At 35.0% G+C, this 72,089-nt stretch overlaps 3 protein-coding genes across 3 annotated transcripts in view; 1 reads left to right on the forward strand and 2 right to left on the reverse strand.

The window, feature by feature from the left end:
* The window catches only part of LOC108598264 (protein drumstick), a 7,651-nt gene extending 3,152 nt beyond the window's left edge, over window positions 1-4,499 (forward strand). The window contains exons 2-3 of the mRNA XM_017984883.2: window positions 2,540-3,314; window positions 4,395-4,499. Of these exons, the coding sequence (XP_017840372.1) occupies window positions 3,094-3,314; window positions 4,395-4,419 (246 nt within the window). The 5' untranslated portion in view covers window positions 2,540-3,093 and the 3' untranslated portion in view covers window positions 4,420-4,499. The remainder of the gene's footprint in view (window positions 1-2,539; window positions 3,315-4,394) is intronic.
* A 35,232-nt stretch (window positions 4,500-39,731) lies between these two features.
* LOC108601175 (protein sister of odd and bowel) lies at window positions 39,732-41,991 on the reverse strand (the record flags this gene model as incomplete). The annotated part of the gene is made up of 2 exons (XM_017989114.1): window positions 39,732-40,401; window positions 41,063-41,991. Coding segments are annotated over 2 exons (1,359 nt in total), but the record flags the coding sequence as incomplete, so codon positions are not given.
* A 5,486-nt stretch (window positions 41,992-47,477) lies between these two features.
* On the reverse strand, window positions 47,478-48,127 carry LOC108605443. Its single transcript, XM_017995129.1, has 2 exons — window positions 48,072-48,127; window positions 47,478-47,996 (listed from the first exon to the last, which is right to left on the reverse strand). The coding sequence occupies exon 2, from the start codon at window positions 47,960-47,962 to the stop codon at window positions 47,519-47,521; it is 444 nt and encodes a 147-aa protein (XP_017850618.1). The 5' UTR covers window positions 47,963-47,996; window positions 48,072-48,127; the 3' UTR covers window positions 47,478-47,518.
* Window positions 48,128-72,089: the final 23,962 nt, after the last annotated feature.

Here is a 72,089-nt window from a genome sequence, read left to right on the forward strand (position 1 = left end):
CTGCAGCGCTCATTTGTCTGTGGCCAAGTTGCAGTTGCTCCATTTAGGCCAAGTGGAGAGTGAGATAGAGAGAGAGAGAGCGCTGCAGACACAAAAGCATGACCAAAGCTGTTTGTTTGTTTGTTTGCTTGGCATTGAATGGAAGAGCCACAGCTCGCATAACGAATGTGCCGAAGACGAGGTCCAGGGTCCAGGCTTAGGCCCAAATGGCCAAATGGGGCTGGGGCTGGGGCTGGGGCTGGGGCCTTATGCAGGCGCCCTGTGTCGCATGATAAACGGCGTTAAAATGCCAATGTGACGCCACATTGTGTACACAAATTAACAACGGAACGAAGAGTGGAGTGGAGGAGCGAGCTCCATTCCACAGTTAGAGCTTGGAGCTTGGCTCGACTCGACCTGTGTTATAATTTGAATATGTTTAGTGGGCATTAATGTTATAATGACAATAACTACGATGCGCTGCGCTACGAAACTTCAGATTTTTTTTTTTTTGGGTTGCCCGCCAGGCTCTGACGCTGACGCTGACTCTGAGACTCTGACTCTTGTGGCTCTTGGTGGCACCCGCTGTGAGATTTGCCTTTTGTTGTCAACGTAGCTGCAGCGACTCCCAGCTGTGCAGCCATATATACGTTATATATATATAAATAAATATCGAAATCGGGGCTTGCCGAGCGACGCTTGTCGCTACCAGTCAGCGCAGGCTTTTGTTTGCACTCAAAAGCAAAATCCTCAAGAAATATTTCCCATTACCCCCATATATAAAATTCTCATATGCATAACGAAACGGAGAAAAACTGAAACTGGCAACCAGCGGCGCCGAAATGACAAAAATAAAATTACATAAAAAATAACAGTTGTTAACTACCGAACCCAAAAACAAAAATTCCCACTCTGCTGCCTTTTTTTTCTCTCATCTTTTTTTTTTTGGTTCATAAATATTGACTGCGCTGCCGCGAGAGGCGCCAATTAAAAATAAACTTGTTACAGCGCCACTTTAATGAAGCGACTAAAATATGGCAACATATACTTAAGACACAGCAGCCGTTAAGGCATAAACACTCCAGCGAACACCGAAGTGCATTTCGTAACGCTTTTACGATCCTACTACTACTACCTACTATCCTATGTGAACTGGGTAGCCGCTTAACTGAGCTGCCTCAAATTTGTTATAAACACTGCTCGAGAGTGTTTGCTTCAGTGTGTATAAAGTTTCATTTGAAACTAGTAGTTGCTATAGCTTTAAAGTAATTATATAGGGGTTTTTCTTTTGGGTGCGAGTCTTCACTTTTATTTTCAAGTGAACTCAATTAATGTAAGTTTTTTTTTTATAGAAATAAATTTATAGTGTTGTATTTAGGGTTTTATGATGTGTTATATCGCATGTTCTATATATAGGGTTTTCCCTATAAATGGCATAGAGTGTTGTATTTGTAGCTTAAGATAGGAGTCCCGAATTATTTAAGCGTTTAATAATTATTTTAAATAAATATTCAACTTATTTTGCTATTGAAATGAATTTCATTAGGTGAACTCCACTTTACTTTTATTTTCAAGTGAACTCCATTAGTGTAAAATATTTATTTTTATATAATTAAATTTTAGAGTGTTGTATTTAGAGCTTAGAGGCAGGATTTCCGAATTTTAAAACTATTAAACATTATTTTAAAATAATGTTCTACTATATATATTCAAAAAATGAATTTCATTAGTCGAACTTCAAAATAAGTAGTACAATTTTTTAAATTAAAAAATATATATAGCGCATATATTCAAAGCTTATGACAGACAAACCGAAAAATATTATAATTTTAAAATGTAGCAGTATTAAAAAATAATATATTCTATTAATTTTTTTTGTCTTTATGAATCGCATGCTTTGAAAACACAAATTAATAGCATAAATATGGTTATTAATTTTTAAAACTACAAATATTTTAATTTTAAAATATTATAAGTTTCAAACTATGTGCACATTATTTAAAACAATTAGCTTGGCACTTAGCTGTGCTTAACACTTTAATAATAGAGTACTAGTAACTTTACTCTTTTGCTAATTGAACACTTGTGTCACTTTACGGAAGTACAGTTGACAACAAAAGCCCAACAGCTGACAATACGCTGAAGTGGCAGCAGCTGCTGCTGCAAAACAAAGTTAAGAAAAAATTATTGTCATTTAAGAAAAATTATAAGCGAAGGTTAGCAACTGAAACAGTATGCGCGGTGATTTGTAAATGTCAACACCAAGCTAAAGCTTAAGCCAGCGAGAGAGTGAGAAAGAGAGAGCGAGTGAGTGTGTGAGCGAGAGCGGCAGTGCGGGTGTTGTATAGGGTGCTGTAGCGGCTTTAATGAGTCATTTTCAATTTCATGTTGCGTGATTTAAGTTGACAACTTGTTGGCTGTGGTATTTTTGCTTCACAATTTATTGGCACATAAAAGATGTCGCAGGCGTTGCTAACTTTATTTAACATTGTTTTTCTTGCTTAAGTTTTGGTGTCTGTTATGTTTTTTGTTCACATGCGTGTGTTTTTTGTCTTTTTAGGTATTTGGCTTAAAGTGCGCCATAAACTAAAAGGCAACAACGGCAGCAGCAACAGCAGCTGCTACAACGGGCCCACCCAAAACGCCTACAACTTAGACAGCGAAGCTAAAGAGAAATCACAACTGAGCGTGTGACAAAAAGCACAGCAAGCAACCAAAAGCAGACGTTGCCAAACTTCACTACTACACAGTGCATGTGTGTGAGCGTATGCGTGTGTTTGTGCGTTTGCTTGTTATCTGCAGTCAAAGTCATAGAGATAGCGCCCTGACGCTTTGAGTAGTACCGTTACGCTACATACAAGCAAACGAAGCTTGCACTCAAGAGCAAGAGCGCGAGAAAGAGAGCAAAGCGTGAGAGTGGCGCATTGAGTGGCGCACTCACCTTACACTAACACACACACACACACAGACACACATTTATTTGTGTGTGCGCGCAATTGAGCGCACGCGCGTCTCTGTCGCAGCAGAAGAAAATATATATACATACATACATATATATTTATACTCAAGTTGTTTTTTTGTTCGAAAGAGGGAAAATATATAACGCCTGTCAAAATGTTTGCTGTAATGCGAATCGACAACGATGACTGCCGGTCGGATTTCCGTCGCAAGATGCGTCCAAAGTGTGAATTCATTTGCAAGTATTGCCAACGGCGTTTCACCAAGCCATACAATCTGATGATACACGAGCGCACGCACAAATCGCCAGAGATAACATATTCCTGTGAGGTCTGTGGCAAATATTTCAAGCAACGTGATAATCTGCGACAGCACAGGTGAGTTTTTTGTTTCTTTTTACATACGCAACTGTTACCCAAAATGTAAACATAACCCACACACACTCCCGCCCACTTCCCAACTACAACATATTTATTTTTTTGTATATACGAATTGGTTTTCAACTGCATGTAACTTATTTTTTTTTTTTGGTTCTGGTTTTGTTTACGAAATTTAAAATTCTCTTTTTAAAGTTAAAGCTCTTACAGTTAGTTGTCAAATTTTTTATTTACATGGAGTTTTGTGCGTGATTTTCCACTAGTTAGTGGAAAAAAACCCCCATAGTTAGCTAGAAATTCTATGTCTATTTAGAGTCAGCAAAAAAAAGTGTTAGGCAAATTTTTTAAATGTATATTTAATAATAACTATTTCAAGCTGCATGTATTTAGCAAAAGTCTACCTAATTTCAATATATACAGCAAAATTGATTTTTTTCAAACTTTCATATAGCTTAACTTAGGAACTTGTTAATTGTATAATACATAAAATAAATTTCTTTAGCTTTTTTTAGCTAAGAAATCAGTAAAGGGTCAGCAAAAAGAGTTGAGCTAATTTTGTAAATAAATTATATATCTGCTATAATCTTATAGAAATTTATAGATTCTTATTTATTTTAAAATAAATATAAAAAAAATTCCTTATATAGTAAAGTAAATAAAAATTTTCCTAATATATTGAAATAAATAAAAAAATTTCTAATATAGTCCTTATATCTTAAATTTGTATATCTTAAAGTCTATATTAGTAATCTTTTTATTTATTTTACCATAAATAAGAAACTGTCAACTTAAACTTTTTACAAACCAATCTAAATATATTGAGATATATTATTTTATATTTAAAGCTAAATACCTCATTTGTTGAATTTTTTATATTTTTTGCTTTGCTTTTTAAAATGCTATTATCATATATCAAACTTAAACTCTATAAAATTGCACATCACCACACAAACACCCCTTTATATCAAATGGATTGAATGTTTTTTTATATATATATACATTTAATTTATAATCTTATATCACAACAACACGGTTCTACTACATCCACTTTTTGTTCTCTATTTTCTCTTCTATTTGTAGATGTAGTCAGTGTGTTTGGCGATAAGCTAAAATATCATAAATACATACAATATATAAAAACCAGCACACACAGCAATAAAGAAAAATGAAAATAAAAAAAATCAAGCACCAACAAAAGCACCGCAGCACCAACAACAACAACAAAAGCACGCAATATTATAAAATATAGCTTACAAAATAAAAATAAATAAAAAATAGAAACCTGGCAGCGGCAACAGCAACAACAACAACAACAGCAACGGCACCAGCAACTATGTTATCGATAACGGCATGGCACAATGGGGTGTGGGTAATCGATAAATTGCTTTGCTTTTGGGGTTTTATTGTTTATTTTGTTTTTTAACACTTGCCACGCCCACCAAACAAATGTTGCGCAGGCGCAGCAGCAACAGCAACAACAACAACAACAAAAGCAATTTATACTTGCTTCTTACAGAAACTCGCATATGAATACCTGTGGGCGTGGTTACGCCTACAACAACTAAAGCATGGAAGTTCTTCACTTTGTTTTCATGGAAAGCTCAATTAAGCCAAAGCTTCTTGCGCTTTCCCCCGCAGACACAACAAAGCAACAACAACAACAACAACAACTCTATCCATACATCCATCCAACAATCAATCAATCAGTTTAATCAGCAGCTGCAACTCTCTTGCCTTATTCAACAACAACAACTTAATAATTAATAAATAATTACAATTTAAACATAATATAAACAATATATATGTATATGCTAAGTATTTTTATTTTAAAAACCAACAAAAAATTTAAAAAACAGTTGAAAATGTATTACATAAAATTAATAAATTTTAAATAATATTAATTAATAAACAAACACTATTAAACTATATACAAAAAAAAAAAAAAGAAAAAACTGATATATGCCTTGTTTTGTTTAAGTTTAAAAAATAAAATCAACACAAAAAAAATTAAATACACTGCAATAAGATTGTAAATGTTTTGCTATTTATAAAGAATAAAATTATTTTAATATTTTATAGAGAGACACAGTTGAGAGTAAACGCAATATGTATTACATGCAGAGACTGCCACGCCCCCAATACTTGTGGGTTGTGGGCGGGCGATGGTGTTGGCAACTCTGCGTGCATATATAAATATATATGTAATAATTGTACTTAAAAAATAAAAACACAAGAAAACAACCTATCTTAATTTTTATGTTTTTTTTATGTAATAATGTTTAATGCATAATTTGTTTTTTCTTGATTTTTTCCTTTTTTGTGTGGTAAAATGGAAAATGAGACGCAAAAGTCGTTGCAAATTTCCATTTAAGTTAAAAACGAAAAGCAATTAAGTAATTAAATAAACACATATTTATACAATTAAAAAAAACGAAAATGTTGTTTTTATGGAAGGGGAAAGTATATGAGCAATCATAAACTTAAAATAAATTGTTATGAAATTTATTAAAGGGGCTTAAATGATTATCATATATAAAATAAAGAAGAATAAAAAAAAAATATTTAAGCCAAACCACAATTTATTGTGTTTTAGTTAATTAACATTAAAAAAAAAACTGAAATTAAAACAAATATTTTTTCAGAAGTTAAATAAAAAACAAAGAATAATTCTATATAAAATTAATATCCGAATATCTTTCAGAAATAAAAAATATGAATAAAAATAAAATAACGAAAAATTCTACATCAAATTGATATCTTTTCAGAAATTTTTCTGTAGGTTGTTATTTAGTCAAAGAAATAAAAAATAAATAGAAATAAGATAAATAAAAAACAAAAACAAATTTTTCATTAAATTAATATATTTTCAGAAATTTGTTTGTATGTTGTTATTTAATTAAAGCAATAAAAAATATATAGACATAAAATAAATAAAAAACAATTCAAAATTCTACAAAAAATTAATATTTTTCAGCAATCATCTAATGTTATTTAATCAAAATACTTAACTTATATGTACTTGAAGAAATTATTATTGTTTATTAAACAATTTTAAGCTAGAAAAACTTATTCATCGTAAAATTTAAATCATAAATATTATCATAAAAAATATTCATAAAAAAGGATGCAATTGAAAATCAAAGTATAATCTTTGCATTGAAAGATACATTGATCTGAAATTACAAATTTTAAGCTTTGATATTCCATTAATGGGAATGGATTTTGGATAATTATTATTGCATTTATGTCTATAAATTATAATTAATTACAACAAATAGCTATGGCAAGCAATTAAACTTGTTAGCACTCAATGCACTTTATATAGGCAATACACACACACACATATAGATATATATCTATGTGTGATCTATCACATCATAATGATAATGATAGCAAACACTATCATAGACTATTTACATGCATTAAAGCCCCCTAAATAAACATCATTAAATGCAATACACACACACACACACACATAGACACTTTGTCGGCCTAAAGGGCTGTGTGTTGCATTTAACAAATTAGTGCAAGTTGAGAGCGCATTGCATGTTGCATCATAAATCATTGCGCGAGTTGCACGTTGCACGAAGCGAGCGACGCACGCACGCACGCTGAGTTTTGTGTTAATTAAATATTGACTATGTTTTGATAAGCCGTAACATTGCCAGAACCAATTTCTAAAAACGTAAGTAAGAAATATTTAAATTCCTTGCACACAGTTTTGTATTTTGGGCGCGGCAGGATGCGCCACTTGGGACTTGCCAAATGCGCAACGAATGCGTAGACAGCTACTGTGTGTATGTGTGTGTGTTTGTGTTTTTGCAGCAACCACAGGTGGTGGCACGTGTGGTTTTCCAGTTAAGGCATTAAAACTAAACTGTTTCCACCCCGCAAAACAGCAAAACAGCAAAAAAAAAAACTAAAACTAAAACTCAACGCGCAGTTGGATTTCCGACTCGCTGTAGTTGCAACTTGGTGGCAGCATCTACGGCATTTGGCCAAGTTGCGTGCTGCGTTTTTGGCCGCCACCCGCTGCTTCTTGTTTGGCTTAGAGAGCAGCGAGCGCAGCCCAAAAAAAAATTCCGCTGCTTATCAATTGCGACCATCGCTGACTGCGACGTCGACGTCAACTGCTGATTCAAGCAGCCACAGTAGCCGCAATCTTTTATTTCCGCTCGTTTGGCTTTTCCTCTGATTCATTTGACTCCAGGCCACACTTTGTAAGCGTTTTGACTCATCTGCATCAGCGACTTTCTAAGCGGCCTTCGCGCTCGCTTAGCATAAATCGTTGGCTTAACATTGATTTGGCAACAGCTCAACAGGTTTCAATTGCTGCCAGCAGCTTCAAGGTGCGACACTAACTACAAAAGCTTAGACACACACACATACACAGACGAGACGAGACGAGACTCATTAGATGTCATTTGCTGATAAACTACATAGTAACCAAAATACTCTACAAAACTTAAGAGTCTGAGCGAATGGACAGCAAGGCTGCTTTTAATTATTAACAGAATAATTGCGTAATTAATAAGTAATATAAATTGTAATTATTATTAAAATACTAAGCACTATTTTGCAAAATAATTTAACGCTATTTTAAGCTATAACTTCAAACTTGCTATAACATGAGAAACTCAAGCTGCATAAAATTAAAATTAAATATAAATAAATTATTGTAAATAATATAAAACAAATAGTACTAACAAATTTAGACTCATTTTCGCAGCTGTTCAAATAATTTATAAATAAAATATTATTTGCCATAATAAAACTTAGAACGTTTATTTTTGTAACTTATAGTAGCAAAAATATTTATTGAACCAACAATTAAAATAAAAAAACTAATTAAAATAAAATTTAAAAAAATAGTTTGTGACAAGTTAATGTTAGCAAATATCTAATTGCAAATTTAAAAAAAAAAAATACTTAGCAAAAGAATATACTGAAATAAAAATGTAAAGAAAAGCAAAAATATAGTTTGAAATAGATAAAAGAAATATTTTAGCAGTAGTTAATGAGTGTAAATTTTTAAATTTAAATTTGTAAGCATAAAAAATGAACATTAAGGAATTATACATTCAAAATATTTTGACAGAATTAGTTGAATAAGCAGAAATTTAGCAAATGCAAACAAATCAATCAAATGCTAAATATACAGCAGAATTTAAATATATATAATATGTATATAAAATATAACAAATCTATCAAATTTAATAAATTCAAAAGAATATAAATATATAAATTTGAAAATATTTTAGCAGCAATGCATAAGCAAAAATAATTTTTAATTAAAATGTGCGCTTGTTGAACAAAGAATTAGTTAAGAGCGCAGCAGCTCAATGATAACTCATTAATGCTGCTAAATTTATACGTAATAAATGCCAGAAGGCAAAGAGAAGAGAGAAGGTGTAAGGGAGGGAGCAGTGAGTGGAAGATCGTAACGACGACGACGACTGAGACTGAGACTCATCGTAGTCGCCTCGGTGTAGCTCTGGGGGCCAACGTGAGTGCGATTAGTATCTGGTTGGGTGACGAGGCGACGTATTGGAATGCTCCAGCTTGTTGTCAACACGTAGCATCGCATAATTTTTACTTTTACTGTTAAGAGACGAGGCGTCGTCGTCGCCGTCGTCGTCGTTGGGAGCCGCTCCTGTGTCGCCGCCGCCTTGGCTGCAATTAAAAAAAAGCGCAACTACCACAGACAGTGAAAAAAATAAAAAAAAAACAAATTGTTGTTGCTATGTACAGCAACAAATATGCAAACAGTTGCCACAGACTGCGGCACGTACAGCTTGCAGCATACAGCGGCGATTTGTCTGCCTGGCCAAAAAGATTTGTGGGCCAAAAAGAAAAGAAAACAACAAAAAAAAGCTAAAACGGCCAGACAATCCAATCGAGCTTGAAGCTGGAGCTGGAGTCTGGTCTGTTGGTCTTGCCTTTTGCCAGGCTGTCGCTTTTAATCTAGCAAAGCAATCGTTGAATGCCACTAAACTTTTCACCACAACTTATATCAATTGTCGTCCAATGTACAACGTCAACGCGCCGCTGATATATTGGATCTAAAAGTGATCGTAATCGCAAAGCGGAGCAAGGCGACCCAACCAGACTCAGCTCAACTCTCAAGTCTCAACAGTCAGAGCAACTGTCGTAGTCCGGGCCAAGTTGTAGTCTCAGTCTCAGTCCACTCCACTCCATGTGCATGTCCAGTGCCACACTTGGAACGGTTAAGGGACCAATTTGTTCTCGTTGCCTCCAAAATAACAACAGACAACTGAACTAGACACTGAACGCTGCACACTGTGCAACTCTTAAAATGCAATAAAAATATTTTGGGAGCAACCGCAAAAGTGGAGCAATAAAAAATACGACAGCTCTGGGTAAGTTTATAGAACGAACTCTCTTTGATCTGACTCAAGTAAGTCAACATAATTAATTAATTAAAGAGTCAATACTGCTAATGTATTCATAAAAAATATTTTAGGCACTAAGGCAAAGCAGTTTGTTGCCTAAGTTATTTTCAATAAGCAGGCATCAATGTTGCTTTTTATTTAAAAAAAAATCCTTTAAAAATTTCAAATTGCTAGCAATACTCTATAAAAAATAGTGTTATAAAAATATGAGTGATAAATAACAAATAGGAAAATACAATAAATAGTAAGGCAAAGAATTGAGACTATTTGCAATTACAAAATAAAATTAAAAATATTTCCGATAAATATTAATAAAATATGGTAAAAAAAAAAATAAAATATGTTATGTATGGGTTATTTGCCATTAATATTAATAAGAGATAAAATAAGAAGAGAAATAAATATTATAAAAAATAACAAAAAGTAATAGAGCTTAAAATAATAATCATTGACTTGCAAAATAAATTTAAACAAAAAAAAAAAAACCCAGTTTGCAGTTATCAAAATTATTTTAAAGCAGACAAAATTTTAAAAAGAATTTTAAAGTGAGTAGAAACGGAAAATCAGCAATAAAAATCATTTTTAAATTGCATTGAAATATTTAAGCTTTCAATGCAATTTTAAAATGATTTTTATTGCTGATAAATAAAAGTTTATATATATTATACACCATCTTATCGTAGTGTAAAAAATTAATAAATATGAATTATTTTAAAATTCCCTGAAAGCTTAAATATAAATAAAAAGTTTATATAGAGCGGAAGGCTTTGTCGCCACTTCATTAGCTTTAATGTATGCCTATTATTGTTCGTTTTAAATAAATAAAAGTTTATATAGATATGCACAATTTTTCTGAGTGTAATTTGAATGCAGTAAGCTCGCCAAGCTTGCTGAGTTTTGCATTAATTTATGAAGTGATGATGACAAGTGGGATAACGGGGTCATTTCGCGCTTAATGTCGCCAACACGTAAAATGATTTGCATCGCCAGATCAGCGGCCAGAGGCAGAGGCAGCGGCAGAGACTGAGGACAGACAGACAGCCAAACAAGTCGGAGCGCGTAACTTTAGAGCTGCTGGCAAGGCCTCTAGTACTTATCGCCGCAGTGCGATCATAACAACACATTTTAAAAGGGCTTAAAGCTGAGCGGGCAGAGGGGAAGGGGGCAGGGAGCGTTGCCGACGCTGGCAGCGGTTGCAGTTTGGAGTCTGACATAAGCAGACCGCAAACGTGACAGCTCACTTCAAGCGTTGACAGTTTTCGGCAGAGGCTTTCTACTTAGCTGCCCAAGTTGCTCTCGGGGCTTCGGCTCTGGCTGCTGCTCCTGCCTTTGTCTTCAATTGCGGCAATAATATTGCTAATTTGGCACTTAAGTTGAGACTCGAGAGGCACAAGCGAGTTGGAACTACGCTTTGTGGTCAGTTCATTCTTTAAGTTTATTTTCTGTTTTTTTTTGTGTTGTGCGTTGACATAAATCAAGCGACTTCCAACTTTTATCACGATCTCCTAAATAAGCCGATGCCTGGGCCAGCAATCCGCTTCAGCAAAGTTGCAGCTCCATAAGTAAGCTATCATTGTCGCGCGCTCTCTCTCTCTCGCACAGTGGGCCAAAAGTGTCAGGTCAGGCTCTTGCTGCAGTCTCTGCCAGCTGCATTTCTTCTTCTTCTTCTACTGCTTTGTTGGCGGCAGCTGCCTCATAAAATGCGTGTGCTGCTTTTAATGACAGTTTGTGCCACAAGTTTGCTGCCTGCGTCTTTAGTCCTAGCTACAGTGATTGCTACTAGTTGCTGACAAACTAAAGAAGAGTCTTTAGGCTTAAAATTAAAAAAGAATCTTAAAGGCCGAGCAACTATAATAAAAATATTTAAGCAATATATGCAAAATTCTTTGCTTTAAAAAAATTCTTCAATCAAATTTCAAATGCAGCTAATTCAAAATGAAAATTGTAATTAAAATAGTCAATTATTTATAAAAATATATTTTTACTAAATAAATATTTAAACAGCATATGCAAAATTCTTTGCTTTAAAAAAATTCTTCAATCAAATTTCAAATGTAGCTAATTTAAAAATAAAATTGTAATTAAATAAGTAAAAATTTATAAAAAAAAATATATTTTAGCTAAATAAATATTTAAGCAAATTATGCAAAATTTGTTGCTTTAAAAAAATCCTGCATTTAAATTTCAAATGTAGCTAATTTAAAAAGAAAATTGTAATTAAGAATGTAAAATATTTATAAAAAAAATATTTAAGCAATATGTGCAAATTTCTTTAGTTAAAATAATTTGTTAGGCTAATTTGAAATGTAGCTAATTTTAAGTCGAAAAAATTCAAATTAATAGAATAAAAAAATTTATAAGCTAACAAACAAAAAGAAAAGAAAAATTTTAATATAAATATTATTTGCTTTAAATATTTAAATAGTTTAAAAACTGTCTAAGCTAAGCTAAGAATATATTTTGTATATATAAATAGCATTAAGAAAAAATAAAAATTTTAATTAATTAATTCAATGCGATACGTGAATAAATTGCTAAATTAGCTTATTTTCAATAGAACTACTTTATAGCTGTTTATTTTAAATTTATTAAAAGAGAGTGCTTAGAATTATTAATTTTAAAATGGTTGCACTAAAAATGAAAATATAAAAAAAATTGTGGCTTTAAAATAAAATATTTATAAATTATATAAAATTATTTGCTAATTTTTTCAAGTGTATTTGCTTGTTTTATTGCGCCTTAGTCAACGCCAGGCGAAATGTTCACTGATTCTTAGCAAATGCGATTAAAATGTCAAGCTAGAGTGAGACAGAGAGCGAGCGAGTGAGTGAAAGAGATAGCTTGGCACAACTTGGGTGACTTTTGGCGGCGTGTGAAGCAAATGTGGCGCAAATGTTGTTGGCCGTCTGTCAAGTGAGTCGCTCTAGGCCTAAGCCTAAGCCTAAAGTCAAAGCTGCTGCTGCTTCTGGTTGCTCCCGCTCTCTCTCTCTCTCTCTCGCTGTCTCTCCTGCCACACTGGGTGTAAATTGTAAACGTCTGGCAGCGGCATGTCTTTGCATCTCGCTGTAGGACTCAAGACTCGAGTCGCGTTGTCTCTGCCGGTCGCAGTCGCTGCTTTTGCATAATGATGACATTCCGCTGCGTATTTGATTAAGAATTTTGACAGGCGACATAGTGTCGCTTTGATGGCCACCCAGGCCAGGCCTGTCCAGGCCATATCCAATGTCAGTCCCCGATATTTTCTTCGCTGTGCGCTGTCGCTTTAATCAACAGCGCTGATCAATAACAATCAACATGTTGCTTATGCTGATAATTTGCAGCGTATCTTTTGCTCTCTCTTGTAGGTGGCGTTCATTATATATATAACTCGTATATATATATATAAATGATTTTTGGCGCTGCATTCTTTTTAATGATTTGATTGATGGCTTTCAGTTTCGCAGCGGCGCGCTGCCTTGAATTTGTCAGCAAATTTGTCAGTCGCATTATGTAGATAAGCGTAAGCGACAAAGAGAGTTGGGGGAGTTAACTGGTTTTGGTGTTTTTTTGGTGACTGAGCCTAACTGAATCATTGGGCCAAAGTATTTGCCTGGAATGTTGCTGGGGAAAGTGAGTGAGTTGCAAAGTTTGCTGCATGTGGAAAGTTTTTGCTATGAAAAAATTGCAGTGGGAAAATTTCTGACTGCTTATGACAAAGAATGCGCCGAGGCAAGTGATTCATGCTACTGTTGCATAAACTACGTGTGTGAACAAATTTAATTAGCATGAGTCATGCTAAAAGATTTGGGCAAAGTAAAGAGTTAAGACAGAGAAAGACAGTAAAATGAATAGAAAATAATGAGAATCTATAAAAAAAATAGAGCAAGTGAAATTTTATGCTGCATAATATTTAGAGCTCCTAGAGAAGTTTTCCAAGTTCTAAGCTCTTTAAATATTTTGCCAAAGAAGCTAAGCTTAACTTTTTGAGAAGCGCATAGAGCTGCTTACTATTCCAATTAAATTGTAACTGATTATTTTTGTCTATTTGTCATAATTTTTGATTATTTCTGATTTGTTTAGGTCAATGCTAAATTAATTATTTATAAAAATAATATAATATTTAGTGACTAAAATTAGTAATCATTACTTATTATTTATATAATATAATTATTTATAAAAATAATATAATTAATAATGACTAAAATTAGTAATCATTACTTAAACAGCTTGAATTAAACATGCTCAAAATTTCTGGAAATATTTGTAGCTTCAAATTTAAATTAAAAATTATTGCGTAGTTTTTCTATTTTCCCAAAATTTATTATATTTTATTTATTGTAGTTTTTCATTTATTAATTTCTAGTTTTTCAAAAATTCTATAAATATTTATATCTTAAAATTTTAATTTAGTTTTTCTATTTTCCCAAAATTTATTATATTTTATTATTTCTAGTTTTTCTATGCCTTAAACCTTTTTGTGCTATTTTTATTATTATATAGTAATCTATTGCTCCAATTATCTGCACAATTAATTTAGCTCAGCTTAGCTTTGTGAGAATCGCATAGAGAGCTACGAACTATTGCTAGTAAACTGTATGCATATCAATTTTAAAATATTTATAACGCAAAATTGATATTCAATAGTGATTAATATGTTTTTATATGTTCCCAACATGCTAAACATTTAAATATAATTTGTAGTCAGCTGTTAATGACATGTGAACAGCTTGCTTTCATTTTTTATTTTGCTTTTGGATTGGGGGGGGACCACACATTGCACTAAACTGCACTCAAGCTAATAGTTATAGCTTACGATCGCGTTTGGATCGGCGGCTTAAGCTCACGTCCAAATGTGGACAAGGCCAAAGATAATTTGCGCCACAATTTGCGTCGCACCAAAACGAAGGCACGCAAAATGTTATTTAATAATTTAATTTGCCAACAATTTAGCAGCGTTTATCGTACGTTAAAAATCGAAAAGCCAAAGAAAGTGCTCAACTCTATTGATGGGGCCAAAAGTCTTTTTCTCTAACGACGATGATGGAGCGAAAAGCGAAAACTAAACGGAGACGCTGAGCTCTGAGCTCTGAGCTGTGTGTGAGAGTTTGAAATGTTGGATTACGAGGCAGAGATAAACGTCAGCTACCTAAGTGAACGGCATGCTGCAACGTGATCAGCCCAATTTTAACGCCCATCCAAAAATAAAAGACAAAAGAACTGACGAGGCTACCAGTGAACCCAAAGAGCAGCCAAAGTAGCCGCAGCACCAAGTTGAGAGTTTAAACAACGCTGCAGTTCTACGAAATGTGGTGGGCGCAGAAAGAGAGCGAGACAGAGCGAGAGCGAGCGCCTAGGCCTATTATTAAATTGTCAAAAGGTCGGGAGATATATGTTGAGGATTTCGTGCCATATCGCTTTGAGGTATGTCCAGCCATGTTCAGCGGCCCAGGGTCAGGCGTTCGGCTCGCTACGAACTTCAACGCGCGTATCAGAAGCATATCGAGCTAATTGGGGCAACAAAGAGCGGGAGAGCGAGAGGGAGCGCGGGTCGAGGGGGCGTTCAGTGTTTAAGTTAGCTACACATTAAGACAATATATTGTATATATGGTAGTCGCTTCTACAACATTTTGTTTATTTTGTGTCTAAAGCCGTGTGAATTTTCAAAGGCTTCAGGGCTACGGCAGAGCGGGCACTGTCCAAAAAAAATTCCACAAAAGGCGCGTCGCCTACACAGAGCGAAAATAATTTAGATGAAATGAAAATTAAAAAATTAATAACAGCGCTTGAGCTCAGTTTGCTTTTTAAGAAAATTTCAACTTCAGCATTAGCTTTATATAAAATAAAATATTTAGTACTTAAAAAATTTTAGAAAAATTTGAAGTAGTTCAAACTGTCTTAAAATAAACTAAAATAAATATTTTAAAAATTTTTGCTGAACTAAAATTTGTTAAATTAAAAGCTAAAGCTAAAATAATAATAAATTTAATGTTATTAAAAAATATATAATACATTTTTGCGGCTAAACTAAAACTAGCTAAAAATAAACTATAAAAAAATATAATAAAATTTTGTGGCAAACTCAAACTATCTAAAAATAATCTATAAAAAAAAAATTAAAAAATATTCCTTTTTAATAAGTTTGTGATTTAATTTTCGAATAATTTATTTATAATTTAATTTTTGAATAATTAATAAACAATAAAAAGAATTTCTTTATATTTAACAGTTAATCTGTTGGCAGTTCTTGAAAGATTAAATTAATTTATTGTATTAACGAATAGCGAATATTCTATTATTTAATTGCAGCTATTTTTCCTATAATATTTTTGTTGCAGTGTATTAATATTTTGGGTTCTTTAGCTGCTGCTGCTGTTGCTACTCATTGTTGTTGCTGTTGGCTGAGCAAATGGTGGGCGTATCGCGGCATTTATTACAGCCAATGTTACAATTTGTGGCTTTCGGATTTATGCGTTTTATACAGGCAGCGCCTAAAAAATATATATACACACACATATATATATAAGGCCAGACAACTTATGACTGATGCTAGCTTGTTCTATAGGTAGTAGGAGTAGCATATGGGGCAAGGGGAACCGCTGAGCGCGCTACTGAAAGCGCAGACGCAAAACTCTTTGGCTTTGGTTGTGGCTTTTGGCCACCGCCTGCTGCCTGTCTGATTGATTTCTGGGAAACGCTTGCCTTTTGGACTCTACACAGTGCCACACAGGCGAAATTATTTCACACACACACACATAGACACAACAACAAAGTTATGTGTGTCTGCTCTGGTCAGCAATAACATTTAGTGGCTGTCTGGCTGGCTGGCTTTGGGTCTTGCCACAAATGCGCGGTGGCAAGTGTTATCGATTTGCTTTGCTCTATTATTAATTAGCAGCCAGGGATAGGCACAGGGAGCAGCGGTTTGATTTGTTTGCTTTTTTTTTGGTTTTTTTTTGGGTCTGGGTGGGAAACTGGAGCTGCCTAAATATACCATAACTCTTTCAATTTCATTGAGAATGTGAGCTGAGCCTTTTTGAAAAATAGTAAGCTCATCAAATATTTTAGGCGTATTCTATTTTAATAATTTATAAGCTGAGTACTTACCCCGCTATTAACAAGCTGAAATTAAAGTAAGAAAATAAGTTATTAATAATAGTAAAATAAAAATTATTTATTCTAAATACTTTTAATTAATTTCTGCAGCTTGATTTATTTTTGAAATTTAAATATTGAAATAAATTGATTCTTTTTATTAATTTTGATATTTTGGTATTTTTATAATAAAATAAAAATAAAATTATAGCACGTACTCTGATCTTATTACTGAAACTCATTTATTTTGCAAATCGAAATAAACTGTTTGATTTTATTTAACGTAATGTGGCAATATTTTTCATTATGAAATAAAAATAAAATTATAGCAAGTATTTTTAATACATTTATTTTTAATTAATTAACCCAGTCGGTTTATTTTTAAAATTGTAATAAATTGCGCGATTTTTTTTAACTTTATGTGTAATATTTTTAATAATGAAATATAAAATTATGCCAAATAAAAATGCGATATTTTTAATAATGAAAGAAAAATATAATTATAACAAGTATCAATTAGTTAATTTATTTGAGGATTATTATCGATTTTATTCAACTTGATCTTTTGATATTTTAATTTTATGATTTCATTTTTTTAACTATATTTTTTATATTATTATTTAATTGATATTTATTTAATTTTACTTGCTTTCGTTTTATATTATTAATTAATTGATATTTTGATTTTTGATTGTATTGCTTAAATTTATAAGCAATATATTAATATTGATTAGCTTCAACATTTAAATGGCGTTATTACTTAATTGATATTTATTTAATTTTACATGTTTTTTGATATTATTTAATTGATATGATGATCATTTTGATTGTATATTAATAATAAGCAATAGCAATTGCTAAGCTAATCAACATTTAATCTATAAACGCTACGTTAATTATATTTGAATCACAATTGGAACAACAAATATTAATCATGCTTTATTAATTAGCTATTGAATGTATTATCTGTCTAATCTGCAGACTAAGTCAACAACAACAACAATATATTGTTTATCAAAATAGTTATTATTACATTAGCTATCGCCAGCTGGCTATGAACTCTAGACTAACTTTAGAGCAACAGTCGCAGCAGCAGCGTTGACCCAATTAATATAAAAGGTAGTTAAGAAAGATTAGTCATGCCGGCGCGCTGTGGCTTTAAGTAAATTAGCATATTTAAATGCACAAATCAATGGTTAATTAAGCAGACAGACAGTAGCTGGCCAGGGGGGCAGAGCAGAGCAGAGCAGCGCAGACTGCAATTAAAATGCGATCAGCAGGCAATCGACTAAGACTGACTAAGCGCCGCTGATTAAAGCCACTTAGCATAAACTTTAAAAGCTAATGGCGTTTCGAGCTTTACAAGAAACTGTAGCCTATGACTAGGCGCTAAAGCACGCCTGTGTGTGTGCGCAAAATAAATTGCCAAAGTCTAAGCGCAAGAGTTAACAATAATTAATACAACAAGTTAATGATTCAGCCAAGCGCTGTCAACGTCGTATATATATTTTTACTATATATATAAGCAAAGGCAGCAACTGCTGTTGCCGTCGTTTCATAAACTCTTGTCAAGCTATCGGGGACTTGGTTGTGTCGTTGTCGTAAACTCACAAGCCAACACCTAGAGAGACCAAGAGGCATGCAACAGGCCAAGCTGCGGCTACAGCTGCTTGTGCTGCTGCTGCTGCTTGGCTGCTGGACTGTGCTTATGTGTGTATTTTCCAGAGGTGTCAGCAAACAACTTGTCGGAATGCATCTAACAAGGAATTCGATTTTGGAACGCTCGCTCTCTGTCTCTTTCTGGCGTTGCCGCTTGCCACAAGGCAGCAGGCTAATGGCACGTTGCATGTTTTACCACGCTTGATGACATGAATGGGCGCGGGCCCAGACACACACACACACGAACACACACACACACTGAAACGACATGCAGTTAAAGTTTTTGCTTCCCTGTTCGCTGCGGTTCGGTTGGTCAAGCGCTTTGTGGTTTACAGTCTGTTGGCTTTTTTTTCTGCTTTTTTTTGGTTTGCCCTTTTTTGCACTATACAAATATTATGGCCATATTATCGATGCGCCGCCAGAATGCGCTACAGTCAAATCTTATAGCTTAAGTATAGACATGTAAAATAATTTGCAAGTAAACAATTTTTTTACCTAAGAAATCTATAAAGAATTTCTAAAATTATTTTGACAACCTTTAACTGTTAAGCTAGTCATTTTTTTAGCATTTCAAATGCTCTATTTAATAAAAAAAAGTAGTTTAGCATTAATACATAAAAAAAATTACTATAATTAATTCTAACAACTCTCAAAAATATTTTTGTAGCTCCTACAATATTACCTACTATTTATTCAAATTTAAAAAATGAATATAAAATTTCTACATAATAAATTTCCATTTAATTAACAACAGCAATCTTCAAAAAAAGTTTTGCTGACTTTTAAATTCTATATTAGGCTTTATTTTTAGCATTTCATATGCTGCAGTTAAATAAAAAATTAATGCAGAATTTATAGCAAATAAATCTCTTACTGCTAAATTGTAGCATTAGTAAATTAGTTTGCTGCTCTTTAAATTTATTGCTAGACTTTATTTTAAGCAGTTCAGATGCTTCAGTTAAATAAAAAAATAATTCAGCACTTATTGTTAATAATTCTGACTTTTATAAATTATAGCAACTTAAATTATTTTCCCTTGCGTCAAACTTTTGCTACATTTTGTTTTCAGCATTTATTATTATTTTTTAATCTTATTAGCGCCTTTAACTTGTCACCCTAGCCGACACCTTTGTTTAACTTTAGAGCGAGACAACCTGCGCTTGTTAGAGCAGCACAGTCTCTACTTGCTGCATAAAATGTCTTGTTGATAGCAATCCCCAAAATGATTGACTCAATGCGGCACAAACTTATGTCCTCACACACACACATACAGTGAGTGCTATATGTATTGGTCAAGCAGGCCAAAAAAAAAAAAAGCAAAAACATTTTTGGAATTTTTGTTAATTTGTAGGACGACATTTTGCTGCCCCTGGTTGTGTTTTTAATGGCTGATGAAGGTTGACGACACACACACAATGGACCTAAGACCTGAAGCTTTGTCAAATGAGCATAAATTATTAGGCTGAAATGAGTTTGTTCTAGAGACTGTCAAGGCTTGTTAGCCATGAGCTGGTTAAGTAGCTGAAGCTGAAGTGCTAGAAATTTGAGTTGGGGCAGCTTAGAAACAACAGATGATTGCATAGATTTAAGCATAGTTTTTAAATTTGTAGTGCAAAATTAAAAGAAGGAAATATTTTAATAGTTTTTGACATGGCTAAAAAATATTTCTAAAAAATTAAATAAATTCTATAAAAATGTGAGCAATTAAAATTTAAAGTAAATCTATTTGACGTCGTAAAATGTTCTAGAAATTGTTAAATAAAAACTAACAAGCTCAAAAGTCGCATATTTTTACTTAAGTAATTTGTATTAATTTTGTTAATTTAAATTCTTTAATTAAAATTATTTTTTGATATATATGCTTACAATTTATATACAAAATTTAAATATAAGCGTTTTAAATTGTTAATAAAAACCAAAAAAGCTGCTTCGAAATTAATTATAATTTTTCTAAGCTTTGCATTTTCCCATTTTTGTATTATTTAGTATTTTAAAAAATATTTATTTATTTAAAAAAAATATTTGTAGTTTGATTTTGTTAATAATATTTTAATATTTCTGCTTACAATTTATATAAAAAATCTAGGCATAAGCTGTTTAAATTGTTAATAAAATCATTTAATATTAACTCATATTTTTTCTAAACTATTTATTGCATTTGTTTGTTAGCTCTAAGTATTTTGTTTAAGCTGCAGCTTACAATGTATATAAGAAATCTTAACTTGAAGCTTGCAATGTCAATCAACGCGATTACTTTTTGTCTTTTGTATCTTTTTTTTCTGGCACTTTTACTTTGTTTCAATTTCTTGTTAAACATTTAACAGCTGCGCGAAGCTTGTCACCACTTTTCTGGGCAATTTGTACGCAATACTCCAATCGAACTGCGAAACTTGTGTATAACAACAACAACAACAACACCAAGCAGCACGTAGGTGTTTATAATGTATACACTTTCTTGTTGTTGCTACGATCGATCTGAGGCAAAGTCGTTTCAGTCTTTAGCTTTTTTCTTTTTACTTTTTGCAGTTCGCATTTTTTCGCAGTTTACTTTTTGGACATTAAAACATCCGTTTACATACTATTCCCATTAGCAGTGCTCTTGTCTCCATACGTTCCATGTTGTTGCTGTTGCCAGTTGTCAGCTCGATACTACTCGATACTCCAAGCACCCCGCTCCACTCCCTGCCCAACTGACTTGCAACTCAAGTCAAAGTCGCAGCCTTGTCTTGGACACGCGACAATCTCAGCTAAGGGCTCTCTGAGTAGCCTTGTTATGTATTTTTTTTCTTTTGCAAACAAAAGCAAAATTAAATTGTTATAAACACAAGTTTTCGATATAAGTTATGTGGAGGCCAGCACTTAACACATATTTATGGCGCGTGCAGCAGTAGCGCAGATTTTTCAGATACTTCTCGATCTGCTGCTTCTTCTTCTTCTTATTCGCTGCTTTTGTAGCAGTTGTAAATTAGCGCATTTATAGTCGCTGACTCAGCCTCAATATTTAGACAGTTTTAGAATCTCTCATTTCGATTTGAAAGCATTCCTTGCGAACTTTTGAATCAACTTAATTTAGTTGGCATTTGATTGCTGCGCTCCAGACTTAATTAAATATCTGTTGACATTTATCGTGTCTCTGGACCAAACGCCATTTTGCACGATAAAATGTGGCCGACTGTCATATAGAGAAATACAGTGAATACCCGATAAAATGCATTTGCATAGCCCAGAGAAAATATATGCATATAAGTAAATATTTATAATACTTTGAGTAAATAAATATTTTTAGAAGCAAGCATAATAAATTTTTAAAATAGACTACTGCCAAAATATTTTTATTAAATGTATAAAAACTGTTTTAAATATATATTTTTATATAAACAAGTATTTAATTCTTTGTAGAATTATTAACTGACCTATTAGCTTTATGCTAAAATTAGAAACATCTGTTCCTAATGGAATTAATGAGTAATAAATACCCAATCAATACTTTTCTAATTATGAAAATTTTATATTCACACGTATTACATTTTTTATTTTAAAATATAATATTTTATAATTTTATAACAACAAAAAAATTGTATATAGAATTTTTTATGCATTTTTTGAAGCCCGAAACCTTTCTTAGTTTTTTTTTCTATTTTTTTCTTAAGTCCTTCAGGTAGTTTTTCATTTTGCATATTAAAATTTAGAGTTTTCCTTATCGATGCCTCACTGCAGCTCAAAAATGTTCACAAAACACAAACACCCTTCAAACAGAACCGAAACAGAATCAAATTCCGCACACACTTGCTCAAATATAAATCACCAAAAGCTTGATGTTCAAAAGATCAGCAGCTGAAGTGAGGCTGAGGCTGAGGCTACAGTGGGGTTGGGGATAACACCCATAAAAAAGCCAAAAAACCAACTTGGTCAGGCGACTGTGCAGGAATGTTTAATGATGTATAAAGCATGTTAGAGTTTATCTTTATGGTGGCGTTCCTTCATCCAAAAAAAAAAAAAAAAGCAGCAACAAAAATCAAGTAAAAGTATTTGCAAAAAATTTGTCTCCAAGCAGCGCATTTTGAATTTATGGCACTCGATGCTATCAACACTAAAAAAAATTGCAAATAAAATCAAATAAAATGCAGAAAAGACAAGTCGCTGACTCTCGGACTCTCCCCAAAAAAAAAACAACTGAACTATATATAACTTTATCAGTTATATAGCTTTGTCGCTTGTTACTAATTAAATGAACACACATTATCGTCTAACGATTACCCAAGTACATGCCTCCAAATCGGGTAAGTGTGCCAAGTGTGAGAATTTTTCCATGCAGATAATTATTTCCCAAACTTATCGCAATTGCGAGTGGGCGTTGCCATCAAAATAATTTTATTGCTTGCACTTGAAATCTAAATTTTTTGCTATTTACAATCGGGGCGCGCACTTTATCGGCAAATTTATTTAAACTACTGGTTTTATATTTCATCAGCTTACTGTTGTTGTTGCTATTCCTTTTCCGCTTTACTTTATCGCAATTTCTTTATGGTAGCAAAAACGTGTTACGATCCATCAGCTGATAAAATAATTACACCGAATTGTGTTGGGGTTGGCCAGCGGCCCCAAATACTTTGAAGTTCATATGCAAGTAGTAAAAATTTCATGGTGAACTACCTTGGCTTAATACCACCAAAAGATTGTACTTGGAATACTTTAATATACCATGGAAAAGAATAATTCTTTGGAATATAAATTAGTAGTAAAGCCAGCTAATAGCAACTAAATCTAATCACTGTTTAGTAATCAGCAATGCAGCAAAGAATTTTGATTCTTAGAAGCTCAATCAAATTTAATTCTATCAATAATCTAAAAATTGCAATTAATGGTTTATAATCTTCAATTTTATAAGAAAGAGGTTTTTTCACCAGTTATTGAGAACACCAGTTATTTCTATTTTGGATCGAAGATAAGAATTTAATTCTATCAAAAAATGAAATAGCTGCAATTCTTTTAAATTCAATTTAACTTTTGTAATCTCAAAAATTTGTAAAAGAGATTTCGTATCCCAGTTTTTGGGTATATCTTTTCGTTTCGGAAGAATATAGAAATACATCTCTTAGCGACTTATTTTTGTATTTCTCTTTCTTTTTGTTCAACTTTTAGCAAACCCTCATCTTTATCGAAAACTAAGCCAACACTTTCTCTCACTTCTTTCTCGCTTCCTCACTTACTCACTCTCTCTCTCTCTCTCTCGCTCTGCTCCAATCAGCTATCAATAGATCACCCACATGCCTTTGCGCTATACGTAATCATATCTTAATAATTTGGCATAGTTGTTGTCCGATCATTGACAGCGTTAGGACTGGACTTCATCATGTCGCATAAATAATAATCAAAAGTAACAATTTCTATAACGCCGCCGCTAAAGCTAAAAACCACCCACACGTTCAACGTTCGACGTACGACGTCCGACGTTCGACGATCGACAAGAGTGAGAGCAGATCAGAGACCCGCATGTTAGGCAACCACGCATACTACTTAACATAAGTGCGTGTGACTGTGAGTCCGCCGCGTCTGTGTCTATAACAAAGTAGCCGGCCGGCCGGCTTGAGTCTGGGCTCTGGGGTCTCTGAGGTCTGGCCTGGCCTCGCTGGTCCGAGCTGTTCACTTGAGCAAGAGCTTTGAAATTTATGGCGTAAAGTACAGTGCCCGATTGTCACCCGTGCCTTGCCTGCAACTGTGCGCAACTGAAGCTGTAAAGGGGTGGGCAGCAGGGAGTGGCGGTTAACCAGTTTGAATAATGTCAGTTGAAGCTGGAACTCAGTGCAGATTAGTCACATGTCAGTTTCAATTATCGTCGAGTCAATTTGTTGAAAGGCCTGCGCAAAAGATTTTTGCACCCAATCGCTTGGGTCGTTGTCAATCGATACCGCAGCAACTGCGTCTCTGAATCTGAATCTGAATCCGTGGCGATTTTCGCTTGAAATATTCCAACAGCGCCCGCCGCGGGGGGAGCTCAACTCAGCCAACTCCATTGGGCAGCATCCTGCACTTGGCCCAGGAGCCACCAAGCGCGTTCTGATTATCGGCAGTAGACAGCAGCAGGCTCCAGAGCTTGCTTTGCGCATAGCGCATAACTCAGATGCTCTGCTATGATAATTTCCAATAAGACAGCGAAAACCATATGGTTGTAGCCAAAGGGTAAGGTGGGAGTTTGGTCGGTGTGTGTGCCCTGCCGTTGAAATTGATGATGTTGGGTATGTTTGGAGTCAGCTTGTTTACACAATTCAGCGCACATTGAGGTCGTGCCTCAATATAGGGCTCAACTCCGATTCCAATTCCGAACATCTCAGCTTCAATTCCAAGGCACACACCGCACAGGAATTTTGTGTTTGGGGCAGTGGCCATCAAAGAGGCGCCGAACTGTATATCAAGATCAAAGATGGAAATCGGTTGCGATATGTCGCAACAGGCTCAACGAGCAGTGATATTCGGTAATGCACTGAGCGAAAAATGTGTGGAGTAGACAATTCAAGGCAATTAAAATACAAGAAAAAAGTAGAAGAACCACAAATAAATAACCTAAAGGTATTGAATTTCTTTTTTTAATACCAACATATAATATGCTAAAAACTAAACTAAATTAAAATAAGAGAAGAGGAATTTCCTCTTTTTCATAAGAATAAAAATAAATCATGTATAAATCCAATAAAAATAAACGAAAAAGTAGAAAACAAAAAAAAAAATAAATATTCTAGCAATTAAAAAAGACTGTTTTGATTTGTGGCTCTTAAACTAAATTTAAATATTATTACGTGTAAAAAAATATTTTTATTATTAGCTCATTTTTAAAATGCTGTCAAGTGCTTCAATAAATATATTTGTATATATTTATAGCCATATTTTTCTATAGCTCACACTTATTTTCTCTCAGTGTATACAACTAGTGAGACTAGCAGCTAACTGATCAATAGATAAGCGCATTCCCGAACATCATTATCAGCATTTCAGGGCTGTGAAGTAATGAGCCAACAAGTGTGAGTTAAAGACTAAGAGAGAGAGAATGATGGAGAGCGAGGGTTGGGGTGGGGTGAGGGCTGCACAGCATCAGGGAAGTCAGAGTGTCACCCAATTCACGTACGCGCCTTTGCTCGCTCACGTACGCACGCTATTTGTACAACTGACAAATTGGTATCTGTAGCTATAGCTGCTTGTTGTTGTTGTGTTGTGTATCTTTCAGATACATTGCGCCTTGTGAGCCTTCGCTCTGCTGACTGTGTGTATGCCTGGGCATACAGTCTGCGCCAAAAGCGTGTCAACACATTGTCTCTGGCAGCTCTCGGCTCATTTGTCAGCTGAAAAAAGCTGAAGCTTTGCTTTGTTTGCCATTTGCTTTTGCTACGGGCTACGGCTTTGCCTTTTGGCTTTGGCTTTGGCTTTCAATGCCAACTCACAGGCCATTTGTCTTAATGGCTCAATGCAGTTTCAGTTTGAGTTTTTAGTTTGACTTTACTTTTCCCAGCCCTGTTGCAACTGTTGCAGGTCCCACGCATCAACTTTTTGTCAACAATTCGTTGTCTTATTGTTGTTAGACGCATTATCAATTTGTCAACAATGTTGACCCAAGCTCAACGCTCATGGGCAAACTCAAACGTAGTTCCGGTAATTTTCTTGTGGTTTTGCTTTTTTTGTTGTTCAAGACGTGTGAGAATTGCGGTTTGGATTTTAGGGAAACGGATATTAGCTAATGATTGAGAGCGGCTATTCCTATTAACAGGCATGAGTAATGAGAGCATACAATTGATTGTCTGTTGAAAGGGTTAGGGGTATTCAATATGGAGGCTTAGCAATTATATTCGCTGCTCGGATAAATTTTTTTGTTGACATTAATTGAGCTAAAATCTTTTAAAAATTTCAAAACAAACAAATTCAGCATTATATAAAAAATATTTAAAACTAAATAATGCAAAAAACTTTTATTTGAGCTAAACTATGTTATGATATAAAATATTGAATAGCATTGCTTCCAAAATGTATAAGAAAAATACATAAAATATAAATTTTTAAATCAAAAATTGAGCTCATTAATTATTTGTAACTTTTTATGAATTTATATTAAAAAAAATTAAATAAAATCAGTTTAGCAGTAAAATTGTATGAATGCATATTTTTTAATTAATTATCAAAGCAAAATAATTCTAAAAAAAATATGATTGAATAAAATAAATTAAAGACAACATTTTGTTATTTTTAATATTTTTAGCACAGTTTGCATTTTTACTAAGAAGCGTTAGACATCGCTCTGAGTTATAAAACATACTAACATTTATTAAGCCTAACAAATATATAAAGTCATGTCAGACTTGAACTTGAGATTTGAGCTGAGCTCTGAGCAAATGATTATCAATTTCTTCACACAATGCTGGGCATAAAAATAATTCCCAATTAGCTGCAGGCCACAAATAATGCCGCAAAGTAAACAAGGCGCCTGTGGGGACTGAACGGCGTTAAAATGCCAAAAAAAAATAATAAACAAAAAACGTAATAATAAAAAGGTAAAGCCCCCAAGCGGGGCTAAAAACTCGAGTTAAGACTTGCGACATGATGTTGATATGTTAACAAGACACCCGAGAGAGACAGAGAGGGAGGCAGGGAGCGTGATGATAATGACAATAATGAAGCTGAAGCTCATGATGATGAGCCTGGCGTCAATGTCAACGCCAGGGAGTGGGACTGGAGCAGCTAATCCGGTAGCCAATGCTGCATGTATGCCAAATAATTATTTGCTTTAAATAAAAAAAAAAGTTTAAACTAAGTTATGCATATTTATGTTTCAAAACTTGGCTTTGATTTATTTTTATTGATGAGCAGAACTTATTGTTAAAGTTTCGGAGCTCGGAGTCACCAGTAGTCCCCGTAGTAGCATCAACGGCTGCTTGCCACAGCGGGTGGCAGTTGTGAATTTTTGTAGACTTGGCCTCTTGCAACAATTTCACGCTGTGTGAACGACATTTTCTTTGGTAGTAGCTTCGCCCTTAACATTCTACATTTCATAATTCACGGAATATTATTTCAGCTGCCGATGCTGCTGCTGTTCCCAACAATGTGTTGGGTTCAGTATCAGGCTTATATATATTCTCATTAAAATTGTGCTTTTTTTTTGGTTGCTGCTGCTTGTCGTCAGTCTTTGAAAAAAGGTGTTCCTTAAGCTTTGTAGACGCGTCTGCGTCGCAGAGTCACCACGCCCCACCCCCTGTGGCTTTGCTTCCGTTGGAGACGCCACTGTGGCGTCGCTCTCTTCGCTCTTCGCTCTTTAAATGCTTAACGCTGTTTATGTGCAAATGTCGAAACAAAGATATTTCTTTAAATTGATAAAGATTAACCATAAACAAAGCGTCCCCCATGCTAAATTCACTATCGGGCGGCGGCAAGTGTTGCAATCCCCAGGGGTGCCTGCCGCATTGTCGAATGCCAACTCCAATTGCCATCCTGCCATATAGTCCCCACTCTCTTTCTCTCTCTCTCTCTCTCTCCATAAGTCCTCAAAAGGTATCAAATTTACTAAAGGTCAGTAGCGTTAAATGCCTGTTCGCTTTCAATGCTTACAAGGCCATGGGGGGGTTATGAGTTGTGTTGAGTGGACTTCAAGGTTTAACCAAAAATAAATAAAACTTTATATTTACTTGCTGCAGAACTTTTACAAATCGCGCAAGTCAATAAATAAATTCTTATGCAGCAATATCAACTAAAAACGAAGATCCTACATATAATTTAAAAATTTATTTATAGTTCGATTTAAATATGTGCAAAAAATTCAATTTAAATGTATTTCTATAATAATTTTGGATACAGCTAAAGAATATATTGTTTATATTCCTATTCTAATAAAGTTCGATACATAAAAGTTCAAATATTCCTTACATTTCAATAGCACTCTGTATGAAATTTGCAACCAAACTATTATTTTGAATTATTTTTGTGTCAAAATATGAACGTAATGATTTTTAACTATATAACAGATAAATAGAAAAAATATTTCCAGCCTCGAGATTGCATTTCTTTGAGATCAATTTTAAGTTTTGCTTAAACTCAAAACTTTAAATTTTTGAAGTTGATAAATAAGTTTCATAAAATTTATTTAGCATAGCAGTATTATTTAAATAATGAATGAATATTAATGAATTCCTAATTTAAAATTTAATTTTCATGCGTATAAATTTGTTCTTTAATATTATAAAATATTTTATTGTGGCTTTTAATATTTAAGTTTTAGCAAATCTGACTAAAAATAATTTTAACTTGGTTTTATTATTCGCATTATTTAAATAAGGCATGCATTTTAATGTATTTAGAATTTAGCTACTAAAAAGTTGATTGAATGCAAATAAATTTGTTGTTCAATTTATTAAAATATTTTTTTTCGTATTTTATTTTTGTGTAGAATCAAAGTAGCAAATATTTTCTAACATTACTCTTGCTAATTGCTTGAAAATATTTTATTATATTATAGATAGGAAACATTTCTGCATTAACTTCAAGTGCAACAATTATATATATATAAATCTAACTTGTTCAAACTTTAGTTTAATCAGCAACTCATTGAGCAGTTTGGCTGGCCATTCATTGAAGTCTTTCGGCCTAGGCCATGTCCAGGCTGTGAGGCAACTGGCACTGCGAACCGGATGTGGGCGTTAGCAGGCATGTAATCTGATCCCTGACAAATCGGTCTATTAGAATCGTCCAAGTCAGTGTTGAAATATTTGTCGCATGCAATGCGATGCGGCATGCCGCCAAAAATGCACAGAGCTTGCCACAAAAGCGAGCGAGCGAGCGATTAAGCGTGGGTGTAGGCCAAGAGAAGTAACTGCCGTGCCTTTGCCACATGGCTTGCCACAAGCGGCAGGCAGGCAGGCAGGCAGGCAGGCAGGGCAGGGCAGGCAACGGCGGCGTGTGCCTAGCCCTTATTTTTCGGCTTTAAGGCTGGCAGCAGCAAGAGTTTGTGGCTTTCTTTTGATTTTTTTACGAGGCGCAAGTGGCGACGTTTTGTGGTTGCCAGGCAGACGTTACTGCGAAAATGTTGCACGTTGCATGCATGCGCGGCACAAACGGCAACGGCGACGGCAATGGCAACGGCGCCGCAGCAATTCATAAACGTGGGCGATTGATGCGCTCGTAGCGCTAAAGTTGAAGTTGAGGTTGAGAGGCAAACCAAAGCTGCAGACTGAGGCGCTGGTTGAGGCTTTGGCTCTGGCTCAGACTGAGACTCAGGCTCAGGCTTTTGGGGCTTTGGCTTTGGCACTAAGGCACGGCAAATGGCCTGCGGCATTGCGATTGAACTTCAAGTTATGATCGTCGTCGTTGCTACAGCAACAACAACAACAAACTAAAGTTGCACATTGATGGACGTTCGCTCACGAATGTACAAAAAAAAAAAAAAAAGAACAAAAACAAACACACGCTGGTGGTTCCAGCACTTATTGATGGCACATTGTGATGCGTTCTCTCGCTCTCTCAGCTGCCCCCACGTCGTCGCATAGAGAGGCGTTCTACTCAAATGTATGATACCCACCCACGAGCTACGTATACCAAACTATGACTGCGCCCTCTGCGCTCTGCTCTGACTCTGACCTGTACCCGAACAACAACAACAACAGCTGCTGGTTGGTTGCAGCATCCCAAAGCGTAGCGCCCCATGCATCTGCTTGCCCCAAAAGACAATGCAAAATTAAGCGTTTCCTTTATTGTTGTTGTTGCTGCTTTGTATTACTTTAAGGTGTGCTCCAGGTAATAATTTAGTTAAATCACAAGTTTGCTTTTTGCTTTTTCGGCGCACTGCACTGGCACTGCACTTAAAATTATTATTATTTTTTTGTTTTTTTTTTGTTTTGGGCTTTAGCACTCACTCAACTACTCAGCGCCGCCTCAAGCGCGCAACATTGTTGAACATTTGAGTGAAGCGGGGGGTGCGGGGGAGGGGCAACGCGTTAGAGCCAACGACATCAAATAATATTTGCGCCAAGTTTATGACGTTTGACGTTTAGTACTGAATGAATTGCTAGCCTGAGGGGCCAAAAGGGTTCGGGTTCGGGTTTGGGTTTGGGATTCGTTCCGCCTAATGGCTTCATTTTGATGAATGTCAAAGCGCTTTCAAAAAAAAAAAATTGAGTAAGAAAATAAATTTGTAGTATAGAAATAATTTGCAAAAAAAATAATAGTAGAGAAAAAAATACTTAGCTGCCCACTTATAAAAAAAAACTATAAAAAATGCGAAAATAAAAGTAGAGCATAAGTACTTAGGTCTCATTTTATAATAAAAAATTTAACATTTAAGTACTTAATTAATTTTAATGAGCTATGTGAATTTAATTTTGTAATTAATTTACTTGCCTAGAGAGCAATCAATTTAAATATCTCTAATATTACAAAATTATACAAAAAACATTTCTAATAAAATATGAATTTATATCTTGAGCAAAAAATATTATTTAAGGTAAAAATACTTAGGTCCGCTTATAGTAAAACAAAATATTTAACTATTACTTTAAATTTAATTTATTGTTTATGAACATAATTTAATATTTTAAAAATCTATTTTTTTATACTTATTAATAAGTCTAATTTTTTAATAAAATTTTTCTATATTTCTTTATAATTGTTTCAAATATTTTAGAAAATATTTTATTGATAGCAGCCAATTAAATTTTTAATACATTTTCTAATTTTTTATTTACTAATGAATGCACAATAACAAAACACCCAGAAAACTATAAAAATAAATTTCTAGCCATTACTAAAAACATACTTAAAGTTCTTAAGCGAAATAAAATAAATTTCTTCTTTTAGCATAATTTTGTTAACGCTTTGTATTTGTACTTAATTTAAATATTGTTATTGTTTCACTGCTTGTAGATCTGATAAATGCTTGAGGTGCTATAAATTTCGAGGACATGCTAAATAATTAAAAATTCATTTTGGCAATTCAAAACAATTTCAAAAGCATTTAATTTCGTCCAAACAAGACAATCAATAAACTGAATAACTTATATTTAATGCCAACGAACGGCAACAACTTCATAATTTAAATCAAGCTCGCAAGTTCAGCATCAGTTTTGTTAATATTATATTTTTTGTTATAAACAAAGGAGAGCAGCGGAGCGGAGAGCTATAAATAAATGCGAGGAGAAGAGCTATGGGGCGATTGCTACCTTCCCAGCAGCTTGCCGCTTGTCTTGTCTAACGATAAATTACAGTTAGAGCTGTATGTTACCTACCGTATACGCCAACGAGACAAACGACAGCTGCGGCTGCGGCTACGATTACGGCACAAAAAACACGTCGCATACAATTTTTTAAGGTGTGACCAACTTGAAACTCGTAATTTTTTAAATTAGCATTTTTTTTTTGTATTTTGGCTCTGTTCAGAGCTATACGTTTAGCTTTTATTTTAACGTGAAGAGCTCACGCGCCTTGTCATAAAACCAAAATGAAGCAGCGAACGAAAAAAAAAAAAACAAAATTTACAAATTGTCCCCCGCGCCAAAAGCAGCAGAAGAGACAAGACAAAAACATCAACTCATATGCAGTTGGCCAGGCCAAGACATAGACATCATCGAGCAATCATCAGACCAAAAGCCAGAGGCTGTAGCTGTAGCTCGAGCTGTAGCTGAAGCTGTTGCAATAAACTCATCAATAAATTGCCGTCGTCTGTTCTCGCATTTGGTTATATGACGCCAGTTCAGGCAGCCAAGTTTGTATTTTTTTTTATATTTGTGTCTCCATCGACAAGCCAAGCAACAGTTCTTAAGCTGCATTTGTCAGTGCTGCACTGAGAGAAAATTGTTGAGCAGCTCAAAGTCAATAATAAATAATATATAGCAAATAATTCTACAAAAATTAAAAATAAACCTTAAGTTGAGTTCTTTTAAAATTGCATTTAAAGTTAATAAAAAAGAATTAACAAAGAAAAGAATTAACAAAGTACTAAAAGTTAAACTAAGTTAGGATTTCTTTGAAATTTTGAAACATTTTAAATTAATTTGGTTTTTGAATTATTACAGAAATAATTGAAATATTACCTTGTGATCAATAGAAACGAATGCACAAAGTACTAAAAGTTAAACTGGAGTTGGCTTGTTTGAAATTTTAAAATTAAATATTAAATTAATTTTGTTAGCTGCACTATTAACAGAAATAATTAAAATATAAACATGTAATCAGCTTGCAATATTTTCTTATAATAAAACTAAATAAGTAGCGTAGTAAATTAATTTTAATTCAAGCTAAAACCTCTTAGAAATTTTTTGAAATATTTAATATATTTTCTTTGCAAATTTGTTACTTTTAAAAATTTTGAAAAAGTTTATTTTACTATAATACTTCAATTTTTATTCAAGGCGTACACTTTGAATTGATTTTTTGGCATAAATAATTTTTTATATGCGAATTTGCTCATCACTTATGCTCCTAAAAATATTTAAAAAATTTATTTTGCAATGGCAAACAATTGTTTAGCTACATTTTCTCTCAGTGCATTGGCAACTGCATTGGCATTTCGGGTGGTCGCTCGCCTGGGCTTTCTTTTGAATGAAGCGCGTGGCCTAAGTGGATTTGTGTGTTTCGTTTGTTTGGCGAGAGACAAAAAAAAAAAAACCAAAACCAAGAGGAGAAAAAAAATAAATGTTTATTGTTTCAACATTGTTATCAGTGGTTTGAGTAAACACACAGCGCGCACAGTCTGTGCTCAATTTTTTGATTTCTAATTTGTTTACGCGCTGGACAGACCAAAAATCTATGTGCCCGCTTTTATTTATGGCCAGCTCTCATGGCTCTGTCACTGACCCAGACCCAGAGCCAGCGGTCTGACCAACCGGAAGAGCTCTTAGCTCTTTTCCACACCTTCGACATCTTCTACTTGTTGTTTCTGCTTCGGCGGGGCTGCTGCTTTTGTAATCTTATCTAACTCACAGTTTCTCAGTCTCAGTCCCAGTTTTATTTCATTTCTTTTGTTTGCCCAACTTGAGTTTTGTTAGAATTTTGCTGAGAATTTATTGAGACAAAACAAACGAGTGCCCGCGCATCATTAATCACGCTATATCTTTTGCCTAGTTTAGTACAACATTTTTCACGCGACTAACAAATTAATTATATGCTTCGAATTTTTGGAGTTCAATGTTTGCTTTACGACACTTTAAAATGCAGTTAAGCCGTTAAGTTAATAAGAAATTTATCGACAAATACAGTTTAGATGTTTCGAGGAAGTTGTTGGCAATTAAAATGAAAATATTGGGGCAACAAAGTTTAAGTTGAAAAATAGGTATAGTAAGTCTTAAGCGCTTATAAGCATTAAAATTATAAAATATTTGTATTATGATTTTTAAACATTTTTTCCCAGTCTAAATTATTTACTAAATATTCAAAAAATTATTTGAATAATTATAAAATTGTAATTTCTAAACTTTTTTTTTTTAAATTTATAAAATAATTTTTTCTCAGTCCGAATTTCTTTACTTGAATTTTATAAATTATTTGTAAGCTAGAAAGTAATTATTAAAAAAAATTATTCAAGAAATTTCATTCTATTTCGTTCAATCTAAAGAATATCTATAAATATTTATCTATGCTAGTTTTCTTTATCCTAGTATTCTTTTTGCATATCCCTATGAAAAATTCCTTGTCAACTACCTAAAAATATTTTTGTTTTAAAATTTTTATTTAATATTTGATGTTGAAGGCTAATATTTTTGGCTCTGCTCTTTTATTTTTTCTACAAATTTATAAGCTCCATGGCTTCCATTGCCCGCTCTCAGGCTAAGCCGACAGTTGCTGCTAGACATTTATGCCTAATTAGCAAGAGGCTATGTCAATGATTACGACACCTAAAGAAGAAAGCAGTTACCAGTCCATTCAGATAGAAGATAAATCTCAGAGCAGGCAGCGCTAAGCCCCGAGCAACAAAAACCCAACAGATGCACTCAACAAAGTGACAGAGAGATGGACGGACATACAGACTGCTGACTCAATTAGGCTTATATAGAAGTGCAGATCAGTCAGGCGCATAACCAAGTGTACCGTTACCCCAGGGGTAACTGCTGTTGACAGTTAAACGTAGCGCCCAAAGTGGCAACAGGACATATTTTACGCTTATCAGCACATGCACAATAGCAAGCTAAAGTGTGAAAGAGACAGCTAGAGAGTGCGAGGCATGCATAAATTGTTTTTTTGTTCAGTTCATCATTTTGATAGCCCTTGGTGGTTGCTGCAGTAGGCGTGACCCGGTGTCGATTACCAGCGAAACAGTTGCTGCGCCTATTCCCATTCCCATTCCCATTCTGTCTGTCCCACTTAAGGGTTAGTTTATTATGCCGCGTTTTTGGGGTGGCTAAGTGGCCACCATGCTGTGATAATTAAATAAACATTGTCTAGGGGTGTGCAAGGTACGCTTTTGATTGCCATTTATAGTTAAACGTTTTTAATCTGCGCATAAGCATCGCAATTTTAAGCATATCTCAAATGAAAATCTGACTTCTGCTTTGATGTTTGCTTGCGAACAATTTTCAATGCGAGCAAATTGCAGCAGCAGCATCGATAGTATCGATAACAATAACACCATGCACAAAGCAGTTTAATTTGTTATCAATTTTAACTGACTTCCATTGACAAGACTCAATATTAAAAGAACTTGCTAACTGCTGCTTTGATTTGCTGCTAGTAATGTATCGATAGTATCGATAACACTAACAGCTTATGCTAAAATGTTTAATTTGCTTACAATAGTTAGTTGCTGTAGCTCGTTATTTATTTTTAATGCTAGCAATATTAGCAATAACATTAAGTTTGCTGCTAGTAATGCATTAATAGTATCGATAAGAAGAAAACTGTTTAGCATAACTAATACAATTAGTTAGTCTTGCGTATCTAATAGTCGTAGCTAACTTAGCTTGCCAACTAGTTGAATCTTTAGTTTGCAACTTGCTTTTCATTTGTATCAAACTAAAAATGAAATACGCAGCTTTAGCATTGCTAGCACTAAGCATCATTGCTACTGCTTTAAGCCAAACACTTAGTGAGAAGTGCCTAAAAATACCAAAAAATGGCGGACATTGCGCAAAAAAAACTACTATCTGGACCTATGTAGCGGAGAAAAATGAATGTAAGAAAACCGTTGGTTGCCATCAGACCTTGAACCAGTACAAAACCCTCAAACATTGTATAACGAATTGCAAAAAGAATAAAGCAAAGTAAATTTTATTTTGATTTATTAATCGATAGTATCGATAAGTTAGTGGCTTTTGTAGCTAGTAGAGCACTAATGGCCCATTAAACACTGCGCCTAGCAGCAAAGCAAAAACACCGACAAAAATCCCACAACATTGCTAAACCTTAAACAAATAAAAGCTAAAGATACAATTTTAAATAGACGCATTTTCAGCTGAAGAGAGTGAGAGCGCAGAAATTTACAACAGTTGACAAGCCAAAGTTGAGCTGTGTATTACAACACCTTTATTTTATTTTTTTTTTTTGAAGGCACTGCACACAGACAGACGCTAAATTCTATATTTGTTGACAAATACTAAAGCAAGGTAAAGAGAGCGAGTAAAGTAGTTGGGGGCATACGTACGGGTTAGCAAACTTGTCAGTATATTATGACGTTAATGACAAATTGACGGCATACGCGCTTTGATGTTGCGCGTTGTTTGATTGTTTTTCTTTTTTATATATATACATTAGGTATTTTTTTTTTGGTTCTAATCATGCCGACTGCCGCCGAGGTAGTTAAGGGCTAGTCATGCACTAGTGTGTGCGGGAGTGGAGGGTTGGAGAGCTTGCTTGCAAATGATTTTCGTTTTAATTTAACCGCGTCAGCGTCAATTAGCTTTCATGGAAGTAGGCTCAACGCTCAAGCTTATCACACACAAGAGTCATATAAAAATTTACGCAGACAGGCAAAAGTAAACGCTGTGCATATATATAGGAGAGATAAGCTATAGCTACGGCACTATCTGTATGTGAAAAAAAAAGAAGAAAAATATTGTACTCTGAGCATATTTGATGATTGCTTGTACTACACAACTCGTTGTAGCGACTGTTGCGTGCTACGTGCCGCCAACTTGTTAAACAAGCACTGCACAAATACCACACACATAGCAAGAGAGCGAGAGAGAGAGAGATAGAGCGAGAGAGCGTAGTTATCCAAAACTGTCAATTATACAAGTATACGTATATATAACATTTGTTGCATTGCATTCTGTTTACATACGCGCCCCTTGACTGGCCATAAAAAGCAATACCTCAAAGCTAAAGCTTTGCAAGCTCGTCGGCTGCATCAAGAGGCAGCACCGCTCTAAGTACTATATAGAGTTATATAGCTCTTGGGTCTGCGCGCTTGCCTGTCATGTCTGATTATGCATGCTTTGGGTTCCACCTACAGCGAGCGAGACTTGCAGTCTGACGCAGTCGTATATCCAATAAAATCTAATTACCACTTTTGCCGACTGTCGCATAAGCAATGTCCTCTAATCTATTCACTTGCACGATTTTCGGCAGCTTTGCTTCTTAACTCAGATACTTGCATTCTTTTGGAGGCTGCAGCTTTGAAAAGAGTTTGTCTTGGCTGCAGCATGAGCCATGGGTGGAGTTTGGGTTCTAAGGGGAATTGGGAATAATAGTTACGATGCTCCTAAGAGAGTTCAATTCTTCGACTTCAAGACAAGCTTTACTTAAGTAACTATAAGCTGAGTTCCTTCTCTAAGAACTTAACTAGTTTCAAAGCGACGCATGAGAAAGATTCAATTCAAACTAAGGTTAATAGGAGTAAGTAGGGGACGAAACTTCTTGACAAGCTTCACTTTACTAACTCTAATCTGAGGTTACCAAATCTGAGGTTCCAAAAGGATGAATAAGATTCACAATCAGCCAAGTTAAAAGGAATGGAAGTAAGAAAAATTCTTCTACTTCTATTCTGAGTTCCCCGTCCAAGAGGATTTTTAAGGAATAAAAGAAGAAATGGAATGGAAACTTACCTTTACGCTTGCTTCATTTACTTCGAAGTTGATGTAATCTAGAAATAAATCAAAAAGGAAAACAAATCTATTAATATGGATAATTTCAGATATGCTTCACTTTATTAGCATAAAAGCGGAATAAGTTTCAATTGTGATTTTTTGCTTTTGGCATCCCCTTTGAAAAACTTTTGAGCCAACTGCCCTTGCACTACAGCAAACAAGTTGCTAACACGTTTAACTTGCATTCCCCTTTCCCTCGTTCTACACACTTGCTGGCACTTCCTTTAGTCTCGCCTATAATATGTGTGCCTTCAATATATATGAAAACGTTTACGATACGACACCTAATTAGGCACAAGAACGCCGCATAATTTACGTTTCGTCAAACGTTGGCGCAGTAACGTTGCAGTCCAGCGCTCGAACGTTAACGTACATCAGGCGTTGAGCAAACATGGAATTCGTTCCTTTTGGGCAGCTGTGGACGCAACACAGACACAAATACATCAAATCATAAAGCAAATGGTGCCGACTGTGGCGGCGGCAACGTTATGACATTTACATGTGAGAGAGAGAGGGAGGGAGTGGAAAAGCAGAACGTTCCGCTTTTTTTTTTGCGTTGGTTCCGGGAAACGCAACAAAATTTCACAAGCACAACTTCAAAAGAAACTTTAAAGAGGCAACAGACCACGCCTCAAACACTAGACAACATTGTTGGTGTTGTTGCTGTTGTTGTGGCAGATCGAACTGATGGGCTTATTAGTGTTAGTCAGCGAGCGTGTGCGAGCGAGAGAGAGAGTGTACTGTTGTACTAACATTGTCAATGGGGCGTTGCGGAAACCTCAAAGCGAATTTAGTGCGCTCACTCCTTCGCTTCGTGGCGCAGCCCCAGAGCTCAGAGCTCTCGGGTCTTCTCTCTTGTCGGTTCTTTTATGACGACAATGCGTTTGCTGTCATAATTATTAGTCAAACACAAACAATGAATTTCATAATTTTTCCCATCAATATGTATACATTTATACTTGGACTCGGGTCAGAGCAAGAGACTGAGGTCCAGTCGAGTGTCTGCATGTTTAAACATCCGCTCACAACAAAACGCACGAGTCTGAAGACTTTGGTCTTTCGAGAATTGTGCTCTAGTCTTAGCTCTGGTTTCCGCTGCGCTCTTCTCTTCTCTTCTCTTCACAGTTTGTGTGTGGAAATGAAGCCGTCGCGCATAAAGTGTGAAATTGCTGGCAATTCGCAGCAGATGATGCTGTTGCACTATGGGTGATTTGAGTACTTTTTGTGGTAGCATCAATTGCAGTTTAATATCCAATAATTAAGGTAAGTAAATTTTTATACAGAAGAGATATTATGATAACTTCGGTATAATTTAAAACAATTATAATGGTTATAAAATATATAAAATGGTGATAAAATATATGAAATGGTTATAAAATATAAAAAATGGGTATAAAATGCAATGTAAAATAAATTATTTAAAAAATTGTAATATGTATTTTTATGTATTATGAAAATTTTCAATGCGATTTTGGCTGCTATGAAATTGTTTTTGTTAATTAAGTGCAATTATAATGACTTTAAGTAAAACTTTAAATTCAATTTATTAAAATGAGTTGAAAAAAATATTTCAAAAATTTTAACATACATTTTTATATATTATGTATAATTTAAATGTAATTCTTGCTGCTATGAAATAATTTTTTTTTAGTCTTTTAAACTAAATATTTACTTCAACCAATGAATAGTTTGTATGTTGAATTTATTTTTATAATAAAAACTCAAAATGATTGATTAATTTTTTTTGTTTGCTATTGCATCCCACTGTGCGCAGTCGCAGCGCTGCTCAAGCTAATGCTTCAGCCCGCAGAACTTGTACCCATTGTATGAGAACAATATCCGTGTAAATATTTACAGCGAGCGCATAATTGTTGTTTGATCATTGTAATTGGTTTAGCTTTGGACAGGAAATGTTAACAGAGCGAACTCTCGATATATTTAATGTTTTGACAAGCGAATAGGCGTGTCCTGAGGTGGGCGGCATACGAAAGGGTTTTGTTGCAAGCAACTTGTCTACTTGTTTAACAATGTTTGTCTGTTGTTAACGATAAGAGAGAGTACCTTGGGAAAATGTTGTTGCCACTCCCACTACTACAGTTACACTTGTTAAACTTAATGGGTAACACTAATGGCACTTTGAATTGACAACAACAAGCTTGTTAACAAGTCAAGTAAAACAATGTTGTTGATTTATAAACTATATCATTTTTATTTGTTAATTAAAAAGTCCACATTTGTTTGCTTACGTGCTAAATTGGAAATCAAGTCAAAAGTTAAACTTTTCTGTCTAAGCTTAAACTAAATTTAAATAGTCTCAAGTCTTATGCACTAAAACTTAATTATAAACTAAATGCTGTCAGCAACTTAAAGGCGAAAGAGTATGTAGCGCTTAAAAACTAAAAACTTTTTATGGAGGGATTTTTTGCAGAGATTATTCTTCATTTTTAAACTTCATCACATTTCGATATGCGGCTTCAGTCGCTTACTGCCACCAAATCGCGTGTGCTTGTGGCACTGCCCGTTGTGGCAGCTGCTGCTGCTGCTGCTGTGGCAGGCAGCACCATAGACAAGCCCAGCTCAGCGCTGCTGCTGTTGCTGCCACCAAAGAGTTCACCAGCCACGCCCACCGTTGCTGTTAGATTATGCGTCAAGCTGTGGCGCCGCAAATCGCAATTGCGTCGAAACACTTTGCCACACGAGGCACAATTGTACGGCTTGATATCGGTGTGTGTAAGCAGATGTGTCTTCAGATTCGAGCGCTGATTAAAGCTGCGATTGCAGACAGGACACTTGTGTGGCGACTCCTCCATGTGCAATATTTTATGCACGGCCAGCGTGCGCGATTGGCAGAACCCCTTGCCGCATTCAGCGCACTTGAAGGGCTTCTCCTTGGAGTGAATGTATCTAAAAGGGCAATGGGTAGGTTATAAGTGAGGTCAACGTTTGAGTTTATGCAACTAAATTAAAGTTTTTTTTTTTTTTAAAGCTTGAGTTACACAAATTTGGCGCTGGGCATGCTTTTAATTATTATTTATATTAAAAAATATTATTGACAAATTTTTAATGGAAAAACTTCTAAAGTAACGTATAAAAAAATTATTTAAATATTTTAAATTGAAAAAAATAATGAAATTTATAAAAAAAAATATTAGCAAACAAAAAAGAAATAATGTAATTTATAAAAATATATTAAAATATTTTAATTTTAGCATATTAATAATATTTATAAAAAACAAAATTATTAAAATATTTTAAATTGAGAAAATGAAAGAAATTTATAAACAAATATTAGCAAACAATTTTAAATTGAAAAATTATGAATTTAAATTTTTTTTAATTATTTTATCATTATTTATTTCTTTTTTATTATTTTCAATTTTATTTTTATCAAGGCTGTAAAAATTTCATCAGCCAATTTTTGAAGCTGCGTATTTCGCAATTTTATGCAATACCGACTTAAGTGCTCAGCTATATATATATATAGACATTTTTTAAGTATTTTTGTTATGCAAATTATGCCATAAATTTGTAGCTCAAGCTTCTGCTTATCTTGTTTTAAACTTACCTATGATCTCTGAGATGATCTTGTCGTCTAAATGCTTTGCCACAAATGTCACAGGAGTAGGGACGCTCATCGGTGTGCGTGCGCTCGTGTATAAGCAAATTATAGGACTTGGTAAATTGTCTATTGCAAAATTTGCATATAAATTGTTTTTTTGAACGCTGCGCTGCTGCTGCTGCAGCCGCCGCTGCTGCCGACGCTGCTGCTGTGGAACTATTTGTGGTTTCATCTGTGGCAGCTGTTGAGCCAGCCATAACGTTAAGCTTATCCTGATACATGCTAGCCTGTAGTGAAGGCAGCGCTGGCTCCGCTTCAGCTGCAGCAAAGTTGCTGGCATTGAATATAAAACTGCCATAGCTGCTGTCCAAGTCGCCGGCTTCAAAGGACAAAGCATCCTCGCCATCCAGCAAAGGTAAATCGCATTCAGCAGCAAGCTCAGCAGCTGTAGCGCAATCGAGCGCAGCTTGCTGATTGGCAGCAGCAGCAGCAGCGGCGGCAACAGCAGCAGCGGCGCTTACTGTGCCAATTGAAGGCAAAGGCGTTAGACATTTGCTGCTGCTGCTGTTGTTGTTGGCTGTGTTGCTGCTGTTGTTGTTGTTGTTGTTGCTGCTGCTAGCGCTGCAGCTGCTGCTGCTGCTGCTGGACTTAAGCTCAATGCCAGCTAAATCGATAAGCGCAGGCAGCGTTTCAGCAGCGCTGCTTTGGCTGCTGTTGCTGCTGCTGTTGTTGTTGCTGTTGCTGCTGCTAAAGCGAAATACATCAGATTTGCCTGTAAGACGCTGCAGCGTTAAATAAGATTCCAGCGCTTGCAAATTTAGCGCCGCAGCTGCTGCTGAATTCGCCGGCAGCAGCGCTGCTTGCTGCAAACTGCTGACCATGGTGCCTTGCAGCGACAACACAACAGCAGCAGCAGCAGCCAAATCATTGCTAGCAGCAGCCATTGCAGCAGCAGCGCTGCTTTTAGCAGCAACGCATTTAGCAGTTGCTGCTGCTGCTGCTGTTGTTTCTAATTTCTTGGGCGCTGCTGTTGTTTCCGCTTGCTTGTTGTTGTTGTTGCTGCTGTTGGCTTTGACAGTTTTTTCATTAGCTTGGCAGTCAAGCGTGTTGTTGCTGCTGCTTGTTGTTGTTGCCTCATTGCTGCTGCTGTCGTTGTCGTTGTTGTTGTTGCTGCTAGCTGCTGCTGCTGCAGCGCTCAATTGCTTAGCTGCATCCATAAAGGCTAACACACACACACACACACAGTTACCACGCACACAATCGCAGCAGGATATCGCTTTTTTGGCCCGTGGGCATCAAAAAAAAAGATGCAACAACTTGCTGCTCGTTGTTGTTGTTGCGCTTTTTTTTATTGTTTGGCGCACCTACGCAGTTGTTGTTGTTGTTGTTGTTGGCCTGTTTGACTTTAGCACATGAATATTAAAAACCACACGCCATCATAAATCACGCCTTAGTCACGCTTTCAAAAGTCATAAAAAATATCGAATTTGAGGTAAGCTGCTGCCCCCAACGCCTAACAACAGCACCAAGGTTTAAACTTTTTCGTTTAGTTTAGTTTAGCACACGCGTTTAGCTTTAAAGCTTGTTTAAATAACTGTTTTTGGGGCGTGGCTTTGGCTACTGCTTTAGCCTTAATGTCTATTATTAATGATAACAAGTTGCATTTGCTGTTGTTATTGTTATTGTTGTTTTTGTTGCGTTTTTGTTGTTGATTTGATTTTGTGTTTATTTTTTGCTTTTGCTTTTGCGTTTAGCCGTTGTGCCGTGTGCGCTGCACAATATTGTTAAAAGATCACGGTATAACTAAAAGTCCATTGCTCTGCGAGCGCTGCGCGGACCTGGCCCTGGACCTCTAACTCACTTGTTCACAGTCCGCTCTCTCTCGCTCTCGCGCAAACACACGAGCAACTCAACTCAAAGCAACACACACACATAAACACGCGCGCAAGCAGAGCGTATAAGAGAGAGCGCAAACGATCGTTAAGAGCGCATTGAGTTTGCTGAGAGCGCGAGCGCGCGCTCGCTCAGGTGCAAAACGAAACACGTTTGCGCGCTCTCACCCACACTTGTGCATTGAAGAGCGCGAGAGTGAGAGCGCGATCTTGATAAACTCAACACACGCATGCAATACGCACAGGCCCAAGCGCTCAACCGGTTCTTCTTCTTCTTGCTGTCTGTGTGTGTGTGTGTTTTTTACCTTTTGAGTGGGTGTTCTTTCACAATTGCTTTGGCGCTGTAATCGCTGTTGTTGTGCTATTGTTATTATTATTGTTGTTGCTATTTAATTTTTTTTTTATTTTTATTACTAGAGCGCGCTGCTCATAATTTGCCATTGCTGTATTTTGATTATTTAGCCTTATTTTGCTTTTATCCTTGTTGTTGTTGTATATAAATTATTTTGCTTTTCACTTTTGCTTTGCATTTCTTTTTCGTCTGTCAGCTGTCACTTCACTTTATGTGTTTAAGCTTTGCCATTCGTTGCGCATTCTTTGACATTTGAATAGAGCGGAGCTGGCAAGTTCTATAGCTTATAGATTTAGATTTGGCACAAGTATTATAATAATATGATATTCGCGTAAAGGTATAAAGGTATCAAAACTGATAAAAAAAATTTTAGATTTAATAGTCATAATAATTTTACTAACAATAAGAACTTAAATGAATAAAGCTTATATTGGAAATATTATAGAGTAATGGTCTAAAAAGGTTCTAGAAACTTTAAGAACCCCAAGGGTACCTACAAAATGTGTGCTAATAAGATTAAAGGTATACAACACTGAAAAAATTAAAATAAAAATGTAAAAATAAAAAGAACCCAAAATATTTTTAACAAAGAATTAAGGACTTAATATAAAATATATTTAAAAAGGACCCGATCATGGCTAAGAAATTATTTTAGAGTAGTAGTAGTTTATATGGATAAATTTATATGGAAAACAAATATGAAGACACTTAAATTCTATTCTATATTCTATTATGTGTAACAATATTTTACGAAATTAATGGCTTTTAAACTTTTTACTATTTATATAAAAATTTAATTGTATTGTAAAAATCTCTAAGGAATTTGTTTATAAGAATTGCTTAATTTTGAGTGTCTGTTGTTTGTACTCCCATTTTGAGCAGTGTATTATATACCTGCTAGTTAAAATCCATTAGCAGACGCGTTGATTTCTTAAGCTCAAGGCGCTACGTCGAACCCCCCTATAGCTCTTAGAACCTGTTGCTCACTTGCCTAGCATAAATAAAGCGAAAGAGAGATAGATCAAGAGAGCGAAAGAGAGAGAGCGCGAGAGAGAAGCACACGCCCTCCACTTATTGCAAGCTGCAGATGTTTTTTTTTGCCAGAAAGCTCTCGACACAGCTGCAAAACTATGAAAGACACAGCACGACTGTGACTGTAAACTGTGAATTGTGAATTGTGACTGTGACTCGAATTGGAATTGCCAAGCATACAACTGTCAATTATTTCTATACACACACACATGAGTGTGTGTGCGTGTGCGTGTGTGTGTGTGTTTGGGATTTCTTTTAATGCGCTAAACGGCGCAAGTAAATGACCAATAATCATGGGAGCTGCCCCTGCTGCGGCTGCTGGTTGGTCAGAAGACGCTGCAGAAAAGACGCTGCAATTTATTTTTACATTAAATTGCAATTTGGCGCAAAGGGGGAAGGCACAGGGGACGGGGACTCGTCGTCGTTTTGCCCATTTATACAGATATTATCATGATTAATAATGCACAAACATGTCATATGCTCGTTTTGTGTGTGTTTGATTGGAGCGCATTAGGCGCGAGCGTCGCCGCTCTCTCTTCCACTCTCTTGGCGGCTGGATCGTGGAATTGCAGTCATCCCACGGTAGCAATTATGTCGCTTAGTGCAGCCAAACGTTCGCTTATGTTGCCAGACTCAAGGCGGCGCCTTCAAAAGATCGAGATCATCGTCTGCAGCATTCCAAGGTAAAAAAAAAAAGATCTTGTGGCTCGTATTGACACAAGCTTCCTTTCTTCCTCTCAGTTGCTTAATGTCGTTATATTTCCATAGTCGCGCTTTTAAATGCTCGTTTCCTGCCTCGGTCCGTCTGTCTTTCAGTCTCTTCACTGACTGTCAGGGACACGATCGTCGATCGACTCGTCGAACTCCAAGGCAAATGGTACATGATTTCAAATTTTCAAGTACCAGTTTTAACTTTAGTCTGGAACTAGCCAAAAAAAGAAATATAAAAACTGAAACCAGCTTTAGCTGCCCTGGCCAGGCAATGGGAATGCCTTGCAGCCTTACACCATCTGTCACAGGGTCTCGAGCGAACTTGCTCTTCAGTCTCTCTTCAGTCGCTGTTCTCTCTCTCTCTCTCTCTCTCTCTCTCTGTGGCAATAAGAATGCGCTAAACTTGATTCCTTAACGCTGTGCGCGCATGCGTGGGCTGGAATTACATGATCACGATCAGCGATAAAACTTGATGTTGTACATACTCGGGTGGGGCAGCTGGAGCAGCCATAAGGGGGGAGCAAAGGGGGCGGCAGGTTGCCATGCCACAAGGACAGCGGCATAGGCAAGCGTCGTCGTCGCCGCTCAAGCAGCGTATGTCCAAACAAAATGTCGCAAAGTTGTATAAATATTTGCAAAACAAAAACTTCGAGGCAAATTATAATAACTAGTCTAAGCTTTCGATAATATCGGTCAATTTTTAAAATAGAATTTTAATGAAATGTATAAATTATGAAATATAGATACATTCTACCTTTAATATTTCCCTCTAAAGCTATAACAAAACTAATTATGATCGTGTAAAATGATTGATATATTTAAGTCGAAGGAACTGAATATTGTTCCATAGAAATTTGGACACATTTTCTCAATCGGGTATAGTTGATTCTTAAATATTTTCTTTTATAATCAATGCAAATATTGACAAACTCCTTCAATCGATATTATTTAATACTAAGCAATATTTTTTTGCAAAGCTTAATTTTGTATCATGAATATTCTCAACAAATTCTCTTTAGCTTAAAATCTGACAAATATAATTTTCCTATTTCAAATTTACTTAATTTGTACATTTAATAACGCAACTTAATAAACTCCCCCATCTCTTGGGGCTCCCAGAACTTGCTCGAAAGGTGTTCAAGCCTGTTTCCTAATAACATATTCCATGTTTACACAAGATCTTTGGCCATGCGCCAGCTCATTTGTTGTACTTGAACACACTCGGCCACAAGATTTAACGTCAATAGACAACAACAAGCTGAACTCAAGTAGGGCTCAGATCAAACACACCGCTGGAAATATTAATAATTCCTAATCCATTGTAATTATGATTTCTTTTGCCATTGTTTGTCACAAGCAATGTAACCTTCAAAATATAAAAACTCAAATCTACCACAAAATCTAAAAAAAGGCAGCCGGCAAAGCTGAGAAGCGAGAGAGCCCACAATAGCTCATATTACCAAGTGAATATGTCACGAGATAAGAGATCTGCGTGCCCAACACTAATTCAACAGAAAACTGAGCTGACAAAAAAAAAAACACACACACACATAGAATATAAAAAGTAAATGTGTAGCAAGCGCCTAATCTTTGGGGTGCCCCCTACTCTCTATGTCTCTCCAGAGGGATTAGTTTGTCCAATCAGCGGCAACGCCTGCGGCTAATGAACAGCGGCTGTTGCTGCTGTTGCGGCGGCTGCTGCTGCTGACGATCGCTTTACCGGGAACTCTGAGTTTTTTGGCATGAGAGAACGCCCCTGGTAATTACACGTACCAATAAAAATTCACGCCACAAACAATTGTTAGTAGACTTCAAACGAGGCCAAGATCAGTGTCGATCAATGTTAGCTGATCTTATCGTGCGGTCTGCCCAGCAGATTGTTATGACTTTTACTTTTCTTTATACAAGATATAAATCTTTTAAAGCGGCGGATTAAAACAGTTTTCCACACTCTTCACTCTCTCGATCAAGCGCGGCGCGCTTGTTAGGCTCGGTAAGATGACAGACGCTTGAGAAGAAATCAAAAACAAATTAAGTGACAACAATCAGAAAGAATAATATATTTTTGACACGATCGTTAGAGAGAAAGTTCTAACCCAAAGATGAAATCAGCTTAAAGAAATGGCATGAACCAAAATGAGGTGCAAGTATTTTAATGGTGCTGCTTGGGTAGATTTGTTGCTTAGTATTTTTATAAGAATTATTGAAGGCACTTTGCCGATAAAAATATATTTGTGATATATTTGGAAGATTCTTAGATAGGTATTGTCTGAACTTAAAGAAATGCCACGAACCCATGGAGTTCAAGTATTTAAAACTTGCTATTGGGTAGAATTGTTCCTTAGTATAACAATAAGAATTATTGAGTGCAATACTTTGCTAATTCTTCTTTCACATTCTCAACTCTTCTAAATCTATTTTATTAAATATTTGTCCAAACTAAATTAAATTAAATTAATATCACAATCTATAGCCCTACTCATATTCCATTTGCATTTCAGCCATGTCATTTTCGAATTCTTCAATCTGCCGCTCCACCACATCAACTTCTAGCCACAGTTCACTTGCATCTTTCCATGGTGGCGGATTTACATTGATTCGCTTCATCAGCTGACGCAAGCGTCTTCGGTCTCCATCATAGGCTATCTGGCGACGCTTGAAGAGATTGGCCTTAAGCGTATTCATCGGTAGCCTGGAAGCACAACGCATACGTCGAAGCGGTTCCTGCTTGTTGCTCTGACATTCTTTGTCGTACAAACTTTGAGTATATTCCAACTCTTGCGTAGTCTCTACCTCTTCCAATTGCTCGTGTCGATTAAAATTATTGCTCTCTAAACTATTGATAGACTGATTGAGTTCAATATCGGTATTATTCGCATAATCATATTCGTAGCTTTGTTCATAATTCATATAGTCCATTGTATATTTAGGTAGGAGTTTTGTGTAAGTTGTGCTAATAGATTGGGTTACATTTGCATTTCATACAGGCAATTGATTTATATATCGAATATATGTTTCAACATCTTACCCAGTTGTTGTTTGTTATATAATTCCAACTTGCTAACGCCACGCTGGGGAAAAGCAATTTTTAAACTAGAACGATAATAGCATTGCTAACCAGATGCTAAAATATTTGTTTGAAAAATGTTCTTTTCGTTTCCATATCTTTAATATATTCAACATTTTGCTTAACAAATCAAACCTGCGCCCAATTGAAACAAGCTAATCAAAACCCCAAAAACATTCTGTGAGTATTTCAACCCTGCTCAAACATTCCGTAAATGATTTGCATGCCTTTAACCCAAACAACGTTTCCGAACAACAACAACAACAACAAAGCTCGCAAATCAAATCGAAACCATCTGGCCAAAAACAAAAGCGTCGTGGGAATCAGTTCAATATAATTTGTCTGAGAGTGTAGAGCAGCGCGCTCTCGATTGCAATTCCAATGCGCGATTAATTGCAAAGCAGCCAAACGCAGCGCAACAAATTGTAATGAAATAACAAGAACAGCAACAACAATAAATGCTTCAAATTGTTGCAATTTTCTCGCGGCTGTCGGTCAGGAAGTGTAGAGACAACAGTCGTCATGATGACTGCCGAATTATTGACTGACTGACTGACTACACAGCGTGGCTGTAGATCGACATTCAATTGGGGGAGAGAGAGAGAGCCAAAACACACTCAGCTGCTGGCTGAAGTGACAGGCACCCAATCCTCAGCGTTGTGCATCGCTGGCCACTCGGAATTGGCTGGACACATGTCCATCGAAGCGTCGAAGCGTTCGAGCGCCAGCAGTCGTGGCCACACTTCTCTCCATTCCCTCTCTTTTTAAAATGCTCTAAATGCTTGGGCAGCAATTGATGCGAACTGCGACGGAGACGGCGAACGGGCCTGCGATTGAGCTAATGATTGCCGTGAGAAAGAAATAAAATTTCAATTTCGCATTTTCAGTTGCATTGGGTCAAGAAGAAGCATTCAAAAGCAACACCTTAAAATTGCATTTGGAATTGCTACATGAGTCACACACTTTGTTTGATTCTAAAGGCGTTTTGTTTATAGAGGGAAAGGAATTTTAGGAAATTACTTTATTGCATTACAAAGATTGATGTTTATAGCTCAAGTGTTGTGTTTCTTCCTTTTTTGCTCCTTGGGTGTTTTTGAATTCGTTTGAAATCACCAACCAAAGCTCAAGTGAATTAAAGGAATATTTGTATCGAGAGTTTTTTCCTTTTAATTTTCAATTCTTATTTTAAGCTTTTATAACTTCGCTTAAGAATTGACTCAATCAACTTTTATTAATACTTTATGCCATCTTAAGTACTTGCAGCTTAACTTCCTTAAAACTCCCACACATTAATTTTTTTAAGCAACTATTAATATGAATTCTTTAATTCTGCACCACCGGATATTCGAGCCTATAGCAACTTTAACTTTAAGTCGCAGCAGCTTCCATTTAGCGTATTATGCGCTTTAAAGTTAATCCCACCACCCCCTATGGTGCTGCCTGATTGTTCTATTGGCAACTCATTTCCTGCTGCTGCTGCAGCATTCACTTTCAATTTCTCAAAAGGTACGCAAAGCAAATTAATAAAAAAAAAAAATGTTTGTCTGGAATTGTGACTGTGACTGCGACTTGCGCGACTGTGTAGGCCTTTTAATCATTTTTAGCTGCAGCAGCAGCAGCAGTAGAAGAAGTAGAGCAAGCAGCACGAAAAATAAAAAGCTGTAAAGCGTGGCAAATATACGCTTAATTGGCTAAGGTTGAGAAAAGACTGAACTGTTAAGCCTAGGGGCCAAAGACTTCAACTTGTAGCTTGTGCAATAAAATGCAAATTAAACCACAAGCGAGCCACAAAGCGATCCAGAGAGCGAGAGAGAGAGAGCAGGAGCAAGGCACATTTATTTACTTAGAACCTCCTGCTGTGCTTCCGAATTAAGTTTAAGCCCGGAGGCTAAACATAAAAAATAAAAATGCAAAAATGAGTTTTAACTAATTTCTCAAGCGAGCCAGAGAGAGAGAGAAGAGCCCTTGCATAAATCGATTTTAAATGAGTTTTGTAGCATAATCAAAATATAAAGCCGAGGCATGCAAATCTGAGCAAAAGCTAAAGAACGGTAGCGCACCAAAAAAAAACACCATGGTCACTCCCACCTGACTGCCGAAAAAAAAGCGCCCGAAGGACGACGACGAAGACGCGTCTTCGGCATGCGTTGAAAGTGGGGCGTGCAGCCGTCTCCATTTAGTATGCAAAGTGGCCGCATGGCCTATGGCAGCTCGTCCCCCTTGCTCCTCCCCTGTACCTTTTGCGCTTAACTGAGAAATGAGTTATGACTTGGACTTGGCGTTTTGGCCGTGCCGGCCTCAACTCGTTTGCATATTTTAGGCCACCGTTTAATTAAAGGTTCCACAATTCTTTTCACTCTGTTGTGTGTGTGTGTGTGTTTCTTCTTTTTTTTTCATTTGAAACAGGGCACGAGCACAAGGGGCCGTCAAGAGCTCGCGACTCGCCCCATAACACTTCAAGTCCCCACCAGTGTCTCTTCTCTTCGAGTCGAGTATAGAGTCTTTTGTGCGGCTCAAGAACCTGCCAGTCTGTTCAATTCTCCTCCTACTCCCAAAGTCTCTTTTCTGATGTAGGCGCAGCGCAGCGCGCTGGTTCGTGTTATTTTAATGCATGCACGCACTCGTTTATATGGTATGATATTTGAAATCAATAACCATAACTTTATCTTCGTCTTCCACCGCTACTTCTGCTTCTTCCTCTGCTGCTTGGTTTCAACCTCTAAATAACTCTATTGTGCGGCGCTCAAGTTTTCTCGGAACTGCTGGAAAATTACTCTTTGTATAAAAAAACAACACGCGGTATGCGAAGCTGCAAATGCTGCGGGTGTCATCATCAAAAAGATGCCTGGGTGGCTTTTCTACAAAATACACTTAAAGAAATTGTGTGGAGTGCAGCTATTTAAATTAATTAAATAGTTAAGCTCAATAGTTTAACTACAAAGCTTAAGTTAAAAATTTTAAGCAATGAGCAGCTCAAGATGATAAGCTTAAAAAAATTAAATAAAAATGTAGAAAATATAAAAAATTCAAAATTATAGAGATTAAGAAAAAATTATTTATATATGTAAAAATTGTATTATTTGAAATTAATTGAATTGTATTATTTTGAATTTAAAAAAAGTGAAATATGAAAAATAAATTAAATCGTTCGTTATTATTGAAATTATGATTTCAGTTTCTTTATAAAAATAAACAGACCGCAATTAAAACATTTTTATAATTTTTGCTATAACATAAAATTAATAAAAATGTATAGTATTAAAAAATAAAACTAAATTAATGTCAAAAGTATTTTGAATTGCATGTAAATTATTTTGCTTTATTTATAAAAGCGCTTCTTGGTTTTTCTAAATTCCCTGCTCTAACTATTTCTTGCAGTGTACTCTCTTAGCCATAATATAACCCAATAAATCGAGCAGTATCTATGGGCTATTAGTGCTGCTGCCTGTTGTGCGTTTTATTGTTTGAGCTGCTTGCGTCTCATAATTTATACGCAGTAGACCAAGCAGCGACACCTTTACGCTGGGCCCAAAAAAAAAAAAAAAAAAAACTGAAGAAGCGTCTAAAAGACATCAAGACACAGCGAACGAATGGAAACTCAACCTGTTTATCACACGCATTAGATCGCCAAAGCAACCCAATGGTCATGGCATATAGATTTTCAGCTGGTCAAGCTGCAACTGCCAGCTTAGTAGACGCCACATATATATCGGAGGATGCACCTTTATTATGTTGCAACAACGAAAGGTGAAAGGTAGCGGAGGAGGGGAGAGAGCAGAGAGTCGACGCCTTTTGTGTGTGTGAGCTCAGCGCTCTATAAATTCAAGTGGATATCAATAATAAATTTCACTAATTTCTGTCATTCCAAACTCAAGTGCTACAAGCTGCTATTGTTGTTGTTGTTGTTGTTGTTGTCTTGGTTGCTGTTGTTGTAACAGTTGTTGTTGCTGCCTGTAAGTCTGTGTGTTAATGTCTTGCTTTTAACCACTTCATTGTTTGGGCGTCAAAGGTTAAGAGTCTTGCATGTTGTTGTACATGCCTGTCGCCAGCATCGTTGTTGTTGTTGTTGTAGTTGTTGCAACAGCAGCAGCAACAGCGCCGCCAGCAACATACCCAGAGCAATCGACACAGCGTCGTTCGTATCGCCCTCGCCTTTTGTAGTTTTATTTTATTTTTCCTTGTCTCTCCTCTCCTTTCTCTCTCTGATTTTTTATTATAAAGGTTTTTTGTTTCCACTTTTGTCTGTTGCTGTTGCGTTGCTGCTTGTTGCTGTTGTTGTTATTTATCTTTGTATTATTTTCATTTTTATACACATCATTTGATTTCATTTCTATATAGCGCGTCTGCTGCTGTTGTAACTCTCATTCTTTTATATAGTTTTTAGTTATTGTTGTTATTCTTTAAAAACGCCTCAGAATGCAATTGTTACTCAAGAGCATAAAACATATTTTGTTTACGGTCTTGTGTATTGAACTTTAATGGGCTCGGTTTTAATACTTGAGTGTGGTAGAGACTCTCTATATATATGAGGGTGAGTTATCAAAGAGTTAAATTGTTTTGTGGGTTGATTCCAAGAAGCGCCAAGAATTCATGGAAATGCTGCTCAATAGGCAAAGAGAGTGAGGGAGAGAGAGAGAGACAGAGCTAAGACAAGTGCAACTGCAAATTAATTTAACAAGAATTTAAATGCAGCTGCTTTACAATTAAATCTCGAGTTTAAGGCAATCGAATTAGTAATCAATAATTGCTTAACTACAATGAATAATGACTACCATTCTATAAACTTTTGTACTCCCTTTGGAAGAATTTAATTTTAATTTAGTTGATGTGAGCTTTTATAGAAAAAAGAAATAAAATAAGTTAAAGGACAACTGAAATTGAATTTATATATAAATTTAAAAAGAATTTAAATCCAGCGATTTTAAATAAGTGAAAAAGTAACAAATTATGGATTTTCTCAAACGATTATTTATATATAGCTTTATATAATTATTTGTAGTATTTTTATAAGAATTTAAATTTCAAATTAATTTAAGAATTTAAGTCCAGTGCTTTACAATTGAAGAATTACATTTTTATAATTCCATGTAGTATTTTTATAAGAATTGAAATTTATTTGGTGTGAGCTCAAGCTCAACCACAAATTAATTTAGGAACTTAAGTCCAGTGCCTTACAATTGAAGCTTGGGTTGTAAATAATTAATAACATATTTATTTGTATTTTTTTAGAAGAATTGAATTTTTATTTAGTTTGTGTGGAGCTCAACATTTAAAAAAAGCAAAAGAATTAAGCAAAGTTCAACTGCAAATGCAATTTAAGAAAAATTTAAATACAACAATTTACAATTAATTTCTACAACAATAATTCAACAACGACATTTCTATAATCTTTTTATATAATTAAATTTTAATTTAAATGGCGTAAGCTCAGCAGCTGAAAGCTTTAATCAATTAAATTGGTAAACGATAATTATTTTTCTACAACAATTAGCGTACTATAATCAATTGTACTAATTCTTTAATAATTTAGTGTTAAAATTTATAATAAATTTAGTTCGAACTGCAGCAATTTAAGTAAAAGCAAATTAGTAAAGCATTAAGTAAATCCACACTTAAGTGCTGAGCACCGAAAAATGGTTTTTATTGCAGCTGCATTTTTATTTTTGTTGTTTTCTTATTTTTTTTTGGCTTTTGCACGCGCATGAACTGTGACCTTTTAATGCGCGGTCAGACCATAAATACAAAATTAAGTATTCAAATTCACAAGGCAATGCGAGAAAAGGCAGAGAGAGGGTGCAAGAGAGAGAGAAGTGAGACTGTCTGACTGGTGGGGAGATTTGCTTTGAGGATGAGCATGATAATGCCGGCAATAAAACGAATTGCAACTGAAAATGGTAGTTGGGTTGCGCTTTAAAAGGCTTTAAAGGCTTCAATCAAATTTCTCAGGATTTGGCAGCAGCAATGCGTAGAGTGAAAGAGAGTAAGACCCGACAGCAGCTGTGAGGTAGAGGATGCCAGCACGTAAACGTTTCACATGCAAGATACGTTAAGAGTTCTGCTTTCTTGGTAGTATATGGATATGGCTTGAATGCTACCTCAGCAATGCCAAAATTGAACAACAACAACAGCAGCAGCAAAACATTTATGGCTATGCGAAAGCCCCAAAAATTCTTGGCGGTATACAAATTGGTTGTGCCATTAGTCTCGAGAGCAGAACACAGTTAAACGTTTTAGTGGCTGCGCTTATCCCTAACCCTACCCCCTCCACAGTTAATTTTTCAAAGCTTTATTATGCTCTCTTATAAAGATTCCCACAATTTATTGCTGCTTTCCACTGAATTCGACTTCTTTTGCTTATTTAGAAAACAATTCGATTAGAATTGACTTCTGTCCAAAACGTAAAAATTACTTTCACAGCATTTTCAACAACAATAAGCGGCATTAATTGTTTGCCATTGTCTGATCTCGACAACAATCAGGACAATAGTTTATCTCATATTCCTCTTTACAAGTGCCTTTTCACATAATTTTTTTTTTTTTTGTTTTGTTTAGTTCCACAACACAAATTTGTAACTCTCTGTGTGTGTTTAAAACTGTTTCGTCATTTTGGCCAAGTCAAGTCAAAGCATTAGCTGCGCTTCACGTTTATTTGAAAATATATATATACCTACTATATATATATATGCTTGCCTGCCCAGACAGACTGTAGCCGAGTTGAGAAGTGTGACTTGAAGAGCATTGAAGATGATTTGCTTTTCCAGCATTGCGTTCGTATTTTTTATGAACAAATTAATTGCGTGCAAAGCAGAGCTAATGAGGCTACTGTGATGGACGAGGCAGACACTCAGTCTGTTAGATTGGAATTAGTTTGAAAGATTTTTCATAATTCCATAATTGCTTTTCATTATTTGTTGTTAAAAGCAACAACTTGCTTTCTTTATAAACAGTTAAGCTAAATATTTAATACATGTAAACTAAAATTTACAGCACTTTAAAAAAGATGCAGTTAAATTCTTTACTATTATTGATATATAAAGCGAGCTAATCTGAGGTAATCATCACTTTTATATCAAATTGTTAGTTTTAATTTACTATAGCGTTTTCTTCTACTTTTAAGTAGCTAGAAAATATTTCTTATAATTTGCAAGCTCAGTTTAAAACTTAATGGACAACTTTGGTATTGCAATTTATGCAAATAATAAATGCCAATACTTTAAATAATGATATTGTAAGAAAATGTTAGTTTTACTTTAAATAGAAATTTCTTAATTTCGTAAGAGAGTAGAAAATATTTTTTTTTTTAATTTTTAATTAACTTAAAGCTGAATAATAATAAATATGATAAACTACTTTAAATATTATTTTTATTTACCAAAAAAAATTAGATTTAATAAATATGTAGTTCAAAAATTATTTTCAACAAACTGCTTTCATTAATAACACTTGCAATTTTTCATATACAAACTTTAATAGTTTTTTTTTAACATAAATATCATTATAATGATAATAAGTAAAACCATTAAAGAATTATTATATATTAAATAATGATTTACTATGTATTTAATTTATCTCTTAAATTCTTATCTATATTAAATAATGATTAATATATAATAGGAGTCTTTATGGTTTTACTTGTAGTTTTTAATTAAAAATTATTCTGAAATGTTACGTAAATTCGATTTTTTATTATAAAAATCTTTATCAATATTTAATATATTGTATAATAATTCTTTAATGTTTTTAAAGCTTTGTTTAAGTTGTTTTTTTTCTTTTGAGTTTTACAATAAACCAAACTGCATTACTCAATTATATTTTAAATACATTTAACTTTTTTAAAAGGCTATAAATATTTTTTGCTTGCCATTTCTTTCATTTAGCATCTCCAGCAGCTTAAGCCGCTAATTCCAAACGGCAGCGCTTTGATCTTCTCTATGATCTTAAAGATAGTTGACTCTATGCTTTCCACACATTTCCCTTTTTAACGCTTATGCCACACATATAACTGATTGACCCCCCACCCACTCGCATGTGCAACAAGCGAGCGATGCGCATTTTGTTATTGTTTTTCTTGTTTTTTTTGGGTTTTTCTTGGGCATTGCTTGATTTATGCGCAGCTCCACATGAGTCTATATATCACATGGCGATATATCACATATATATATATACATATAGTATCCATCAGCAATGAAATATAGGCATAGGCTAGCTCGCTTGCACTCTCGCTGCTATTGACTGTCGCGATTGGTTGATGGCTCCCCCACCTGGAACGATAAATTCCACGCGCCGATATTATCGTTGGCCGCACACAATGGCAAAAGGCAAAAAGGCCGATACGAAAATTTATAGCCAAGTGAACTGAACTGCGAGCGCATACGGAATGGTTGAAATGATATCAGAGACTGGCGATAAACTCATCTACATTTTCTACAGTTCATTGTTGTTGCTGTTCAATTAAAATGGCTATGGAAATCTTTGGCCATAAAGCGCTTTTGGGCTTATTAAACCATAAAAAAGCAGCAGTTCACAGGTGTGTTTAGTTTATATGGCCAAAAGCAGTGTTATAAAGTAGTTAAGTGGCAGCAAACAAAAATTCAAGTTGCATGTTAAGCGCAGCTTAAGCAACGGCGACTCTCAGTGGCAGTTGCATGGGATTCATCATTCAGGGCCTTAAATGAAATGATTGAAGTCTGAATTGAAGTCTTTAGTCAAAGGCGCAACACGCAAGGCAACAATTGGCTAAAGCCAAAGCTGTCAGCTAAGCTTCATTAATCACAACATTCCGTTGCAGCGGCAGCAGCTTCTTCTTGGAAGCTTGCAACAATTTGCATGCAGCACAAATTGCGCATACGCCGCGTATAACGATGCGCAGTTAATCTGCCATATCACTCTCTGTGCGTTGCCCCAAAAGCTCATCAAGCTTTGTTCGCTTTTTCTTTTTACTTCTTTTGCTGCTGCTGCGGTCTATCTTAAGCTGGAATGTGCATTGTCATTATTTTTATGATTGTTCAGGTATATTCAAAGTAAAAAGTATGTATATATAGCGCTTCAATGTTTTCTTTAGTCAATCGCAGTTGTCGATGTGACTTTTATATGCCACTCAATCGACACTGTGTCTATCATCGGCGGTGCGGGTGTTAAAGACCACTGAAGACAATTGTTATTCGATCTCTGCTCTGCCTTTGCCCAACTTATACAACTGAAGTCTACAGACTCCGAGACTCTGACTGCGACTCTGACTCGCACTTTGGCCTCAGTTTTTATTATTGTAAGCCATGTCTAGTGATATGATTTCGGTATTGTGTGCGCCTTCTTTTTATTTTGCTGCGCTTAAGCTAAACAGACGCCGACAACATGAGTAGTAGTTCGCACTGGAGCAGCAACAACAAAAACAACAACAACAATAATAATAATAATAATAACAAAAGTCAGTGGAGGTCTTTGGCAAGAGTCACTTGAGTTGTAAATTTTAAGTTGCCAATATTTTTATACTCATATTAAAACTAAATAAAAGGCATTATTTATTAAATATAAATGCAGCAAATGTGAGCTAAGCTTAAATATAAAGAGAGCAGGCTAAGATAAAAATAATGATATTAGATGTGATTAATATATGTGCGACATATGTAAGTCGATAATACAGAAAGAATACGAAATATTTTTTTAAAAAGTTTGCAAGCGTTTCAAAAGAATTTACTGCTAAAAATTCAAATGTTAATTAATTATTAAATTTAAATTTAATTCTATTTACTTCCTTAATATAATTTGGTAGGAAATCATAAAAATTTGGAAGCGCTTCAAATGCATTTAATTTGAAAAATTCACATGTTTACTCATTATTAACTAAAATGCTATAACTAACTATAATTCTATTTGGTTTCATAATATAATTTGGCAATAATAAATCAAAATTTGGTAGCGTTTCAAATGAATTTACTTTCAAAAATTCCAATAATTTTTCATTATTAAATTAAAATTTAAATATATTGTAAATAAACAATAAAAATTTAGAAGCGCTTCAAATTGAAAAAATTAAATAAATGTTAATTAGTTCATTATTAAATTAAAATGTTACAAACTATATATAATAATAAATTAAATGACCTAGAGTGTAAGGCATTGAATAAAGACATTAAACTCAATTTTTAATATAGTTTCCTAATTTAAAGTTCCACACTCAATAAATCGCTTTAAATAATAATTGAATTTAGGCTTATTTAATTTTAAGTTAAGTATTTTTTATTAATTTAAGCTTCAACACTAAAAAAATCTGCATTAAATAATATAAAATACTTAGGCTTATTAAATAAAGAAAAGTGGGAAATGTTAGAGCAGAGAAAGTGACAAAAAATCTGCAAAATTATTTGAAACTTTTATTATAATATTTTAAAATATTTTAAAAATTGAAGCAGTCACCAACAACAAATCTCTATTAAAATTTAACAAACTTTATCTAATCTTAATAGTTATACAACAACTTTTCATACATTTTCCCTTTTAATCCCATTGAAGAATATTTTAAGTTAAAATTATATAAATGTTAAGCCCATTCAAAAAAAGAAAACTTTTCTACAATATTTAAAACGCTTGAATTATTTAGGAAAAACGTAAGCTCAGGCACTAGAACTCGTTGAGCTTAAAACAAGGTTTGTTTCGAAAATTTACAACTTGCTATCGATGGTATCTTTATCGAAATGCAATAAATTTGTGAAATAATCATCGTCACTTCATTGTTAAAGCCATTAGGCATTCAACTGTTTATAAAAAAGCTGACAACATTTAAAGCTTACACTTTGAGCAAGGTGCAGTTTTTTTCTTTTTTTTTTTGGGCTGCCTTATCAGGTGTTAAGACAAAAGTTAAGATCTGTTATGCAAATGAGCAGCAACGACCACCCAAAACAAAAAAAAAAAAGTAAATGCAAAGATAATTTGCATTTGAAGTGAGTATCAGATACAATTGACTGCGTGAGTCTAAAGTGTTTTAATTAATTGTTTGTTGATTTAGTTGGCCATTAACATACGTAGCTAAAACGCCTCCGATTCGGCTTTTGTCATAAAAATCGCTGAAATTCAAAAATTTAGACATTCTGTCGCTGTGCGTTGATAAAGAAAAAAAAAAAATGGATAAATGTGTTCAAAAAATAAATGAATTCGAAAAATATGAGAGATGATCAAATAAAAAATCTATTAAAAAAGTTATAAATTTAAATTAATTTATTACTTCCTTATAAATTTGTATAATATAAGCCGCTCAAATAAATAAATTGAAAAATCAACCATGTTACTCATTATAACAAAATGCATCAACTAACTATACTCATTTTCATAATATAATTGGCATATAAACAAAATTTAAAGCTCCAAATATTACTTTCCAAACATTCCAAATATTATCAAATTAATTGAAATTATAATCATTAATAAACAATAAAAATAGTAAGGGCCAAACGAATAATTATTAAAAAATAAAATGCTGAAAAAAAAATGTATTGAAAAAATTAAAAAATTTAATTATTTATTATACATTAAAAGTACAAACTATATATATAATAAATTACTGCCCAGAAGTGGTAAAGCATGGAATTAAAGGGAAAAAACCACTTTTAATAAAGTTCCTCATTAAAGTTCCACACTCAATAAATCGCTTTAAATAATAATTGAATTTAGGCTTATTTAATTTTAAGTTAAGTATTTTTTATTAAGCTGCAGACGGACGGACGAAGAGTCAAACTCAATTTGCTTTGCTAATAAAGAATATAAAAAATATAAATCAAAAAAGTAAAAAATTTCTAAAAAAAAATTTGGTGAGAAATTAATTAATAACATTCATAAAATATTAAAAATGAAACACCACATTGTCTTTTACAACAAATTTATTATACATTACAAAACCTTATCTATATCTTTTAATTGTTATACAACTTTTCATACATTTTCCCTTTTAATCCCATTGAAGAATATTTTAAGTTAAAATTATATAAATGTTAAGCCCATTCAAAAAAAGAAAACTTTTCTACAATATTTAAAACGCTTGAATTATTTAGGAAAAACGTAAGCTCAGGCACTAGAACTCGTTGAGCTTAAAACAAGGTTTGTTTCGAAAATTTACAACTTGCTATCGATGGTATCTTTATCGAAATGCAATAAATTTGTGAAATAATCACGGCACTTCATTGTAAGCCATTAGCATTCAACGGTTTATAAACAAAGCTGACAACATTTAAGCTTACACCTTTGACAAGGTCACTTTTTCTTTTTTTTTGGGGGGGGGCTGCCTTATCAGGTGTAAGACAAAATTAAGAATCTCTTATCAAATGACCATCGACGACCACCCAAAAACAACAAAAAAAAAGTAAATCAAAGACAATTGCCATTTGAAGGAGTAAAGATACAATTGACTGGTAGTCTAAAGTGTTTTAATAAATTGTTGTTGATTTTATTGGCCATCTAACAATCTACTACAACGCTCCGATTCGCTTTTTCAAATAAAAACGCTGGGAAATCAAAAAATTTAAAGACAACCCTGTTTTCCCGCTGGCTTGATAAAAAAAAACAAAAAAAATCGGAAAACCGGGGATGGAAGTAAGCAATAAAGCGCCCAACACCGAATCGCACATCAGGCTACACCCCGTGTTGCCCATGCGTAGCTTTCAAACATGGCATGTCTTTGTGAAGAGCCAACTACCCTCTCTCCCTCTCTCTCTCTCTTGTGCTAACAATTGTATTATAGTAAACTGCAATAAATAATGTGGCAAGTGCCATTAGCCAATAGCCAGTGGCCAATAACCAATAGTCTATATATCAGTCCAACACAACAACAACAACAACCACACACAATGTCTGGAGAGGACACAAGTCGTTGGCAAGCACTACTCCGATATCAGTTTTATGGGTGGCCCACATGTCGAGGGCCATAAAGTAGAAAATTATCACCTTTTAAATTGAAGAATCCAAACAAATTGAAACGGTATCGGTTAAGTGCTACGGACATCACCATAGAAGGCCACAGTCACCCAAACGTCCGGGGCTCTCGAGCTCTCACCCTCGCTCGCCGCCCCCAGCCTTGACTTCATCGCCCCATGACATTTTACCATGATTTTACTGATCGAACCCTATCCTCCTCCCCACCTCTCTTACCTCTGCTCGATGGTGCTGGCCTGCAGCGACAAACCATTAAAAGCAAAGAAAGCAAACCCAATCACTTAAGAAACTTCGGGCATGCAGTAACTAAATACAACTATTGATAACCCTATACTGCGCTTACAATTGTAAAATGACTTAAAGACATATCTTTAAATAATTTATATATAAAATTAATTAAAATTGTTAGCTATGAATATAATTTAATGAATAAAATAATTCAACAATCATTAATAAAATCTAATACTTCAGTACTTTATAAAATTCAAATATATAAAATGAAAGCACTTCAGCTTATGATTTCGTGGTAAAATTTTGTAGCACTCCCAAACATAAATTTATAGCTATTATTTAAATAAATGTTTAGAAATATTTTTAACTAATGTTTAATTGAAAAATTTATCACAGGCTTAATTATATTTATTGCTGTCAAAATAATAATATAACAAAATCAATATATAAGATAAAGAAAAGTAAAGAAGTTTGAAAAAATCTAGAAGAATTTAGCTAGATAGTTATCTCATACAAAAAAATAATATTAGCATACAATTGAAATTATAAAACTATCTTATAATAATTAATCGGGCATTAAAAATATTATAAGCAAACAATATTAAGTGTAATATCGACGTCTTCACCATTTGTTATCAAAACTTTAGCTAATTCTATTTTTCAGCTATAATAATTTTAAGACTATATTTTTGCCTAACATAAATATTTACCCTTTTTATACCCATTTTCAATTCTAAATTTTCTCAATTCATTCAGTTCTTGGCATTCATTGCATTAAAATGCGTGGCTATGGCCACCATATCGTTCGACTTGGACTTCCCTTCCCGCAGCCCTTAGCAAAAAGGTTGCTGTTTTTTGTTTGTTACGCCATGGGCAAATTCGCACAGGACCCGAACGCTATTTGGATTGCTGGACAATAGACACCTGGAACCTGGGCATTATGGCAAATGCTGCATACGTCATTGACAGTTTGGGAACGCGAAGCATTGAAGCTTCCGGAATAAACCCAAAAGCCTAATTGAAGCAACCTACCACCTCCCCGGGGCACTCATAGGCCCCGCAGCAGTTCCCCGCCACACCCTCGCTACTCACATAGCCAACTACAGACCTCGATGGGATATCACGGAATCACAGCAGCAGCACAGGCACGACGCAGCAGCAACCCCAGACTCTGACCAGGTCTCCTATCAAACGAGCTGAAGCATGGCTGCGGGTTGGAGGGGAACGAGTTGTATACAAGCTATGTGCCCGCCATAAATGCGCACGGCTCCGTGGGAAATGGCGTGTGCCCTCGAGCGTGTGCCGACCAATTTGACTCCTCGCGAACTGGTAAAAATACGAAGGTAATAATTCACAAAAAAATATTTGTAGAAACTTGTGCATGGGAACAATCGCGTTGGACGTTGATTTCTTGAAAAGCGTTCGGCTCTGGCCACAAGTCGCTGCGACTCCCAACGCCATGGCAACATGCATATTGCCAACATGTGTGTGTGTATTAGTATGTGTGTGTGGCTGCTCATTTTATCGTGCCAGGGCTGCAGCAGTTGCACAGTTGCTGCCACGAAGGTGGAGTCTGTGCAACATTTTTTGGGGCGTGGGCAAAATTTTGCTAAAGTTTCTTCCCTTGACTTGAGCGCGAACGCAATGGTAAAATAAATTAAAAACAATCAAAATTAAAATAAATAATATACAATTTTCGCGCTGGCGATTTACAAAATTCAAAAATATTTTTTAATATATTACAAATTAAGTCATGAATTTTTATATTTTAGATTAAATGATTATATTTTAAAATAAATAACCAAAATAGTAAAGATCCAAAAATTTATTTATCTGAAATTTGTCTCTTGAATATTGTGGGCATAAATTCGGGGTAAATTAAATATTCAAAAATAAAATAATACAAATAAAATTTTAACAAAAAAAAAATATATACAAAAAATAAATATCTTCAAAATAATTTTCTCATTAACCTGCATCAATATTTAAAAAAATAAGTAATCATATTTATAACTTTTTCTATTAAATATAAAAAATGCAAGGAATTTTCAAAAAGTAGTTTTAGTATTTGTCAATAGAGAAAAATAAACGCTGCTAAAAATATTTTGCATAAATTGAAGCTAAGCTAAATACGTTACTTAAATAATTTATTTTTAAGAATTTCATATTAAGCGACAACTGTCAATTTTTAGCTGCTGCTGCTGCTTGCGGCTTTTGGAATTTTGCGCAAGGGCTGCCCAATAGCTTTGGCCCCACTTGACTTTGACTACCAAAAAAATAAAGTAAAAACCTTAAATTCTTTAAAAGACTGAAGCTGCAGCTGAAGCTTAATGCCAAAGTCGCCTTTGCCAACACGCCCCTGTTTATGTCCAAAAAAGCGAAACGTCTGCGTCTGGCTCAGCTGCAGCTCGAGCCACTGACTAAGTGCGAATCTGTGGCGCAATCAGTTTTGGGGTCTCTCTGGCATAGTTTTTTGTATTTTACTTTTTGAATTTATAACGCAGTCGTCGGTCGAGTCGACGGCTCAGGTCACGTCCACTGTTCAGAATCTGCGGCGGCGGCGGTTGCTGCTGCTGCTGATGATGATGATGGCGTTGCTGCCGCAGCAGTTGCAGCATCGGCAGCAGCAGCGGCTGCCGTTAAAGAAGGCGAGTAGGTGGATCGTACGTTTGCTTACTAACTGCCGTGCTCAAAATGTTTATCAACTTTAATATTAAATTGTATGCCCAGGCAGGCGTAGCTCAGACTGACCCTCGACTCGCTGCTCTCCCTCGCTCTTTCGCTCTCTCTCTTTCTCTCTTTACTTGGCTGCCAACCGCACCGCCCGCAATTGCCGGGCAATCAGTTGGTGGGAGCTCGCCCTCGCAACCGTTGCTGGCTGCCACAAGTTGTGGCAAGCGAGCACCGCGTGCAGCTTTCGTGCTGCATATGGCCGGCGGCCAAATTTGTCGCACGTTGAGTATTTTTAAACCCATGAGAAAATCCTTTGGCGCTAATAGCCCGAATTCCTTGTGCTTAACATAAAAATCGCCCCAGCCGCAGCCTCAGACCTCAAACTGGCAAAACACGGCAACGCCTGAGCTTCAAAATTAGTTGGCAAACGAGCGGTGGAGAGAGCGAGGCCCTTGTCTAGTTTTAATTGCTTGTTTGTGGCCACGGCCAAAGCAGTGAAAAGCCAAAACACTAAGACTTAGAATAAGACTCTAGTAGACTTGAAGCAACTTGGCCTTCTAGTGGCAAAATTCTGGGTCTCTAATACCTCAAAATGTTTCGCCTGCGGGCATTCAAGTAGTCGAAACGGGGAGTTCGACTATCAATGTATTGTATGCACCTACTGTAAAAACAACTGAATCTTGTTATGACAACGTTATAACCAAACGATCGTGCGCGGAAATTGCCTGTGAACACTTTCCATTTTATTTGAATTTTCACTCTTCATGAAAGGGTAACTTCCACCAATAAAAAAACATTAAAATATAGAAACTAAAGGCATCTAAAAATAATTTAAACACATTTATTAATGAAATTAAGTAGAAATATTATTAATACATTTTTAGTGCAGAATTTAATGCGCTTTTTTTTAATTTAATAAACTAACAAATATTTGTATCTTTAAAAAGAAAATGTTCTCATTTGCAGAATAACCTAATTGAAGATTGATTGAAAATTTTAATAAAAATTGGTCTAATATAATGGGCACGGGATCATTATTATAATTACTATCAGCAACAGAATCCAAGTTGACAGTCATAATGAAGTGTTAAATTGTTAAAGTACTTTTAATATTAATAAAAAATAAGTTTAATAATTGTTGAATAAATTTTATAGCAATAAAACTGACAGCTATTGCAACTTAAGCAATATTTATAAACATTTTAATATTTATCATATTTATAGAACATAATAAAATAATAAGCTGCAGCTTATTTCAAATAATTGAAAATAAATATCAAGTTAATGCTACTTAAAATTCTATTAATACTTTACTATATTTCCACATCTATCCCTTAATTCTATCATTTGGCAACAAATTTTGAATGCTCTGTATTTTTCTCAAATCAAATGGCGTTAATAAGCATATAATGATCACAGCTCAGCTGCAAACACAACTCCAAAATATTGTTAACAAATTAACGTAGAAAGCGCAACGAACCCAAATATGAAAAAAAAGGCACACAGCGGGTTTTTGTGTTGTCGGCAACGTCACCCACCCAAACTAAGAGAGAGGGAGAGATAGAGGGAGAAAAAATTAAAGCATAATGCCAAACGTTCGCTGTCGATGGCAATGATGAGGCTGACATTGATGCCAAGGGACACCCTGGTGTGCAGAGAGAATCCCGCTCACCCCTCAGCCGCAGACTCAGACTCATATGCAAACCCTAAAAGGCGACCCCATGTGCTGTTCGCCTCTCTGTGTGTGGAGAGTGCATGTCAGAGGCTTGTAAACGTGAATAAACATAATTTGTAGGCACGTACTGCAAGCAAACGCCAACGCCAACGCCAATGAGGATGCGGCATGGGCCATGAGCATGAGAATGAAAATGGGTATGAGTATGGGGTATGGGTAAAAGCAGCGATAAGTAGTTGTGTGGCTTAGGTGCTAGGCAGGCGGGAGGGTGCGCATGGACATATGTAAATGTCGGGGCGTTAAATCGGTGCTACACTGTGTACACTGTGCGAAAAGTGACAGTGCAAGTCAATTTAATTACTTAATTATTTGCAACTTTAAGCAAATATGTGCTAATTATTTGATTGCCTTTCTATATATGCTGACAAATACTCAAAAACATGTCTAATTACTTTTCATTACTGAATTATTTTTTATACGACTATTTAATTATGAGTTAGAGCAGCCTCAATTTAAGCAACAATTATTTACTTTTTAATTAATCAATTACTTTTTTGAATTAAGAGAGCATTACTTACAAACTTCATCCAAATATGTAACAATTACTCAACTTGCTTGCTAAATATTTTGAAAATACACCAAATTATGCTTATTCATTTTTTAATTACTGAATTATTTGTTATAAAATTATTTAATTACTATTTAATTAGAAAGCAATCTTCAATTATTATAAAAATTTGCTTTAGCAGCAATTTAACAATAAATGCTTACGTAATTACTTTCTAATTACTCAATTCCTTTTTGCAATTATTATACAAATTTAATTTACAGTGAGTTAGAGAATTAGACTGCCTAAAACTGCGCCTAACCGTTTATGAGCATGAATTATCGTTTTAAAAACATAGCGCATGATCATTGGAAGCTCAAGACCCCCAGACTGAGCAGACTGAGCATTACTCTCGCTCTATCTCGCTCACTCGCTGCGTATATCTGTTACCATTTGACCATGTGAACTTCTTCGCTTGAGCCTCGTTGTAGGTGTGCTGGAGTCTGAAGAAAAGATTCACATTCTTATGATTAATGATCGTCAAGCGCTGTGGCTTTTGCTGTGGAACTCGCGCGCGCTTTGGCCCAAGGAATTTCAACATAACTACTTTGTGCGCAGATACAAATCGTTATTACACATTAAATGTTCACAGTGAGTGGTTAATCAACAGGTAGACTTAACTGTAGGGAACACAGCAGAGTGTGGGGGGGACAACAGTTTCAGGGTCAGGCCAAGTTGCGCGGGTGTTTTCTTTTTTTTTTTTTTTGTTGTATGTGGAGCTCGCTGAGCTGCCAGCGTGTAAATCAATTGAAAATAATTTGTTACTTTTAATAATAAGTGAAAGAAGCTGTGCCGCAGCGTCCAAAGCGTGGGCTAAGGGTAAAAGAGCTTGTAATTGATCATGTGTGTCTTGTTATGTGTAGGAGATGCAAACAAATAAACAAACGACGATCCAGCCAGACAGACAGTCGAAAGACTGAGAGTCTGACTGACTCGCTGTGTTGAGCTATAAGCGCTGAAATCAATCGATCAACTAGCAGAAGAGACAAACTACACTGCAATAAACTAGAGTGCGCAACAGAAATAAGCGAAAAAGTATGCAGAGCATTGAAGTTTGAAGCTAATGAGAGAGAGAGAGAGAGAAAGAGAGAGAGAGAGAGATAGAAAGAGAGGGAGAGGGAGAGAGATAGAAAGAGAGGGAGACAGAGAGAGAGAGATAAAAAGAGAGGGAGAGAGACAGAGAGGGAGAAAGAGAGAGAAAGAGTGGGAGGGAGAGAGAGAGAGAGAGAGAGAGAGAGAGAGAGAGAAATATATAGAGGGAGGGAGATAGGGAGAGAGAGACAGATTCTTTAACAAAAATTAAACTTCAATTAAACCTACTCTGGCCTCAGTTTTCTTTTTAATCAAAGTGTATCAAAAGGTTCTCTCCAATCGACTTTTTAGATATAGTTATAATTATACAACAATTGTTGCTACTAATGCAATTATGCTAAGCCATAGTTATTAAGCTTGAATATTAAATAGCTACTTAATTTATTTATTTTGATAAGCTGTAATTATCAATTTAACTATCATAATTATTTGCCTATGTAAATTTGCCTCTTTAATTCCATAGACAATTTTTAAATATAAATGAATTAATTTAAAAATGTTTTTTTCTTTAATATTATTGCTGACTTCTGAACCATAATTTATTCAAAAAGTATTTGCAATAAATTCAGCAAAAATAAACCATTTTAATTATCTAAATCATAGCACAAAATTTAAATACAAAAAAATTTTTTTAAAAAATTTGTATACTCATAAATGTAACTAAAAATTCTAGCTCGCCTGCTTTTATAATTTAATTAATTAATTTCAACCGCTTATCATCTTTATCTTAAGCATAAATTGCGCTAATTTGTACTGCTACATTTATTTCTCGCAGTGTAGCAGAAAACTGCGCTGCACTTTGTTAAGCCAAAAACGTTGAAATCCATCGATCAACACGCCAAGCTATTGTTTTCACTTTTCATAAGCAACAAATACCTAAAATATATTTTTTAATAATATTTTTTTTCGTTCAGCTGTTGACTGATGAGCCAGCCAACTGTGGTGGGTCCTACACACATGAATCATATGAAATTCGAACGAAAGCTCAGCTCGAGTCGCTTTCTCAAGCGCCACATGTCGTCGCATTGAGTTCCTTGTAATCCCTACAAATAAATATTGTGTTTATTGTCGCGCAGGCAAAAAGGTGTGTGTGAGTGTGTGTGTAGCTTTATAATAATGTCTTATTTATGCTGGATTATCATGGTTATCTCATGGTGGTGCTGCGGTTTTTATAGTAAAGTGGCCACCATGAGCGCGAGGCGTCAACGCCAACGAGTCGCATTAAAATGTCAAAGAAGCTGCGTGAAAAAAACAACGACAACAACGACAAGTGAAAAGCGATACAAAACAAAAGAGTTGAGGTTACAATTTTATCGCCTGCAGCGACGGGCAGACAAAGACGTCGACTAGGCTAATTCAATTAAGTTCTCAATAAGTGCTTGGACATATTAGAAGCAGCGCAGAGACCTCCCCAGGTTTAGTGTAAAATAATAAAATTGATTGCTCTCTTAGTCCGACGACTGTGATTTGTGCCCAACAATAAATTCAGTCAACTAATTGACAGCGACCTACGCTCAAGGGTTCTCCAGTTACCTACTAAGGTGTCAATTAATGCACAGCAGACTGATTGAACCAAAGGCAAGCAAAGATAAAGCCAAAGCAGCGTTTAAATTTGTTAGCCCAATTTGAAGCGAAGGGTCTCCAAAATATTTAAAACACCTTTTCTTTCTTAGCCAGGCCTAGACACACACGAAAAGTGTCAAAATAGTTGATAGCTGCGCACTGCTTGGCCATAAAATGCAATCAGTGGGAACACCCAACGTGGCCAACAGTTATCGCGCAGTCTGAGGGTTTGGGCCACGTCAAAACAACATAAAGTTGAAACAAACGGTAACTGCAGCAAATGCTGATAGCTGTTCCAATTGAGTTACAGATACCTTTAAGTAGCTCTAATGTCTGTCTGTGTGTGTGTGTCTATGTCTGTGGCCATGTGGCAAGTGCAGCCAACTACTGTCTGGCTGTATAAAAAAGGTAAAACGCTTATATTTCGACTGCAATGCAAGTGGCCTTAATTGATCTTCTTATGGCCCTCAGCACAGTTCGGTAAATTGTAGATAGAGCTCTGGAATTCCTAGAAAACACTTGCTGTTTCTTATAAACCTGGCTAATTGGCTTGCCCTTACAATTATGAGCTAAAGATTAGTACGATTATAATTTTAGCAATTGTAAATAACAACAACAAATAAGACAAAGCAGCGCAGCAATAAAGAAAATTTAGATTTGGGTATTTATGTTAGCTAAAAGATATAGCAAAATTTAAAAAAATATAAACAGACTACAAATTATTAATTCAAAGTATAGCATACAAATTTTTAGAAATGAGTCGCAGTAAAGCAAAGTCAAGCAAAAATGGTTTGAGAAATTTTTGTTAGATAAAAGATAAAGCAAAATTTAAAAAAAAAAAATAAGCAGACTACAAATTATTAATTTTAAGTATGCGCTATAGCATACAATTAATTTAATTATTTACAAAAGAGTCGTTAAACATTTTTTTCAATTGTTAAAATTTAATCTAAAAATGTTTTCAATATACTAAGCTCTGTTCCTATACCAAATTTTAAAATTTATAAAATATATAAAATACAGACAATTTTTTATAACTTACAAACGTTTCGTTTTATCTTTTTCCACTAACCTATTCAAGCTCTAACTACTCCAAAAGAAGAACCAAACAACCTTTCAGTATTTCCGAATTGAGGCAGTATCTCTAGCTTAACATAACATTATTGCTATAGTAAAAAATGAATTTAAAATTAATTAAATATTATAATAGCATATTTCAAAAATTTTAAATTTTATTTATATGCAGCAATAGCTAATTTATCTATTTTATGTATATTTTTAAATTACTTTTAACACCCTTAGCATAACTCAAAAATAATATATTTTATTTATATGAAACAAGCTATAAATTATCTATTTTATAAATATTTTAAAATTACTTTTACAATTAAATATAATACAATAATAATTTTTTAACAACCTAAATAATTATAATAGCTAACCTATGCACATTTTTAAATTAATTTTTTAATACAAATATTTGCTTTAAATAGTTTGCAGCTACTTCAAAAACTGTTGCCTATAATTTCTATCAATTTAATTGCTACTATATTAATTAAGCAACTGCAACTATTCTTTGAAGCTATAATACAATATAACTGATAAATGTTATATCGACTACATACACTCCACCTCTAGACGCTTTCACGCGTGTCAAACGCTTAAAAGCTTTGTGGCCTGGCATCTTTGTTTGGTTGTCATTGCAAAAGGCGTCGGCATGATATCTAAAAGGCGCTGACAAGCCAAATAGACAGAGACAAGTCGCAATTACGACTTTTATTTTTGGGCTTGGCCCACACAGCACAACAACAACACTTGACAAATAATAATTGAACTACAAGTGCTGTCAACATGAACATGGAACAAATGGGAGACGATGCTGGAAAATGGCGTGGAACTGATTGAATGGCGGCAAATTGATTTGCAACGATTTTAATTGTCGCTGCGAGAGAGCGAAGAGAGTGAAGAGAGAGCGCAGACTAACGCTGGGGTGGTCAATTTGGCAAGGACACTACTGGTCGAGTGTCGAACGTGCAGCAACCCCCGTGGCCAAAGGGCTAACAAAAAAAAAATGGTAAAGTAAATGGCTCACTTTTGGCAGACGCTGCGCTCGCAGCTAGGAGCAGATAGATAGATCTATCTATCTCTGCTGCTAGTTTGGGCCACCCTAGCTGCGGAACCGATGCGTTTAATTGTGGCCTACAAAACTGACACGCAGCCAGAGTCTTGAGCCCGCCTGCTGTGACTTTCACAAAATATTTTGGTTCAACGCAGTGCGGATTGTTGGCAATAATTGTGTGTGTGGCAGGACATGTTTGTTATCCTGCTGTTTAGTTATGTGTGTGTGTGTGCAACAAGTTGGCCAAAAGGCAGCAGGGCGTGGCAGCAGGCGGGCGCTCTAGCCACGCAGCAGGCAACAGGCCTCAGCCTCATCTCAAACAATTTGATTTAAAATTTGCAACCAAAAACTGTCAATCCAGCAATTGTGTTGGCCAAACGCATTTCAAACTATTTGCAGACAGCTGTTGACCCAGTCCAAACAATTGCCCCAGCATTTCAATTAAACAACTTTTAGATCTTTATCCTGATTCTTTGAACTGCGCGTGCCTAAACCAAATGCAATGACTTCAATTGTCTTTTTGCTCTATTTGTGGCACGTTCCCAAACAATTCCATTCTCTAGTTTTTTTCTATAGCTATCGCCCACATCGTCTCTTAATGCGAAACACATCTTTGCTCTTCATAAATTAACTTAGTCTTTTGCCTTTTGCGGCAACTTGTAAATTAATAGTGGTTATTAAATTAAATTGTTTGGCGATTGTGAGTTATGCAGAACAACATTCTTTGTTTATTCGATTTTTTTTATAGTAAAACAAGTCCAAGTGTCTCTTTGGGTGTTCTGTTATTTTTAGTTGCATGACATACAGCAACGGGTATGATAATTTTTCGACTTTAAATGCCAGAACATGATTTTAAACAAAAGCAAATGCTATTTGGCATAATTAAGGAACTTAATGTTGGATTAAGGAAATTGGGATATTAAAACTACAACTAAAGTAATTAAATTTTATTTAAATATTTTTTAAATGCATAAATTTTAAAAGTAAAGCAAGTATTTTAGCATAACTTCAATTAAAATAATTTTAGAAAAAATTAGACTATAGAAAATTCTGTAGTACTTGAATTAAATGTAGAAAATTTAGCATAAATAAAATTAATTA

The sequence above is a fragment of the Drosophila busckii genome, chromosome 2L (assembly GCF_011750605.1).
Source record: "Drosophila busckii strain San Diego stock center, stock number 13000-0081.31 chromosome 2L, ASM1175060v1, whole genome shotgun sequence".
Lineage (NCBI taxonomy): Eukaryota > Metazoa > Arthropoda > Insecta > Diptera > Drosophilidae > Drosophila > Drosophila busckii.

Excerpts from the sequence above, each read along its gene's own strand:
- LOC108605443 (XM_017995129.1), bottom strand. The coding sequence starts at position 47,962 with ATGGACTATATGAATTATGAACAAAGCTACGAATATGATTATGCGAAT.